Genomic DNA, 72089 nt, shown 5'->3' with positions numbered 1-72089 from the left:
TGTACTCACATTTAAAAATATTTATGGATTTGTCATTGGTCTGAGGTGATTATAAGGTAGTATATGTTCATAATATCTCTTTGTCATTGACAATGCATACACCTTACAGGCATACTTACTCATACTCGAGACCTTAAAAAGAATAACATTCTCTTTATTTATTGACGATACATGATGAATTAAAAAATATTAAATACTTAATCGTGCCAAAGGAAAAAAGCTTGGTATTTAATTGCATAAAAAAGTTAGATACCTTGTTATAAAAAAAATGTAAGTACCATATTGCATGCAAATATCAAAGTTAGATAAAATAATAATAATAATTTTACCCATAGAAAGAAGAAAAAGAGCTGTAGAAAAAAAAGGAAAAATCTTTATATAAACCTTTCTGATCACGTCATCTATAGAAAATCGTCTATTTTATTATTATTTTTCTTTATGTCATATTTTCTCACCAAATTTTAACTTTTTCCTTCTTCAAATGAACATAGATAGGTGATTGAAAATTAATTTTAAGTGAATTGATATAAATTTTTAAAAAAATAATGAAGTGTATAATTTTTACTGATTACAACTATGAATGAAATAGTAAAAAAATCTATAAAATATTTTTTTGTGAAAAAAACTTATTGATTCTAATGTGATGACGTGGAAGGCCGATGTGGCAGGTTTATACTCATCTTAACTAGTACAAATGTTAGTTTCAGTTTATCATGGTTTTTTTAATGTTATCCTATACTTTTAAAGGCGGTTATGGAAATTTAGATATAAAAAAAGGATAAACTACACGTTTAGTATTTCAACTATTACTTTTATTTTATTTTGGTCACCTAATTATTTTTTAAAAAGTCATACTTAACATTTAGATTTAATTTTTCATTTTGGTCACCCGTCGTTAAAAAATTAATGATGATACTTACATGTCACCATAAGATAATTTTATGTCATCATTGAAAAAAAATAAAAATACCACTCAGTGGTTTTGTGAATTTTTTAACGGTGGATGACTAAAACGAAACTAAAACATAATGTTATGTATAATTTTTAAAAAATGATAGTGAGATGTAGTTTGCCAAAAGAAAAATGTATTTTGACAAGGCAGACAATGGTTAGGTTTGGCCTTTGTAGAGGTCCTAGAAGGGATAGACATTACTGTTTCGACCTCATGATTTGGAGCGAGTGAGTTGGAGAGTGATGTTAAATTATGATTATAGGCACGGACTCGAACTTTTTAAGATAAGGGTAGATTTATAAAATTTTGAAAAAGATATAAATTTATAAAATTTTAAGGTGATGAAAATATATTTTTAATAGGATAATATAAAAATGTTAAAAATATATAAAAATATGAAATTTTTAGGGGAACAACTATCTCACCCTTCCCTTCAATTCATCCATATGTGACTGTATTTATATTTTATTTATATGTTTTATCGTTGTACAATTAATGTAATCAACCAATATATTAACTTACATTAATTTTTATTTTTAGGTCCAATTTAAAATAATTAAAACCACACATTTAAGACTTTTCAAATTAGTTTGTATTTTCGGTTGAAATTTACTAAGTAGTAAAGAGTTTAGTAAAGTAAAATTAAGTAGTGTTACAGATATAAAGAGTGCAATTAACTTTACTATTTTACTAATTGCTAAACAAACCAGAAAATATGGGTAACACAAGGATTAAACTTAATTGTCAGACTTCAAGATTAAAGTTCTGACTAAACTTAATGCTCAAGGACCAATAGAAAGAAAATATAAATAAAGACAAAAAAAAAAAAGTAAAATATCATCGAACAAACACATACACTAAGACCCATTCTTCATCGGTGACTTTTCGTCTAATTCAGAATGAGTAATCCACTCATCTTAAGTTTACACTCATCGCCTAAAGTCATCATAATCTACCATCTCATTTGTTGTATGTTAATATTAATGTGGTGACCATCAATATTTAATTTCTGGGAAAAAATTGTTATTTAGATAAAAGAATATAAAAATTGTTATTTAGATAAAAGAATATAAAAATTGTTCTAAACTAAATAAAAGAGTTAAGGGTAAATGATGAGTTTAGTGTCTAAATTATTAGTTTTGATCCATTAAAAAAATTAACTAACCCTATTTCCATATGTAATGGGGGATGGGGGTAAGGGGAAGGTAGGATAGTATGCTGCCCCCAACACCAGGTTGAGAGCAGCTTCTGTGGGAGACCTCCGACAGTGAGAATTATGAATTGCCCACCGTGGGACTCGATCCCACGACCACAAGGTTAAGAGCCTTACGCTCTTACCAACTGAGCTGGATGGGAAATTCATTAGTTTTGATCCATTGTAGTACCTAAACTTTAGTGATTAAATTAGAGTGATTAAATTAGGATTAATTAAAAGTTAAGTAATTAAATTAAAAAAATTAAATTTTAATGATCAAAATAGGAGTGAAAAGATAGTTGAGTGATGAATGCTGAAATTTACCCATAAAAAAACTGTCACGTGAAAATCAACCGTTAAGTTTTTAACGGTAAAGTACTAAAAGGAAACAAAAATTAAATATTAGATATGATTTTAAAAAAATTAAAAATTTAAATATTAAAACGGATTAAAATAGACCAAAATTTAAATACTAAACATGTAATTTATCCAATACTTAATTGAACTCATTGGAACTAAATAGCTAAATATTCCAAATCGATTCGTTCAGTCACGTGCAACTGAATGTTTCCTTGTAAAAGGAGCGACGAAAGCGTGAAGTGTTGTGTGAACACAAGTGAACCAAAAAGGTTTCATATTTTTTTTTATTTCCTCTTTCTCAATCACCGATAAGAAAAATAACCGTTTAAAAAATCTACGTGCCCTACTATTCGCCAGCCACCTGTCTCCATCACCTATCATCTCCCCCATTGGATTCCTTCTCACTATTCCTTGTTTGTTTCCATCAACTTTGTTCCGTTTTAATCCAAAGAAATAAACTCTTCTCTGCCTCTAGAATCTATTCAATTTTACAATCTTTCTTCTTCAACAAATCTCCCCACCCAAACACGGTATAAGCATAACCGGTTTCTGTTTTATAATGGGGTTTCCAGAATAACCAGAAATTGGAAGCCATTATGTCGCCGTTTTCTTTTAAGGTTACATTCTTATCGGCTCTGTTCCTCTGTTTTGTCCAACGCTTCACCGGAATCTTTGCGGCAACGGAGTTCGATTTCGGGACCATAACTCTCAGCAGCTTGAAACTCCTTGGTGATGCTCACTTAAACAATGGGAGCGTGAGACTCACTCGCGACATCCAAGTCCCTTACTCCGGCGCCGGCAGAGCGTTGTATTCGAAACCGGTGAGATTCCGGGAACCGGGAACTCATTCTCCTTGTAGCTTCTCGACCTTCTTCTCCTTCTCCATTACGAACCTGAACCCGTCTTCCATCGGCGGCGGTTTAGCCTTTGTCATTACCCCGGACGGTGAATTCGTCGGCGCCGGCGGCGGCTCTTTGGGGCTCTTGGACGATAAGCGTCAGGCCTCGGGGTTCGTGGCGGTGGAGTTCGACACTCTTATGGACGTAGAATTCAATGACATTAATGGAAACCACGTTGGTTTGGATCTCAACAGTTTGGTTTCTTCACAAGTTGGTGATTTGGGAGCTTTGGATATCGATCTAAAGAGCGGCAACCTCATTAACTCATGGATCGAATACGATGCTCCATCTGGGGTTTTCAATATCACAATTTCGTACTCAAATTTGAAGCCTAAAGAGCCCATGCTATCGTTCCCTCTAAATCTGGATCAATATGTTACTGATTTCATGTATGTAGGATTCTCAGGCTCAACACAAGGAAGCACAGAGGTACATAGTATAGAATGGTGGAGTTTTAGTTCTTCTTCCGAGCCAACATCTTCGGCGCCTCCTCCGCCTCCAACGACTACTTTACTGAACCCAACGGCTAACTCTGTTAAGTCAGCGCCACCTTCATTGGCTCCATCGAGTTCCCATTCGAGTAAGTCTTCTTCTTCTTCTTCCTCATGTCATAACCGGCTTTGTAAGCAAGGTCCAGGGGCTGTGGCAGGGGTGGTAACGGCAGGGGCTTTCGTTTTTGCCTTATTCGCCGGCGGTCTCATTTGGGTTTTCTCTAAAAAGATCAAGCATGTTGAGAAATCGGAGACTTCTCCATCGGAGATTATCAAAATGCCGAAAGAGTTCAGTTATAAAGAGCTGAAAGCAGCCACGAGATGTTTCAATGCCAATCGAATAATCGGTCAGGGTGCATTCGGGACTGTCTATAAAGGCATTTTACCGAATAACGGCGACATTGTGGCCGTCAAGAGATGTAGTCATAACAGTCAAGGCAAGAATGAGTTTTTATCGGAGTTGTCTATAATCGGAAGCCTTCGGCATCGGAATCTCGTAAGGTTGCAGGGATGGTGCCACGAGAAAGGTGAAATTCTATTAGTTTACGATTTAATGCCTAATGGGAGTCTTGATAAAGCATTGTTTGAAGCCAGAACGCCATTGCCATGGCCTCATAGGCAGAAAATTTTGTTAGGAGTGGCCTCTGCTTTGGCCTATTTGCATCAAGAGTGTGATCACCAGGTTATTCATAGAGACGTTAAGACCAGCAACATAATGTTGGATGAAGGGTTCAACGCCAAGATAGGTGATTTCGGTTTAGCAAGGCAAATTGAGCACGATAAGTCGCCTGATGCCACGGTAGCTGCCGGCACGATGGGATATTTGGCTCCCGAATATCTCCAAACAGGACGAGCGACCGAGAAAACTGATGTGTTTAGCTACGGAGCCGTGGCTCTAGAGGTGGCTAGCGGAAGAAGACCAATCGAGAGAGATGCCAATTCCATGGCGAAAGCCAGGGTGAGTGGGAATTTGGTGGAATGGGTTTGGAGTTTGCATAGAGAAGGGAGATTGTTAACCGCAGCCGATGCAAGACTTGAAGGTGATTTCGACGAGGGCGAGATGAGAAGGGTCCTTCTTATGGGGTTAGCTTGTTCGCACCCAGACCCACTGATCAGACCCACAATGAGAAGCGTGGTCCAAATGCTGGTGGGTGAAGCTGATGTCCCAATTGTTCCAAGAGCTAAACCCTCAATGAGTTTCAGCACATCTCATCTATTGTTAAGCTTGCAAGACAGTGTATCCGACTGCAATGGCACAACCACCATGTCAAGTTCCTCATCAGAAAGTAGCCACATTGGTCCGGACCTGGTTTAAATTCATACATTCATTTGTTTATGTATTTATGACACAAAATCTTGAAAAAAAACACAAATTTCAGTGATTTGGGTATTGCAAAATCTTGTGCCAATCAACGTTGAAAATAGGGGTCACCGGTTGGCTAGTTGCTTTCACCCAAAGTGGCAAATGGAGACATGGGAGTTGGAGTAGAGGATCGGTAAAGTATAGTGGTGAAAAAGAAACAAAAAGGTTCGTATTTATTACCGACTTAGTTTAAATTAAGAAGACTTTTTTCAATAAAATGAAGGAAAGAATATTATTTATAATATTATAAAAATTTAAACTTTGGTAAGAAGAAAAATGATGAGGCAATTACATGGAGTGGTTTGTTTGAGGGGAAAGTTGGTTCTTGTTAAGACTTCAATCACAAGCATGTACCTTTTTTAATCTTCTCGAAAGCAATAAATACTTCTTTTTGCTGTACAAAGTGGGATTAAGCTGGCTTTCTATTTTCAGGATAACCCGCCACTCGTCAGGTTAACATCAAAATTTTTATTTAAACACCGAAACAAAGGAGTATTAATTGCGTATGACAATTTAATTTAAAGTATTAAAAAGGGTTCATATCGAGTAAGTTTGATCCAAATTTAAGATGAGAAACTCTAATCCGTATGGCCCATGATAATAGTATAATTTCTATAAATTTAAGGATAATTGCTATAATTTTATCCTTTTTTAGTAATCATGTTATTTTATCCAAAAAATATTATTTATATATATTTATTTTAAGTTGGATCAAGTCAGATTAAAATTTTTATCTTAAAAAATTAAATTAAATCGGGTTCAAGTGAAGACAATATCCTTTTCAAATAGGGACTAATTTGAATAAAGAATATATATTTATCAAATCAGATCAATTTGAATAAAAGATATAGTTTTTTTAAATCAAATAAGATTAATGATAAAAAAACTCGACCTAATCCGGCAGTTACTATCACCGTGTCCCAAACCAGCAAGTGGTGTCAGGTTGTACCGGCAACGGAGGGATTGTTTTTAGTGACATGTTTCACTTCACTGCGTAGATTGGACTTCACTGCGCAGATTGGACTTCACAATCTCGTCTTCTGCCCCAATTAAATGGGCTATTTCCCGATAAATCACCGATCATGGTATATATATCGATTTAACACCGGTCAGATTATATTTCTCGATTTAACACCCGTAGCAGTAAAGCGCGTCTCCTGTATCGCGCTATATGTTGATTTGGCGTCACGTGGAGTATAGCGCACCTCATGTACCGCGTTATACGCTGACTGAGTTATACGTGGGGTATAGCGCGCCCCATGCTCCGCGGTATACGCCACGTAGGGGTATAGCGCGGATCAGGGGGCGCGCTATACGTCGTACCAAAATTATATTTAACGCGGTCCCTGATCCGCGCTATATAATAATTACATATAACGCGGTGCAGGTACTGCACCTTATATGTTTATAAATACGGTTCTCGCATCTCTCCTCACATCTCCTCGCATCTCTCCTCTCTTATAAATTAATACAACAATTTCGTCAACGATTAATAATTCTGACAATCTTCTTATATTTGATTTAGAAGTTCGTGCGATTTTTCGTTATAAGGTAATTTTGTTATAATTTTTTAATTATACTTATTGTTTATTATCATTATTTGAAAAAATATTATACTAATTATTTTTAATTAATTTTTATGTTTGTAAAATTGAAAAGCGGGAGCATACGTCGAAATAGTTTTGCGGTGCAAGTAATAATATAAAATTATATTATTTAAATTATTTACGTTGATGTGTAAAAAACTTTTTGTGTTATATTTTCGTTTATATATAATTTATTTAATCAGGTTTGTTTAAGTTATTTTTTTTGCAGATATAATATTGTCGCACTTTTAAACTCAAAGAATTATGCGATTTTCAGTTATTGTTTATTATGATGGTGAAATTCGAGAAGATGAAACCGACGTTGTTTTCGTATCAAATGAGCATGTTAAAATATCATTCAAGAGAAACATAACTCTTGAGGAGTTGATAACGAAGATTTCGAGGAAGATTCATGTTGGAAGTAACAGAATAATGTCGTCGTTGTAGTACAGATTTCCAACATCATTGTTGCCATTAACTTATACAGCGTTCGAACTTTCGAACAATGATAATGTTCAAATGATGGTTGAAGCTCAAAGTAATTATTCAGACGCCGCTATTGAGATGTATGCACATTTTGTTCAAGTGCGTGTTGTTCGGGGTCAATCTTTAAGCTCATACTATGGGCTGGCTGAACAAGTTGATCAAGTTGACAGCCCGACTACAGTAATGTGTAATGATTTTAATGCCATAATGAGGAGACATTCATCCGCAACTCCTTACGATATGTACCAAGGTGGGTCCACGAACAATCCGTATGGCAACACCGCGTCCAGTTCAAGGGGAAGGCATTCACCTGCAAATTTCTTTGACCATATGGAGATGCCATCGACGCAACCATCTGTGCAGTTTCCATTTGAACCACTCATAATAATCCTCAGTATACATCAAGAAGTCAGTAAAAATGGGATCTCTACGTGGAAGGCGCCGATGTCGATCCTCCCACAACACGACCCACTCATGATGCCTCACCAGCCAATTTGTATCTGTCTTGCCGCGTCTATCTAAGCTATGCAACTCGTCCATATTGTGAGGTGCTTCCGGAATTGGTTGTAAACAACCAAACTGCCGGAGCACGCGATCAGTGGAGTGCCACTCGACGGTCGCATAACAGATCAGAGGGACCATCGCCATCCAAACATCTGATGGACCCCTCAACTCAGGTGAAATCACCGTCCTCACATCATCAGTAGAATATGGCACTCATTCAAACTAAAACAAATAATATATAATTTTTATCAAAATAATAATCTAATTATATAACTATAATCTAAAATCAATTTTTAAACATTAAAATTCATACCTGTGTGCTAGCCTTCTGATCGATTAGCACCCTAATTTTTTCTAAATCATCAGGTAGCTCCTGATGATTTTTCCTATCAGTAGACCACCTATTCAAGGAAAAAAATTTATTATATGCTGTATAAAATTATTAATATACAAAATCAGTTTTATAATTACCTCAGAAGTAGTGGAAATACGAATGGGTTCTTCACAACGGGACATAAAAAGGGCAATCGATACCATGCCCAAGACTGCAGTAGCAGGAGACATCCGCCGATAGCATTACGTCTGTAGTCAGTGGCTCCACACATCTCCCTGTACAACAAAGCCAAAACTGCCAAGCCCCAACTGAATGATCCGGCGAGACGAAAGTTGCTAAGATGACGCAACCACATGCAGTGAACTAAGTTGCGCGATTTGTCCGGCATCAGCAACCCTCCTATCAGCTGCAGTATGCATGCCCGTGCATATATCTTAACCTCATCCTCAGAGGCGTCTGCGCTCAACTCCCGAAAATTGGCATCTAACCAATTTAACGGTATCCTACATCCGATAAAATTTTCCGGGACACGTCTTAGACTATCCCGACATAAAGTAGTCTAAGAACTGAAAGTTATCCTCGATATCACATCTCCATCCATCGGAAGCCCCAGGTGCATAGAAACATCCTCAAGCGTGATCGTGCACTCTCTGTACGAAAGATGGAATGTGTGGGTCTCCGGCCTCCACCGCTCTACTAAGGCAGAAATCAGGTCTGGCTCTATCTTACAGTGACCCTGATATCTACCTATGTAACCGAATCCAGCCTCTACTAAATACGGCAAGACACAATTGTGTATCACTAACTTAAGATTCCTAATAAAATGATCTAATACACGGTCATTCTCTTAAAAATAAATAATTACAAAAATTAATTCTTAATCTAATAATCATGCATCAAATAAATCAACTAATTACTACTAATAATTTAAATTAAATTAAAACGTTAAAATGATACCGTATCAGCAAAGTGTCGAGATATTTAATTCTTAATCTAATAATCATGCATTAAATAAATCAACTAAATATTACTAATAATTAAAATTAAATTAAAACGTTAAAATGTTACCGTATCAGCAAAAGTGTAGAGATATATGATTTCCATCCGAGCGAAGTAGACTGCCTTCCATTATATATATGCAAAAGAATTATATTAGTAAAATATTAAATAAAGTAAATACATAATAGTAAAAATATTATAAAATATACCTTAAAAAGATAGATTATTTGAGAGAAATTTAGAGAATTTGAGAGAATTTGGTGTGATAAAAGTGATTGAGGATGAGGGTATTTATAGAGAGGATGGGGACGTCCCCTGCACTGCGCTATACCCCACGTGTCAGATACCCAGGTATAGCGCAGATCAGGGGGCGCGCTATACCCATGTGACGCCAGATCACCGTATATCGCGAGACAGGGGGCGCGCTATACCCACGTGGCGTCAAATCAATGTATAGCGCGGTTCAGGGGGCGTGCTTCACTGCTACGGATGTTAGATCGAAAAATATAATCTGACCGGTGTTAGATCGATAAATATACCGATCACCGGTGATTTATTGGGAAAATTGCCAATTAAATGAAAGGGAAATGCGAACAAAATTCTTAACTTTTTTCTGGGATTTATTCTCACTTTCCCCTCTGCCTGTGCTTTGAAAATTTAACTCTCTTGACCTCGTAAAATGGGCGTTTATCCCGAAAAATCACTTTTTTCATTTAATATTTTCGATCAGACATCGTTTAAATTAATTTTTTGATTTAATACTATTTGCAGGAAGACGCGCCCACTGTAATGCGCTTTACGCCACGTGGTCAAAGGCACGCCCCCGGGGGCGCGCCTTATCAAATGTGTAAAAACATTCGGGTGCTAATTTTGTAAAATTTTTAAATGATGTCAAATACATCATTAATTTCTATTATGGTGACATTTGTGTAAATTGTCAGCATTTTGAATTTGCAGACACCCCACACCGCACGGTTTCTGGTGCGTGCTAGGGTCTTGTCACAAGTTAATGAAGTGGGCAGTGTGTATAGTGATTGAGTTTATTAGTATTAGTGTCACAAGTTTATTTTTTATAATAATTTTTTATAATTTTAAAAATTATAAATTTCATATATTTTGAAAAAAAATATTTTCTTTTAAAATTAATTGTTTAAAAATATAAAAATATTAAAATAAACTTTTAATTACAATTAAGAGATCAAATGAATTATTATTCATTAAATTTTAATTTTTAACAACAGTTAATAATGTTTATTCATTTTTAATAAATTTATTTTGATTTTTGCATTAAAATTTCACAATACGTATAATCTAATATAAGAAAACTTTGAGGGTAACTATTTTAAAATATGAATAATTTTATAACTAGTATTTATTTTACAAATGATGATGATGATGATAATAATAAATTTTATAATTTTAAAATTATAAATTTAATATATTTTTGAAAAAATTATTACCTTTTAAAATTAATTGTTTAAAAATATAAAAGAATATTAAAATAAACTTTTAATTACAATTGAGAGATCAAATGAATTATTATTCATTAATTATTAATTTTTAAGAACAGTTAATAATGTTTATTCATTTTTAATAAAATTATTTAAATTTTTACATTAAAATTACACAATACATATAATCTAGTATATAAAAACTTTGAGGATAAGTATTTTAAAATATGAATAATTTTTTAAAAGTTTTATAACTAATATTTCTTTTACAAAATGATGATGATGATAAATATTTATAATTTAAAAAATTATAAATTTCATATATTTTTGAAAAAATTATTACCTTTTAAAATTAATTATTTAAAAATATTAAATATTAAAATAACCTTTTAATTACAATTGAGGGATCAAATGAATTATTATTTAATATTTTTTTCAAAATATATGAAATTTATAATTTTTAAAATTATAAAAAATTTATTATTATAAAAAATAAACTTGTGACACTAAAATAATAAACTTAACCACTACACACACTGCCCACTTCATTAAAATCTCAGTCAGTTCACAACCTGGAACCGTGGGGTGTGGGGTGTCTGCACAATTCAAAATGATGATGTTTTTACACAAATGTCACCATAATAGAAATTAATAACGTATTTGACACCTGTTTCAAAATATTTACAAAATTAACATCCGAGGTTTTTACACATTTGGTAAGGTGCCCCCGGACGCCTTCGACCACGTAGCGTAAAGCGCGGTGTAGGGGCGTCGCTTCCTGCAAAGGGTGTTAGATCGATAAATATAATCTAAACCATGTCTGACAAAAAAAATATAAAATTAAGGTGATATTTCAGGAGAAACGCCTATAAAATACCCCATTTGCGCCTATTTATCTTGTTCAGACATGTAAAATGATAAAATAAATAAAAACAGCCAGCATCTCTGTCTCTGACCAGCTCGAAATTTTATGTGCAGTACATGTGTTGGTGCCATCCTCATGGATGCATGGTTTGGTTCCCTCCCATTGGAGAGTTTTAAATTCTACGAAAAGGATGTAAAGAGTTAAGTTGAGCTCAAGTATTATTAAGTTCGACTTAACTCGAAAAATATAAAATTGTGTATGATTTAATTTGAAAATTCATGAGTTTGAAATTATCAAGTCCGATTTAAACTTGAAATAAAAAATTAAAGTTCAACTTGATTCGAAAGATTGTAATCTTAAAAATTTTAAGCTTAACTTGAAATCAAAAATTGAAGCTCAACTCGAGTTTAAAAAAAATAAACTCAAAATATTCTCAAACTTGACTCGATTGAAGCTCAAATTTGAACCTCAAGTACATGAAAAACTTATATTATATTATTAAAAAGTAACAACATAAAAATGTTAATGTTATTAATAGTTAAATTTAAAAATATAAAAAAATTAGTATATGATTTTTTTGAGTTGCTTGCGAGATTTTTGAGTTAGGTAACAAGTATTTCATTTCAAGTTTTCAACTCAATAAAATTTTGAGTCAAGTTCGAGCTCGAGTTGAGTTCATTTAATTCAAAAGTTGATCAAACTTTAACTAAATATATCTTAAATAACTCGTGATTAATCTCGTATCGTTTACAACTCTAATAAGGTATATATTTCACGAGTAAATGTGCCCCATTTATCCTATCAAACCAAGATGTTGCATGAACAAAGCGACATTAGTGATAAAAGAAATATTGTTATTTCTTTAGATTTCAGGTTCGAGCATCTTGAATGCCAATGATCTTAGTATTCAATGTCAATGATTGAAAGTGATTCCTTAACAGATACTATCTTATACTTACTTCATATTAATAAAAAATTATAAGATAATATCACATCATCATTAAAAAAATAAAAAAATAACGATAATATTAATGTGTATTATAAGATAATGTCATGTAATCATTAAAAAATAAAAAAAGTATCACATCAACATTTTTATTTATTTTTTAAACGATGATAGACCAAAACATAATAGTAAATATTATTTAAAAAAAGATTAAAGGATTAAAACAAAACCATAAAAATAAATAAATAACTAAATATGTATCGTATCCTTATAAAAAAGAGTATGAAGTGTACGTGAAGGTAAAATTGATTAAAAAAAACAAAATTGATAACTACGATCATTTTACCTTTAAATACGTCAAATGTCAATTTTCAAGAAGAAAAAAAAGGTTGTATGGATTAAATAATTGAAGGTTAGGGCAGTAGAACACAAAAAGATTCCTTCCTATCTCCTTCAAAGTCATTAATTATGCAAACAAATTTGGTTTAAAAAAAGCATTAACATTAGAACATAATCCATTACAATTAGACTTAATTTTCCCTCTTAAAACAGACAGAACAAAGAATATGACATTTATTTTATTGAGTTAGTGGATTTTCCCTTTTTGTTGCTGTTTATGTCTAAAAATTATTAAATTTATAAAAAAAAAATTAGGTTTTTTTCTTTGTTCCAAAGTTTTACTTTGATTAATATGGATTGATTCGTGTTGTACACTTGATTTTGGTTGGTGAATTTCCTAACAGGGATTTTTTGCATGCACAAAAACTCGAACTTGAAACCTTACCTAAGTAATATTAAGCAGCTTACCACTTGATTAACCCCTTGATTAACCCCTGTTTGTATAAGAATCTCATTTCTATTGGATAAAAACATTAATACTTAATGAATGTCATTATCGTTGGGGCAACATTAGACGGTTCAACAAACAATGAAAGTATTAAATCATAAAATAAAATAATTATGATGGAGAGATTAAATATTGTGGCCGATCTAGAAAACAAACAACGAAGTATTGAGTTATTATACAAAGGCTTAATGATAATTTTTGTTCTTGTAGTAGACTTAATATATTATTTTCTTTCCCATAGTATTTTCGAATCAATTTAGCCCTCAAAATTGTTTAATTGCATCATTTTGTACCCTAAACTTAATTTAAAAGCCTAAATCATAAAATCTAAACCCTAAATCACAACCCCTTAAACCCCAAACTCTAAACCCTAATTCCTAACTTAAGACATTAAACAATAGTAATATTTTAAACATTGATACAACTGAACAACTTCGAGGACTAAATTGATGTGAAAATACCACAAGAACAAAAATGATAAATTGAATTTATTACAACAAAATTAAAAGGAGGGAAAAATGAATAACTAAAAAATACTAAAAAATGCTAAAATTAAAAGAAAAAAATGAATAACTAAATTTAGAGGATCAAATTGATACAAATTGAAATTAATGGATTAGATTGGTACTAAACATGAGCTGTAAGAGAAAAATAAAGAGTTAGAGGGGTTAAATTGCAAAAAATGAAAATTATAAATAGGGACTGAATTGAATAAATTGAAGATTTAGAGGCCAAATTGAACACTACCAAAATGAATTACACTTCAAAAGTTGGGGGACGACAGAAATAATTTAAAATGTTGCTATTTGCATCTTAGTCCCTTGCATATAAATAGGCAAAAACCCAAAATAACATCATTTGAAGCCTAAACCCGAAAAAAAATCAACAAAAACCTCTCAAATGCTCTCCCCTTCCTCGATGGTCGGTCGAGCGCCGGTCATACTCTGGCGATGCCTCCGCCGTCCGATTCGTCGCTCTGGTCGTCGAGAACGGCGGTTGGAAAAAAAATCGAACTCACCACAAGCTTTTTCTCCACCCCGTAAACTTGAATCTACCCTCGAAAAATCAAAAGAAGGTCTAAATCGGAGTAGATTTAGATCCAAAGCTTCGACCTTTACCTTCTCCGACGTGGCCCTTCGTTTCCCAACGCGACCTCCAACGAAAGCCCTCGGCTTTTTATGATATTCTTTCAAAAAACCTCGAGTACTTTTTGATTTTTTGCTTGGTTTTGTCTATGTTTTTGTACGATTTTTCACTTGCTTTGCACGATGCTTCTTTCGTAACTTTTTCGATGTGGTTGCTTTGTGTTTTGGCTCGTGTTTGGTTCTAGTTTGATGTCCTTTGTTTGGCCTCGCCGGAGGCTTTATATAGCCTCGAGTCCAGCCGTTTTGAGTCCTGAAAAGGACGAGATTTCCGCTGGAAATCCAAATTACTCGGTTCTGTTTTGGGTTTGTGCGAGTTTTGTTGAGATAAATGCTCCGATTATGTCTCGTGCATGCTGTTCGGTCGGGGTTTTTTGGATGGTTCAGTCCCGATCTCCTCCGGCCGTTGGCCTCTGACTTCCATGCCTCACGCGTGACTTTCACGCGCCATATATGTGGCGCTCTGCTTAATTCGTAAAACCCTAATCGACCCTTAGGCTGGTTCAGGCCCGTTTAGCCTATGTTGGACCCGAACAGATTCTTGGACCCTAAAAAAAATAATAAAGAAAAAGAAAAAGAAAATAAATAATAATAATAATAATAATAAAAAGTATACTAATATTATATTATATTATATTATATGTATTTAAAAAACGTTTCAAAACCTATATATTATAAAAATATTTTTTTCAAAACTATATATTATATAAGTTTTCAAATTTTTTTAAAAACTATATATTATATATATAGTTTCAAAATGTTTTAAATTATATAAGTTTTCAAAATATTTTAAAAACTATATATTATATATATTTTCAAAATGTTTTAAAAACTATATATTATATATATTTTTTCAAAATGTTTTAAAAACTATATATTATATATATTTTCAAAATGTTTTAAAAATTATATATTATATAAGTTTTCAAAATGTTTTAAAAACTATATATTATATATATATTTTCAAAATGTTTTAAAAAACTATATACTATATAAGTTTTCAAAATGTTTTAAAAACTATATATTATATATATATATATATATATTCAAAATGTTTTAAAAACTATATATTATATATATTCTTTCAAAATGCTTTAAAGACTATTTATTATATATATATTTTCAAAAAACAATTTTTAAGAAACAAAAAAAAAATCTTTCAAAACCTATATGATAATATTATATATAAAAGACTCCGGACGAAAATAAGTGTCTACATTAACAAAACAACAATTTTGCCTTGTTGTTTAGTGAACCATGAATAATCATACTTGCTTTGCATGAAACTTGTAGAGATTAAAGCTTCGGTAAGCTTCAAATTCCATTGTCTTGATGCTTGTTTTAGTCCATATAAAGATTTTTGTAGCCTACAAACCATCTTATCCCCTTAGATACAACACCCTTTTAGGCAAATCCATGTAAACTTCTTCAACCATATCACCTAGTAAGAATTCATTAGACATCCATTTGAAACAATGACCAATAGAAAGTAGAAGCAAGAGCCAAAACAGTCCCGATAGTGACCAGTTTAGCAACATGAGAGAATGTGCCAACATAATCAATCCCCACCTTTTGATTAAAGCCCTTGGCAACAAGGCGAGCTTTGTATCTTTCAACCTCACCTGATGCCTTATATTTCACCCTCTAAACTCACTTGCATCCAATATCAACTTTTCCTCGTGGTAATGACCCAACAATCCATGTATTATTAGATTCTAGGGCTTGAATTTTCACAGACATAGCTTGGACCTAGTGGGGATCCTTAACAACCTCAGAATAAGAACGAGGCTCACGAATATTAGAAATAGATGCAAAACAAATTTGATTGTTCAAAGATAAAACAGAGGAAGACAAAGAACTAGACTGATCTACAAATGAAGAAGATTATAAAGTACAAGTATAATTTTGTAACTAGGAAGGTGTTTTTGAGACTCCAGTAGATCTCCTAGAGACAGGTGCATTTACTATAGAATCAGAAATAATAACAGGTTACAGATTTGATGTAGACTGTACAAAAGAGAAAAAATGAGTAGCTGATGATGAAGGCAAATCAGTTGAGGAAAGGACAGGTGAGAGAGGTTGTAAAGGTGAAGATGAAGGTGAGAATGGTTGCAAAGCATGAGAAGATAAAGGTAAAGAAGAATGAGGACTATTTTGAGGAACATGGAGGACCAAAAAAATCTGAATCTGCCACAAGAGGAATAGATGTGAAAAAAGAGGTTTATGAGTCTGATGAATCATAAAAAGAAAATTGATTTTCATGAAATATGACATCTCGACTAACATAAAAAGACTTAGACTGTAGACTAAAGAGGAGGTAGCCCTTTTGAGATTAAAAAATAACCAAGAAAAACAAAAGGAATAGCCCTAGAAGCAAATTTGTCTATATTATTTAAACGAGCAGAATAACAAAGACAACCAAAGACATGGAAATGATTAAAACTGGGAGGCCTACCATAAAACGTTTCAAAAGGTGACTTTCAAGACCAAACAAATGATGGCAACCGATTTATAATGTAACCTGACTCTGATACCATGTTGAAATTAATTCATTGAAATACTTGTATATTCATCATAACAATGTTACAAGATAATCCCTTATTTATATGAACTCTGCTATCTGACTAATCAAAGCTAACGGCCATCTAACAAATAAAACTAATTCTAACTGCCTAGTTTTAACAAACAAGTTTTTCTTTTTCATACATAAAATCATTGTTAATTTGAAGTTTGTACTGTTTTCTTTACTATTTTATTCAAATTTAAAATAAGAGGACAATATCTATAAACAGATGGAACGTGTATTTTCTTATGAGCTTTCTTTCGACCTCGTGGAACCATTGTACTAAACTATGTTCGTGATATTGCGATTGTGGGTGTTGCGAGTATTGTGTCGTGATTTATTTTCTAAAGATAACTTCGTGGATGCGGTTTGTGGTGTTTGTGGTGACCTTGAATAACCTTACAATTCGGTCGTAATTTAACACTATACGTTGAACTAAGAATGGGCACGATACTCGGATCCGACGAGTTTCGACCCGACTCTTATAAAAAATCGAGTTCAGGTCAAATCAAGTTTTTTGGAGGATATATTCGAGTTTAGGGTGAAAAATATCCGACTCGATCTGACTCAGAAAATAATATAATTATACCTTATATATTTAGAGATAATTGTAATAATACCTCTTTTAGTATTAATTTTTTCAATTAGATCTTTATTTTTATCAAATAAAACAAATATTTGTTATAAATATATTCGAATTAAATTGGGTTGGGTTCAGTTCGGGTGAAATCATTCTAATTTAAGGTAGGATCAAATTTCATGTGGAAGGCATATAATGTTCGGGTCGAGTTGAGTTAGCCAGAAACCCGACCCAGTCTAACCATACCCATCCCTACGTGGAACTATGGTTACGAAAAAACCCTAACGCCATGGAGCTGAAGAATAATGGAGAATATGTGTTCAGGGACCTTGCTCTCTTCCAAGAGTATCATGGAATGTATGCTTTAAAAAATGTGAATATTCCTATCATTTTAATCTTTACTATAATCTCCCAAAACTTAGTCAAAACTCGATTTGATCAAAATTAGGTTAATGTTTGATTCAGGTTGTTTCAATTTGAATTTGAGCTCAACTCGAGACCTTAACGAGTTGAGTCGAGCAAGGTCCAACTCGATTTAGTAAGTTCATGTGCTCGTTAATTTAGTAATTTACTAGTTTGGTGTATTTGTGGATTGTTATTTTAGAATTTAGAATTTATTGATATTTTTTTGTTAAATTTGTTAATTTATGTTTATATTAGTTCTATATAATATTAGTAGATTTTACTTATAGTTAAAAAAACAAGGTAAATATTCTGGTGAGTTTAATGAGCAATGAGCCGAGTCAAGTAAAATTTTAACGAGTTTAACGAACAACGAGTCGAGTAAAATTTTAACTGGTTTAATGAACAATGAGTCGAGTAACATAATCGTTTAACAAACACTACCCAACTCACGATCGACTCACACATAAACACTCATGATAAGAACTGGTCCAATACATGGAAAAATCAAAGGAAACAAGGTTAAATTTGATCCAACAACTTGGTGTTTACTGCTGGTGCAACTTCAGCTAATGAGACTTAATCTTTTTCCTGGTGAAGCCATCTTTCTTCCCACACCATACTACCCGGGGTAAGTTGGAAATCATATAAGTTCGTAATCTGATGGCACTCAGACTCGAGATACTGTTATATTTCTCCGATCAGTTCTTTTCATATGTCGCAAGTGTTGAAAGTTGACTATCCACTGAAAGGTGGAAAAAAACAAATCCACCGAAAATTGTAGTCAAAAAGAGGGGAAGATTTTGTTGATTTATTGTATGGTATAATTGTAATTTAGTCATTATACTTTAGAGTATTTACAAGATTAATCCTTAAGCTTCAACTATAAATACCCTAACCTATTTAGGTTCAAAACCGTCCCAAATAGCTTTCTCCCAATACTAGAGAATTTAGAGAGTTTCTTAAGAGTTGTTTTCTCCTTTTTATCAAGAGAGAATTGTCATTGTTTTCTCTTTGGTAGATTGAGAGAAGTTGTAATTCCTATTTTCTCATAGTGAAATTCTTCTACTGTTGCCCGTTGTTTTACCCTATATTATTTAGGGGTTTCCACGTAATTTTTATGTATTCTTTATCTTCATTTTTATTTTCTCAAATTATTAGTTGCAATTTTACTCTATCCGATAGTCGTATTCCGTAACAATTGGTATCAGATCCAGATTGAGTGTGTAATATATACTTATTATCTTTGTCGTTGCCACCAAAAGGTGAATCCTCCAACATAAGAAAGTAATAAGGTATTACCCTTTCTTTGAAGGTTCTAGAGAACTATTCACGATAGTGAAATAATGGGAGCTATCCATATTTGAAGCTATGAGAATGAAATTTGGTATTGAAAAGTTCAATAGAAGAAATTTCTCATTATGGAAATTGAATATGAAGGTCATCCTGAGGAAAGACGGTTGTCTGGCAACTATCAGTGAAAGGCCAGTAGATTTCACAGATGACAAAAAATGGATCGAAATGGACGGGAATACTATGGCAAACTTTCATCTAGCATTAGCAGATGAAATATTGCCAAGCATCGAGGAGAAGAAGACAACTAAGGAGATATGAGATTATCTCACCAAATTGTACGAGGTCACATCGTTGCACAATAAAATTTTCCTTAAAAGGAAATTGTACACTCCCCGGATGCCAGAATCTACTTCAGTGACAGAGCACTTAAACATACTGAACACTTTATTTTCTCAGCTTACATCCTTAAGATGTATAATAGAAGAACAAGAGCATGCTAAACTTCTACTTCAAATTCTACTTGATTTGTATGATCAACTCATCATCAACTTGACAAACAATAATATCACCAGTCTAGTCTTCGATGACGTTGCAACAACTATTTTACAAGAAGAAAATCGGTGCAAGAACAAAGAAGACAGACAAGTTGTTGAAAACATTTGTGTTTCGATATAACAAATTAGTTTAAATGAATTTTAAGATTTTACAAATGATTTTCTAAAGTATATTTGATTCAATTAATCGAATATCAAATTATTACTCCAAGTCTTTTAAGATCAATTTCAAGCCTTACTAAATGTGTAAATTTGTGTTTTATACTTAATATATTTTTGAAACAATTTTCACAAAATATTTTGAACCAAAAACAAGCCTAAAATTAATTTTTCAGAGTGATGCACCGATGCACCAATCCATGCATCGATGCACCATGAATTAAATTGAACATCGAATGCATTTGATGCATCGATGCACCAGCCATGCATCGATGCACTAGTCATGCATCGATGCACTCTGGCTAAGGATCCAACGGTCAAAATATTTGAATTTTACACTGATGCACCGATGCACCATGGGTATGTATCGATGCACTGACACTCCCAACTACTTTAATTAATTGTTTTCACACTTAAACGACTCTATTGACTCCACTAATCATCCCCAACATTCAGAAGTGATTCAAGGTGTATTTAAACAAGCTTAGAAGCCATTGATCATAAACAAGAAACCACAAGCAACTAGAATCAAGAGAGAATCAAAGAAAAAACATCAAACCTCAAGTTTGAGTATTTCAAGCCTATTTTTCATTCAATATTCATCTTGCTTTCAAGAACACTTATTGTGCTCAATTGTATTTATTCTTGAGTGTTCTTTCTTTGTTCTAGAATTGTGCAAACATATTTGCCTTTTGAGGGTTTTCTTGTAAGTTTGCAAATTTGTAATCTTCTCTTTGAGAAAAGAGTGTTCTCAAGAATTGGGGTATATTCTTGAGGGAGTTGTAAGGTTATCTCTTTGGCCTCAAAAGAAAGAACAAATTAGTGAATTTTTTGGAAAATCCTTAGTGTGGATAGCTAAAGGTAGTGGACGTAGACTTTGGTTGATAAAGTCGAACCACTCTAAATCGCTGTGCAATTACTTTCAATTTTCTGCAAAAGCTTCCACCAAAATTTTTATTGCTAATTCACTCCCTCTTAATTGATTCCATCGATCGATTTAATCAACAATTGGTATCAGAGCCTCACTCATTTGAAGGTTTAATCGTCTCTTGATTCGATTCGGGAAGAGTTACATCGATTATCAAGTCATCAATAGCCTCCGCTTCAAATTACGACTCCGGTCTCGATTCGATGCCCGTCAACAAGCCTCCTTTCTTCAATGGGGCTAACTATGCCTATTGGAAAAATAGGATGATGTACTTCATTCAAGCAAGTGACATGGGAGCATGGAATGCCGTAGAAGAATGATACATCAAGCCTCTCACTCATCCAAGATTGTGGAGTGAAGGAGAGACAAGAATGTTCCAGCTCAACTCCAAAGCCATCCATATCATATTTTGTGCTCTTGGACCAGATGAATACGGAAGAGTTTCATCTTGTACAACCGCCAAAGAAATATGAGACAAACTTCAAGTCACTCATGAAGGTACCGATGAGGTAAAGAAATCTAAAATTAGTATTCTAACGCATAGCTATGAAAATTTCAGGATGAAACCAAATGAAGATATCAAAGCTATGACAGATAGATTTTCAATGATTGTCAATGGTCTCAAATCATATGGAGAAATCATTTCAAATGAAAAGCTTGTGAGGAAGTTAGTCTACTCCTTTCCAAAATCATGGCAATCAAAGAAGACGACAATCATCGAGTCTAAGGATCTAACGTCCTTAACTCTTGAAGAACTAATCGGTTCCCTTCTCACTCATGAAATGATGCTTGAAGATGAAGTGGACCTCGATAAGATTGACAAGACACCAAAGGAGAAGGAGAAGAAGAAAAACATTGGAGTTGCTCTCAAATCCACAAAAGATGAGAGTGATTCAAATGACGATGATGATGACGAGGAAATGGCATTATTTGCCAAACGATTCAGAAAAATGATGATGCCCAATCGAGGGAAGAAAATTCAAACGTCGTGAAGGCGCCAAAACTGAATTGAATGAGAAAGACCCGATCATTTACTATGAATGCAAAAAGCCTGGGCATGTCAAATATGATTGCCCACAATTGAAGAAAAAGGGTCAATCCAAAAAGAAGCACAAGGCTCATTAGCTATATGTAGCGATGAAGAAGGTTCCGATGAAGAGGAAAAAGAAGTTGCAAACTTGTGCTTGATGGCTATCGGGGAAGGTTCTAAGGTAACCTCTAACTCATTTGATTTGGATGAATTATCTTATGATGAGTTATTAGAGGATTATAATGAGTTGACTTCAGATTATTAGACTCTATTTTCAAAATACAAAAATGATATTTCAAAATTGAAAAACGAAAATAGTCTTATATCCAAGACCAACAATGAGCTTGAAAGTAAGATCAAAGAATTGCAAATCAAAATTAATGATTTTGAAACGAAAAATACTGATTTGCATAAATTACTTTCAAAAGTTCATGATAATCATCAAAAGAAGATTGATGATCTTAAAACTTCTTTTAATAAGGTTGGAACAAAAAGTTTTGAAAAATGTGAGAATTCAAAATCAAACTTTGTTAAGAAAAGTTTAGAAGCTACAATCATAGAAGTCTCAACGAACCTTGAATGGTAAAATTATTAGGAGTATATGGGTTCCTAAAGAATTCATTACTACTAAAGATAAGGATGTCCTTTATAAATGGATACCAAAGGGGACAAGGATTTTAGAAACTAATGAATATGTACCCAAAAGAATTTGGGTACCAAAAATTAGAAATTAATCTATGTTTGTAGGAAAAGGAGCATTGCTACAAGGCACGAGAAACAAATTCAAATTCATGGTGCCTTGATAGTGGATGCTTGAGACACATGACCGGAGACAAAAGCCGGTTCATAAAGCTTAACGCCAAAAATGGAGGAGAAGTGACTTTTGGTGATGATTCAAAAGGTCACATTGAAGGTATTGGTACTATTGGTAATACCTCTTCCATACAAATTAAGAATGTTTTATATGTGAATGAATTAAAGCATAATCTATTGAGTATTAGTCAATTTTGTGATAAGGGATTCAATGTCATGTTTGATATTAATGGTTGTAAAGTCATTGACATTGCATCTAATCAGATTATGCTTGTTGGTCATAGAATAAGAAACATATACATGGTGCATTTAGATTCTATTGATATGACTAATTTATTCCTAGTTGCTAAGGATGAACATGATAGTTGGTTATGGCATAGGAGACTAGGACATGCTAGTATGAGTGTTTTGCAATGGCTAATTCAAGGAGATTTAGTTCGAGGGTTGCCTAAGCTTAAATTTGATAATGATAAAATCTGTGATGCTTGTGCTAAAGGAAAACAAAAGCGAGTTTCTTTTAAATCTATTAATGATGTGTCAACTAGTAGAGTACTACAATTGATCCATATAGATCTTTTTGGGCCAATTAGGACTACTAGCTTGGGTGGAAAACAATATGCATTTGTCTTGGTAGATGACTATTCTAGATATACTTGGGTTCTATTCTTAAGTACTAAAGATGAACCATTAGAAAATTTCATCACATTTTCAAAAGTAATACAAAACGAAAAAGGTTACTCTATCACTGGTGTTAGAAGTGATCATGGTACTGAATTTGAAAATATTGGATTTAATGAGTTTTGTAATTCTAATGGTATTAGCCATAATTTTTCAGCACCTAGAACCCCTCAACAAAATGGAGTTGTTGAGAGGAAAAATCGAACTTTAGAAGAAATGGCTAGAACCATGCTTTGTGAAAATAATTTGCCAAAATATTTTTGGGCGGAAGCCAAAAATACCGCTTGTTATGTTGTAAATCAAGTAATGATTAGGCCAATTTTAAAGAAAACTCCATATGAAATTTTCAAAAATAAAAAGCCTAACATTAGCTATTTTCATCCTTTTAGATGTAAATGTTTTATTTTAAACAACGGTAAAGAAAACCTTGGCAAATTTGATGCTAAAAGTGATGAAGGAATTTTTCTGGGTTATTCCTTAAATTCTAAAGCTTATCGAGTATTTAATAAAAGAACTTTGGTTGTAGAAGAGTCTATACATGTTGTTTTCGATGATAATCTTCTTCCGATGAAGAATTATTGTTTGAATGATGATGTGGGTATTATAAATTTAAATGACGTTAGACATGACGTTGGATAATCATCATCAAATGAAGAAACGAAAGATGAGGAAACTCATGATCCTCTTGAGAATCCAACCATTGAAGAAATGGAAGTATCTTATCCAAGAGAGTACAACTATGTCAAGGATGGTGAGATTATAGGTGATCCGTCCAAAGGGGTAACAACTCGATCTTCTCTTAGAAATATTTGTAATTATATTGCATTTATTTCATGCATAGAGCCTAAGAATATTAAAGAAGCATTAAATGATGAACATTGGATTATGGCTATGCAAGAAGAGTTAAATCAATTTGAGAGAAGTAAAGTATGAACATTAGTTGAAAGGCTTAATAATAAATCTACTGTAGGTACTAGATGGGTATTTAAGAATAAGCTTGATGAGAGTGGTAATATAGTGAGAAACAAGGCTAGACTTTTTGCTCAATGGTATACTCAAGAAGAGGGCATAGACTATGATGAAACATACGCTCCCGTAGCTAGGATGGAAGCAATTATAATGTTATTAGTTTTTGCATGTTTTCATGAATTTAAACTATATCGAATGGATGTTAAAAGTGCATTTTAAATGGTTTTATAAAAGAAGAAGTGTATGTGGAACAACCTCCAGGTTTTGAAGATTCAAAATTTCCGGATCATGTTCTTAAATTGACAAAAGCACTTTATGGTTTAAAACAAGCTCCTAGAGCTTGGTATGAAAGATTGTCAAACTTTTTAATTGAAAAAGGTTTTTCAAAAGGGAAGGTTGACACTACATTGTTTTTAAAGCATAAAGGTAAATATTTATTAGTAGTTCAAATTTATGTTGATGATATAATATTTAGTTCTACTAATGATGTTCTTTGCCAAGAATTTTCTAAGCTAATGCAAAGATAATTCAAAATGAGCATGATGGGGGAGCTCTCATTTTTCTTGGGACTCCAAATTAAGCAAAGAAAAGATGAAATCTTCATCAATCAAGCTATGTACGTCAAAGATATGCTCAAGAAGTTTGGACTGGAAAATGGGAAACCTCATGTCACTCCAATGAGCTCTTCTACAAAGCTTGACTTGGATGAAGGAGGTAAATGTGTGGATGTTAAATTATATAGGTCAATGATTGGTTCTTTGCTTTATCTAACTGCAAGTTGACCGGTCATTATGTTTAGTGTTTGCTTATGTGCTAGATTTCAATTTAGATACCTTAAGGACACTCCTAGTTTAGGACTTTGGTATCCTAGAGACTCTAGCTTTAGCTTGCATGCTTTTTCTGATGCGGATTATGGAGGATGCAAATTAGATAGGAAAATCACCTCCGGTACTTGCCAACCTTGGAAATATGTTGATTTCTTGGTTTTCAAAGAAACAAAACTGTGTTGCATTATCTACCACTGAAGCTGAATACATTTCAGCTGGTAGTTGTTGTGCACAAGTTTTATGGATGAAACAACAACTTTTTGATTATGGAATTGAAGTAGGTATCATTCCTATCAAGTGTGACAATACTAGTGCTATTTGTCTCACTAAAAATCCCATCCAACACTCTAGAACTAAGCACATTGAAAAAAGACATCATTTCATTAGAGACCATGTCACTAAGGATGATGTAGTTCTAGAATTTGTTGATACTTTGCATCAATTAGCGGATATCTTTACAAAGCCTTTAGACAAGGAAAGATTTTGGACACTTAGGAGAGAATTAGGTTTAACTGACCTATCTTCACTTAGTGTTTAAAATAATCTTAGCACGTTTAAGAATAAATGAAAAATGCTTATAATAGTAATTTTTGATTGCATTCATTGCTATTAGTTAGGGGGAGTTTATGATTCTTGATGAAAATTAATTTTATGTTCAAATAAATATTAATTTGATTAATTGAACATGATTAATTTTTAATATATGAGTTGCCAATACCACTAGAGCTAATTAATTTAGCATTTTGAGTATTTAAAACGGATTTTTTGACTTTTTGTGCTTCATGCACCGATGCACTTAACAATGCATCGATGCATCCCTTTGAATGTGCATCGATTCATCATGTTGATGCACCGATGCACGCCTTGAATGTGCATCGATGCACATGGTCATGCATCGATATATCCATCGGGTTTTGGGGTTTTAAAGGCTTATTTTTCTTATTTATCTCAAACCCTAAAAACTATTCTCTCTAGCCATTTGTCCCTCTCACTCTAAAAATCTTCATTCTTGCTCAAAATCAAAGATTTTTCGTCAAAATCTTCAAGCTTTTCAACTTTCAAACCTGCTTCAATCATTAAATCGTGCAAAACAACTCCTTATCCATCTCAATTTGAATTTTCAAGGTATTTTTTCTAAAAACCTCTATTTTACAAATTTTTGATTTTAGAACTAGTTTTAATTAGTTCTAGAATGTACATTATATCAGGCATTAATTGATTGTTGATTCTAAACAAGTTTTAACAACCAATTTCATCAAAAACACACAATTTTTCAAAATTGATTTGAATTTCGAAATTAAAAAAAATTCAAAAATCAGAAATATTTTTGATTTAATTGTTTTTGTCATAAAAACTATATTATAATCAAATATTGTTTTCAAATAGTTTTTCAAAACATGCCCATTAGGATGTGGTTTAGAGAACCTTGAATTATTGAGGACTCATTTGAGTTTTGGGATTGATTGTGCATACATGTGTTTCAAATTGTAGGTGATATTCCTTATTCCGATTTCCTTTAAACAATGTCAAATCCTAAACGCCCTAGAACTTCATCGAGTCGTTCTCATTCAAACCAACCTCCTAATCATGTTCCTCCTCCACCTTCATCTCTATTAGGATCTTGTTTTAACATGCCTGAGCGTCGTAGAGACGAATTGTACTCCAGGTATAGAAATTATTTCCAAACTTATAGAATTCGCGAAGAGCGTATTCCTTCGCTTCAAACCATGGTTGACATTGACTTCGAATACCTTCCGACTCTTAAATCTTAGAAGTTTGATATATTGACCCCGAGACTATAGCTTTCCGATTTGGGTTAGATGATAGTGGTGTATATAATGAGAATGAAAATGTGGAATATCCCTATTTTCTAAACTCCAGTGTTAGTACTCTACGATCTCATCATGATCGTTTTCTCCATTTGATGATCTCTTGGTGGTTTAGACCATCCGAAGGTAGGTACTCCACACTTCGTTCTAGGGATTTATGGTGGATGTATATTGTATTAAAAATAAAATCAAAATAAATCTGCCCCACATTATATTCAGTCAACTAGTGGACATCGTAAACATTGTTCATTCAAAACATGTTGAAACATTGATATATGGATGTCTTCTTAGTAATCTCTTTATCAAACTTGGTCTAGAAGTCTCTCTCGACAATCCTATCCCACTCCAAAATCAAATCAATCTCACATCCTCGAAGAAAGCAGATTGGAAACAAGACGAGGTAACCGGTCAATGGGTTTTTAGACCCGGAAAATAAACTACGGGAGCTAGTTCCTCACGAGCTGCTCCTAGCTCCTCTCGTGTTCCTCCTCCTCCTCCTCCGGCTCCGGCTTCTGAAGATGATCTTAAATTTTAACAACTTATGCAAGACATCGATGATCACGTACCTGATGACGAGCCTGCATCGGAATCAGCTCCACAAGAAGATCAAATGCCTCTATATTTTCGTTCGTTTTTGGAGACATTTGATTTACGGTATGCGTCTATGGATTCACGCTTCACATTCATTGAGTCCCAGCTCTCTACCTTGGGAGCTCGACAACAAGATATGAATGATCGTTTGGATGCACTCACGCTTGAGATGAGAGCTCGTTACCCTCCTCCTCCTCCCGATCATTCGATGGATGAATAGACTTATTTTGCTTTGATTGTTTTTGGGTTGAACTTGAATTTAAATTGTTAAAACATTTTGGATTGTCTTTATTTGATTGTTGGATGTCTGTTTGATGGATATGTGAACTTTTATTTTGTTTCCATATATGCATCATTTACTTTTTAGTTGAAATATGACCAATTTACCATTTCACATTTTATTATTAATATTGATTATGAAACTAATGGCTAATCTCTCTTTTGATTGTGATCTTAGAAGCTTAAGCTATATATATATATATTGAATCAATTGGCTATTTTTTAAAACCTTGTTTAAATCGATTTTTAAGTCTTTTTTATTTAACAAAAAGAGGGAGAAATGTTAAGTGTTAAAGATGTTTTTAAAAGGGAGAAGTATTATAGTAAGGGGGAGCAATTTTTCAAAATTGATTTCAAATTTTTAGAAAATCTTAAATTAACACAAATGTTTTGTTATATCAAAAAGGGGGAGATTGTTGAAAACATTTTTTTTTGGATATAACAAATTAGTTTAAATGAATTTTAAGATTTTACAAATGATTTTCTAAAGTATATTCAATTCAATTAATCAAATATCAAATTATTACTCCAAGTCTTTTAAGATCAATTTCAAACCTTACTAAATGTGTAAAATTGTGTTTTATACTTAATATATTTTTGAAACAATTTTCACAAAGTATTTTGAACCAAAATCAAGCCTAAAATCAATTTTCAGAGTGATGCACCGATGCACCAATCCATGCATCGATGCACCATGAATTAAATTGAACATCGAATGTATTTGATGCACCAGCCATGGATCGATGCACTCTGGCTATTTTGAAACATCAAATGCACTTGATGCATCGATGCACTTTTAGTGCACCGATGCACTAAGGATCCAACGGTCAAAATATTTGAATTTTACACTGATGCACCGATGCACCATGAGTATGCATCGATGCACTGACGCTCCCAACTGCTTTAATTAATTGTTTTCACACTTAAACGACTCTATTGACTCCATTAATCATCCCCAACGTTTAGAAGTGATTCAAGGTGTATTTAAACAAGCTTAGAAGCCATTGATCAAAAACAAGAAACCACAAGCAACTAGAATCAAGAAAGAATCAAAGAGAAAGTATCAAACCTCAAGTTTGAGCATTTCGAGCCTATTTTTCATTCAATATTCATCTTGCTTTCAAGAACACTTATTATGCTCAATTGTATTTATTCTTGAGTGTTCTTTTTTTTTCTAGAATTGTGCAAACATATTTGCCTTTTGAGGTTTTTCTTGTAAGTTTGCAAATTAGTAATCTTCTCTTTGAGAAAAGAGTGTTCTCAAGAATTGGGGTATATTCTTGAGGGAGTTGTAAGGTTATCTCTTTGGTGGCCTCAAAATAAAGAACAAATTAGTGAATTTGTTGGAAAATCCTTAGTGTGGATAGCTAAGGTAGTGGACATAGACTTTGGTTGATAAAGTCGAACCACTCTAAATCGCTGTGCAATTACTTTCAATTTTCTGCAAAAGCTTCCACCAAAATTTTTATTGCCAATTCACCCCCTCTTGGCCGATTCCATCAATCGATTTACTCAACACAAGTAAATCTTCAACAAGCATAAGCGTTGACAACGATGAGAGGGAGATCAACAGAACATGACCAAAGCAGCAGTCATAAACATGGTAGATCAAAGTCGAGAAGTAAGAAGAATTTAAAGTGCTACAATTGTAGAAATAAGGGTCACTTGAAAAAGAATTGTTGGAATCTAAATAAAACTCCAATCCACAAGGCAATACAACAAACACTTCAGATGATGGAGATGCTCTATGTTGTGAAGCGTCAACCACCGTGGAAAGTAGAAAGAGATTTGCAGATATATGACTCATTGATTCAGGAGCAACATATCACATGACCTCAAGAAGAGAATGGTTCTATCATTATGAACCTGTCTCAGGAGAATCTATGTATAGTTGCAATGATCATGCCTTAGAGATCATTGGCGTGGGAACCATCAAATTGAAGATTTATGATGCAACAATTGAAGTTGTTTGAGATATGCGACACGTAAAAGTCCTGAAGAAAAATTTATTATCCTACGGATTATTGGATAATAATGCAAGGAAGATTGAAACACGGAAAGGAATCATGAAGGTGTTCCGTGGAGTGCTTGTGGTGATGAAAGGCGAAAAGATAGCAACAAACTTGTTCATGCTGAAGGGAGAGACTTTGCTAGAAGCATAAGCCTCTGTTGTCTCATGTAGTTCAGATTCTGCAATGCTATGGTATCAGAAACTTGGACACTTGTCAGAACAAGGAATGAAATTCCTTGTAGAGAAAAAGCTACTTCCAGGCTTAACAAAGGTATCATTTACTTTGTGTGAGTATTGCATAACAAGCAGCACCGGTTGAAATTCAACACGTCAAATTCTAGAGGCAAAAGTGTTCTAGAATTGGTTCATTCTGATATATGGAAAACACCAGTTACATCCCTAGGTGGAGCAAAATACTTTGTCTCATTTATTGATGACTACTCTAGGAGATATTGGGAGTACCCTATTAAGAAGAAGTCAGATGTGTTTTCAACTTTCAAAAACTTCAAAGATCGAGTGGAACTTGATTCTGGAAATAAGATTAAGTGTTTCAGAACAGATAATGGAGGAGAATAAACAAGTGAAGAATTTGATGACTTTTGTACGAAAGAATGCATCAAAAGATAGTTCACAGTGGTGAACACTCCTCAAAAAAATGGAGTGGCAGAGCGGATGAACAGAACCTTGTTAGAAAGAACAAGAACAATGTTGAGGGCTGCAGGACTAGAAAAATCATTTTGGGCAGAAGCAATCAATACCGCCTGTTATTTGATGAATCGAGCTCCATCAACGGAAATAGAGCTGAAGACACCAATGGAGATGTGGACTGGTAAACCAGCTGATTATTTAAACCTCCATATAATTGGAAGTATTGTGTACATGATGTACAACTCCCAAGAAATTTCAAAGTTGGATCCAAAATCTAGGAAATGCAAATTCTTGGGGTATGCTGATAGTGTAAAGGGGTATCAATTGTGGGATCCCACTGCCCGCAAAGTGATCAACAGTAGGGATGTTATATTTGTAGAAGATAAACTACAAAGAAAAAAAGATGATGATAGCGCTGAAAAGTCAGAGACTACACAGATACATGTGGAAAAGGAGTTTGAACAAGGAGATTCCTCTGAAGCAGAACCATCACATGATGAACAAGAACCATAGAGTTCTGAAGCTCCAATAACTCATCAATCAGATCGTGTGAGAAGACGTCCCAATTAACACTCAGATTATGTTATAGAAGGAAATATTGCATATTGCCTTTTAACAGAGGACGGTGAGCCATCAACATACGAGGAGGCATTAAACAACTCAGATGCTTCACTATGGATGTTGGCGATGCAATAAGAAATTGAAGCCTTTTATAAAAATAATACATGAGACCTTGTGCCACTACCACAAGGAAGGAAGCTAATTGGTAACAAATGGATCTTCAAAATCAAATGAAATAGTGACGATCAAGTGAAGGGGTATCGTGCAAGATTTGTGGTTAAAGGATATGCTCAAAAAGAAGGTTTTGATTTAAATGAAATATTTTCTCATGTGGTTCGACTAACAACAGTTCGAGTAGTTTTGGAAATGTGTACTACATTGAAATTACATCTAGAGAACTGATGTTAAAACAAATTTTCTTCATGGAAATCGTGAAGAAGATATTTACATGCTCCAACCTGAAGGTTTTGAAGAAAAAGAAAAGAAGAACTTGGTTTGCAGGATGAACAAATCTCTGTACGGTGTAAAGTAGGCGCCGATGTGTTGGTATAAGAGATTTGATTCCTTCATTATGTGACTTGGATACAACAAACTTAATGCAGACCCTTGTGCTTATTTCAAGAGGTTTGGTGATAACGATTTTGTTATATTTCTGTTGTATGTGGATGACATGTTGGTTGCAGGACCCAAAAAAGAATTACTTGAAATTATCCTCCAGTATGAGTCCTAACAGTGGTTAGTCGGTACATGGCGAATCCCGACAAATAGCATTGTAATACAGTAAAGAGGATCTTAAGATACATCAAAGGGACCTCAAATATTACATTATGCTACAGAGGATCAAATTTACTTATCAATGAGTATGTTGATTCTGACTATATAGGGGGATTTGGATAAAAGCAAATATGCTACAAGATATGTGTTCAAAGTTGCTGGTAGAGCTGTAAGCTAGGTTTCAAAACTACAGTCAGTTGTGGCTACGTCCACAACAAAGGCAGAATATGTAACAGCTACACAAGCCAGTAAAGAAGCAATCTGGTTGAAGATGCTATTGGAGGAGCTTGGACACAATCAAGAGTATGTCTCTCTGTTTTGTGACAGTCAAAGCACCTTGCATCTAGCAAGAAATCCAAAATTTCATTCAAGGACAAAGCACATACGAGTTCAGTACAATTTCATTCGTGAAAAGGTGGAAGAAGGGACGATAGATATGCAGAAGATCAATATTAAAGACAACATAGCAGATTTCATGACGAAGGCGATCAACGCTGATAAATTTACGTGGTGTCGATCCTCTTGTGGCTTGTCAGAGACGTAAGCAACATGAAGGTATAAGATAGAAAGAAGGGTGTGAAGATATGATTGTTCCAATCAAATCTTCAAGTGAGAGATTGTTGAAAGTTGACTATCCACTGAAAGGTGGAAAAAAAAATCCACCAAAAATTTTAGTAAAAAAGGGGGAATATTTTGTTGATTTATTGTATGGTATAATTGTAATTTAGTCATTGTACTTTAGGGTATTTACAATATTAGTCCTTAAGCTTCAACTATAAATACCCTAACCCATTTAGCTTCAATTCCATCCCAAATCATTCTAGCTTTCTCCCAATACTAGAGAATTTAGAGAGTTTCTTTAGAGTTGTTTTCTCATTTTTATCAAGAGAGAATTGCCATTGTTTTCTCCTTGGCAGATCGAGAGAAGTTGTAATTCCTATTTTCTTATAGTGAAATTCTCCTACCGTTGCCCGTGGTTTTTACCCTATATTATTTAGGGGTTTTCTTGTGTCTTCTTTATCTTCATTTTTATTTTCTCAAATTATCAGTTGTGATTTTTCTCTATTCAATAGACGTATTCCGTAACAACAAGAATAGTTGTAAGATTAGTTCCTAATGTATTCGACACAAATGTTGAACTCGAAAGAAGAAAAGATAACTCATATTCTATAAAGATGGAACAGTTCGAACATCACCAAGTGAATCCAATGGTGAGTCTAAATAACTCTTAAGCAAAGCACACTCGAGCAGATACGAGATATCGAGCACTTACCTTCGAAAAACAGAGTCTAATCGAAAAAGACCACTGCTAGCGTCCGAAGGTTTCATCTCAAATCCTTCATTAACAACAAAGTATGCCTCCTCAACACTGGCTCCAATAAGCTTTTCCAGGCACAATTTGTCTTTGTGAAGCATCCCGAAGGTGTATTTGATGATAGAGAACAAGAAATTCACGAGAAAATACGTGAAGGAGAATCAAAAGAGGCTAAAAAAATGAAAGAGATGCTGGTTTTAGGGCTTAAAAAATATGGTATCAATTGCTTGAAAAGTAATGCAGACTTGTTTTGCTAGGCTGATATGAGAAATCTGTTATTTTCAAACACATTTGAAGCCGAAATTGATCTCTGGAAGAAGATCTTATGCGAAGTTCGATTGAACATCTCGTCTGGTTCGTTATGCCATTGCAGTGAACCAAGGTGGAATCTACTTGGATTACCTCTACAACATTGCGACTCTACTCACAGAAATCTCCAAGAAAATTCAGTAGCTGCAATCAATATTGTTGTTCGAGACTATTTTTCTCGTAGAACAATGAAAATCTGAACGAAGCTATGTTCCGTCACGGTTCATGTGCCATTAGGGTGCGTTTGGTTCACGGAATGTAAGATTACTTCCGGGAATAAGATTACCTAAATGTAACATTACCTAACACATTATTGGGAATGTTACATTACTGTGTTTGATTTATTTGGAAGGAATGTAAGATTACAATATTTAGTTGAAGGAATAAAAGATTACTGAAATGTATATTTTACCAAATTGTCATTGTTCTATATTTTTTTAACAAGTTGAATTTTAAATATTTAAATGAAAATTATTTATATAAAATTCATCGATTATATATGACTTTATTATTTAAATATATAAAGTATTATTTTAATTTTAATTAATATTAAATTTTACATAATTTATCTAAACATATATTAAAATTTTACATCAACATTTAATTAAATAAGCATATGAACATTGTAATAGATGAACCATTTTACTCCTACCATTAACCATTTTACTCCTACCAAAATGTACAAAGATGACTTTAGAGAATATTTTTAATTTATTAATTATAAAATATATTATTATCAGTATTAAAAAATAAGCATATTTTTACTCCTTAATTTCTAAAATCATATAATATCTATATTATCTAAATCATATTTTCTAGTACTACTTAGTTAAACTTGATTTTCTGTCTCAATTAAAGTTCGAAACCTTTAGTAAAGATTATTTCAAAAATATTTATAGTATATATCTCAATTTTTCATTTGAGTAAAGAGTAAAAATTGACGTTTGAAACTTTAAGTAATAAATATATATATTCGAATAATTGAATCGAATATAATCTTAAAATTTATAAAAATTAATTAATAAATTTGTTTGGTATATGAAAATATCAAAGTGTTTTCAACACCATGTCCAAATTATTCTAAGCTATCGGTCATGAGATTTCTTTTCGAAAACTAGCACATTACTTCCAAGCCATATACTACAAACAACTGCTGCAACAGAAATTAGCCACGATAATTTTGACAAGACTAGCCAAGATACCAAATAGTAGATATAAACTCATCCATACCGAATACAATTTTTTAAGCTTACATTCTTTGTTTAGCTCACAGAACTAAAAGAAGTATAACATTAATCATCAAAAGTTTGAATAATATTTAGACTTACAAAAGATAATAGCCATGACATTCTAAACTTAATCATATATGTTGGCTATATTATATACACAAAAAATTCTCCAAGTTAAAATTAGGGAATTTAACCTAATTCAACTCACTCTAATTGTATTTCTTGTTAGGTTAGTGTCAGTTTATAATTAAACCGAATAGGGACTTTTGAAATTCCGGTAGCTCACTATATGCCTCATTCAACCGAGTAGTTCATGAATGAGAGTGGATTACCATGTCAACATTGAATCGCTTTATCCCAGCATCAATCTGCGGTGCTAGAAACGCATCTGCCTGCAAAGAAATTCAGCAGGCCATATTTATGTATACATACATGTATATATTTAGAGTATTCTAACTTAATTATATAATTTCGTACATTTCAGGCATCGTAACACGTAACTGAAGGTGATATTAACTAACGTCGAACAGAATTTAGACCAATGGCTAACTCATTTGCATCTAGAATTCCAAAGGCGCATATAGTTCAGGGGCAGAGCTGCATCTTGGTGATGCCTGATTTACATTTTCCACAACACATATTACTGCAGGAAACTACAGCAGTTTTCACCAAAACTATCAATCAAACCACATTCATTCCAAGTGATATCAGGAATACACTCATCCGCATCCCCCAAAAAATATATAAGCCTTCCAAAACTCTAAAACATATGCTCCTTTGTGCATGATTTACCATGTGCTTTGATCATGAAATTGCATAGATAAACATTAGAGAACGAAACAAACCATGGAAACTTCATCTCCGGTCGCATATCTTCCAGCATGATCTTTTAGCAGCTTCTCAAGCGCTGCAATAAAGAAGCATTAATCAAATTAAATGCCTAAACCCATCAGAGGAAACACACACGACACTTAATCTTAGTAGGATAGTAATTCGGATGACGCCTTTACTCATTACTTACCTCCAAAGCCTTTCTCTATACGAAATTTTGCCCAAGGAAATTTCTCATCCGGACCTACTTTTTCCTCAATGCAATTCTGTAAAGGTAAAAGCAGCAAACCAAACACAATCCTTATATATTTCAATGACCCCATTAAAAACAAAATGAATACATAAAAGAGACAAATTCACTCGGAGACAGACCAGCACAGCTCGATTCTGAAGAGGCTGAATGCTCGAGCAAATGATATTTGCGACCTATAGAAGACGCACGAGTACTCATTAGTGTAGCATAACTTAGTAACTAAACATCCAAAGCAAAGTTAGTCAAGAAACATAAACAAAAAGAATAGAGGAAAATAGTCTATAATTGTATTTCTCTGTTAGGTTAGGCCCTATTCGGTTGAATGAGGCATATAGTGAGCTACCGGAATTTTACAGTTTATAATTGTATTTCTCTGTTAGGTTAGTGTCAGTTTATAATTAAACTCTCATGAATTAACTAAACTCTCCTTCGATAATCAATGGTAAGCTTTACAAATCTAACTTCGATAAGAGCACTAAGTTATTTGTTCATTCAGATAAAACAAACTGAAAAGCCTATGTTCTTCACACCCGTAATACCGAGACTTCTTGGATTATACATAACATAACAAGATTGTAAACCACTTCAAATAGCAACTTAATAAGTTTTGAATTCATTCAAATCCCAAGCACAATTACGACTAACAATTAAAAAGAAAATTAACAAAAAACCACACATCCAACAAATTCATATAAAAATTCTCAAAAGTAAGAGGCAGAAAAACAGTTTATTTTGCTTAATTAACAACGAAATACAGATTTGGAACTAATTGCATGCTGGAATTAAACTAGCGGATAAGAAATTTCAAACTTTATTGAAATTCAACATGAGAAAAAAAAGACCCAAACCTCAAAAAGTCACTTATTTCCTCTGTTTTTTTATAGAAAAGGGAAATCAAAGAAGAATAATGCTTCTCTCGCCAAATCGAAGAATGTGTCTTTGAAATCGGAAGAGGAATTATACTCTGTGAGTTTCTCTCGCCAAATCGAAGAAGCTGAATTTTTTTTATCGCAGAAGCAAGCAAACTGGGAGAAGGGTATTTTAGCCCATTAAGCACAGGAATAAAGAAATACCTAGGTGAGATGTGGGAATAATATTCCCAGTAATTCAGACCCAAAACACACTGTTGGTATTGACCTTTTACCCTCACTTGGGAATGTGACCCATCCAAACATGATATCTTTAACCTGGAAAAAATATTACTGCCAGGAATCCAAAAATCCATGAACCAAACACCCCCCTTAAAGTACTTGATAAATCACATGATCGTTTGCAACGTCATATTTGTAATTGCCTGACTTGAGCCCTGAAAACAAAATCATTAACTTCAAACATTAAAATAATAAAACTAGATAACATAGTCTTATCCACTTACATCAGACATCCACTTTACTATTAAAGTAGAATTTAATCTGATTCTATCTTATTGTCCATCTTGAGGAGAAGATGTTATATGTTCCTATTGTAATACCCTAATTTTGTCCTAAAATAAAAGAAAGAACAAAATATAGGGAGTAAACTAATAATTTACCCATTTGTAATATGTGGGGCTTTAAAAGCCATAACAGGAAAAAAAAACAAACCCCCTTGAAGTTTAGAAAGAGCAAACAGAAACAAAAGGAACTTTCTCCTTCACGTTTTTTTCTTTTCCTTTTTATGCTTATTTTCTTTCTATTTTTTTAGCATTAATATGTGAAATGTGGGAGGATGTTGGCCTTGGTCGGTGGTTGGTCTCCGGTTCAGGGTGGTTCAAACGGTGAGGTTGAGGCTTTGTTCGTTGGTTTAGGGGGTCGGTTTGTGTCCGGGGACTATTTCGGGCTTCTTTTCTTTTCGTGTTTGCTTAGGTCTAAGGTCCGACTACCAATGGTGGTGGTCGGGGTTGGTTTTCGCCAATCTACGTCGTTGGTGTATGTTTGGGGTAGCTCTCGGTTGAGGTTCTGTTGAAGATAGGAGAAGGTTAAAAACTCGGGGTTGGTTTAGATCTTTACATGGCGATCGGAGAGGCGAGTTACCCGAAAATACGGTGGTTAAACGACGATTGAGCGGTGGTCGGCGTTGGTGTTGGTCTTTGAGAGTGTTCTGGCAAAGAGAGGCTTCACGTGTTTTCTGGTTTAGGTGTTGGGAGAGATGTTTTTAAAATTTTTGAGTTAACCACGCAAATCCCTCCTGTTTTAGAGTTATTTTATGTTTTTGGTCATTTACTTTAGGGTTTAACCACCCTTAAGTCCATCCACTTCTGCCTTACTTTTACATTGTGGTCCTGATCCACTTTGATTTTATTTATTCTTATTTTAACCCCTTGTGTTGCTTTATTTTAATTTGATCACTATTATGCTATGTTATCTAATTGCATATTAGTTAGTAACCTTTATTTTATCGCATATTAACCACTGACATTTATTTTCTTGCTTTCTAACCATTATTTATTTATTTATTTTTATTTATTGTTTATCGTATTATTCGACCTTGTGGTGACCCGATCCGGGGTACGATCCACATTATAATGGTCTGGAACCTGCTACCCACTAACCACTAACTTTTCTAACTTATTAACATTCTAACTTTTATTTTATTGTTTATACTAACATTCTAACTTTTTATTTTTATTGTTCTTACTAACTTACTAACATTTTATTTTATTGCACAAACTAACCCGCTAATTTTCTAACATTCGAATATTCAACGACCTTGCGGTGACTCGCCCTGGAGGACGATACACATTTTGTATGGTCCAGGTTAAACGGTTAAAAATAACTACCTACTTTTATTTTATTTGTTCATATTAACATACTAACTTTTTTTTTATTTTTATTGTTCTTATGTTGAACTATGTTTTGATATAACAATTTAAGGCAAAATGGTTTTTGAACTTGAATTGAATTTACAAAATGTTTTGGACTTAATTGAATTTATTCAAAGTTTTAAAAGGTTTCAAAAATAATTCAAAGTCCATTAAATTCGGATTTGAGCCAAAATGCTAAAGGGTGTCAAAGTGCATCCATGCACCTGCACTAATCGATGCACCATGCAATGCATCCATGCACTCAAACACTGAATGCAATTAGTGCATCGATGCATCAAGGCTGTGCATCGATGCATCCTACTGTGCATCCATGCACGAAGGCTGCAACGACTAGTAATGTCTAGTTTATTTGAATTTAATGAAGGGGTATCGATGCACCTTGATAGTGCACCGATGCACCATGTTATGGGCAGCCTTTTTGAGTAGAAAAATCATCCCCAAACGGCTCCAAAACATCCCCAACGGCTATATACAACATCAAACAGATTCCAAGCTATACATACAAGCTAAAGACACTTGAAGAATAAAGAGAACAACTATCCAAGCAATCAAACACAAGAGAAGAGTTTTTCATTCTTATTTCATCTTTCTCTTGTAAATATTTTGTTCTTGTGAGCTCAATATTGTAAACACCTACCTTAGAGAGGTTTTATTGTTTACTTATTTTATCCTTTTGTAAAGGGGAAAGGTTCTAGCTTAGCTCGTGTAAAAGCTAGGGAAAGGTTCTAGTTTAGCCCGGAAAAACTAGGGAGTCGTAAGGTTATCTCTTTATCCTCAAAAGAAAGAACAAATTAGTGAATTTGTTGGAAAATCCTTGGTGAGGAGCTAAGGTAGTGGACGTAGACTTTGGTTGAGAAAGTCGAACCACTATAAATCGTTGTGTAATTCTCTATCTTTCAATCTCCTTACTCCCTAAATAAAAAACCATTCCGACCCATCTTTGCAAACCGTTCCGGTTGTCGATTCGAGCTTCCGAAAATCCCAACAATTGGCATCATAGCCTAACTCGTTAAGAAGGTTTAACCACCTTGAGACGATCCTCGAAGAAGCTCTACCAATTCCCGACACAACCGAGAAAGACTCCCTACTAACCGACAAGCCTCCATACTTCAATGGAGTTAACTATAGTCATTGGAAGAAATTAATGAAGTTATTTATCCAAGCCAATGATCTTGATGCATGGGAGATGATCGAGAGCGGATACTCTTCTCCAAAGAAGAATGAGAAGAAGTGGAGTGACCAAGAACAGAAGAAAGCTCAACAAAATGCCAAGGCCATGCACATGTTGTTTTGTGCATTTGGTATAGATATCTATGAAGGAGTTTCTTCTTGTTCGAATACTAAGGAGCTTTGGAATAATCTCGAGGAAATCCATGGAAACAAGAAAGAAGAACCAACAAAGGTGGTGTCTTTAATGGCTCGTGAAAAGCCTGAGGTATCTTCTAACTCAAATGAATTTAGTTCATATACGTTTGATGAGTTACAATATACTTTTAATAGGTTATATTCGGAGTTTGAGACCATGAACTCCAAATATAAGAAAATGATTTCAAAATTTAAAATCGAAAACGATTTTCTTTTGAAAACAAAAATAGATTTTGAAAGCCAAAATGAAATTTTGAAAAAGGATTTAGAGCTTTCAAAAATAAAAATTGTAAGTTTTGAAAAAGAAAATTTTGATTTAAAAGTTAAGCTTGAATGCTTAACAAAACAAAAAGAAATCATTTTAAATAATTCATTTAGTTCAATAATGACAATATGCTTATATTGTCATTATCATGGTCATAAGGAACATACTTGTCCTTTGAAGAAAGGAAAACGTTTTAAAATTAGACAAGTATGGGTTCCGAAAGGAACAAGGGGCATTGAAACTAACGTTCAAGGATCCAAAGCAATTTGGATACCAAAAGCTACTTAAATATCTCTTGTAGGTGTGTGTGAGCAATGGTGATGAAAATGATGATACTAAAGATGCTCTAGCCACACATGAAAAAGGAATGAGTAACCTCTAAGCTTAATGTTTTTAAATTTGGTTATTTGGTTGCTCATTTGATTTTAAGCATGCATGAGTTTTTGTTTTAAATGATTATGCATCATCGTTTTAATCTCATGTATGTTGAAAAGATGATTATGATGAACATTTTAAAGTTATATTAATTTTTAAGAATTTTTAGTTCATCATAATAAAATTTTGGTCAAAATTGGTTTTAATGCAAATGATATCTCTCTAACAATTGATATCAAATTTTCAAATACTTTGATTTTACAAATTTTAAATTTTTGACCTAAATTTGAATGTTTATGCATGTGGTTTAAATGAAAATGATATCTCTCTAACAATTGATATCAAAATTTTCAAAATGCATAACATTTTTGGAAAACTTTATGCATATGCACTTAATTTTAACAAATGGTATTGATATCAAATTTCAACAATTGGTATTGCATAAAGTATTTTAGTCTTGGATATATTGAATTTTATGTGCTACTAACACATTTGTTATTCTTTGTAGAAATTCAATATCTTTTTAAGTGTCAAGTTCTTAAAGTTAAATTTTGATTGGAATGCATTTATTGAGGGGGAGCTTTGATTTTTCAAATGATTTTTAAATTTCAAATTTACCACTTACTCTCCAAAGTTATTTTGAACTTCAAAGATCAAATTATTTTTGATATAACAAAAAGCGGGAGAAGTTTGGTTTGAAAAATTCAATTTCTAAATGAAAAAGGGGGAGCTTAACATTTTCATATATTTTTCCAACAATTGTTAACAATTGATATCTTTTTCATTAAACAATTTATTAAGGGGGAGTTTTGCCAAAAAAAAAATTTCAAATGTTTTGTTATATAAAAAAGGGGGAGATTGTTGAACTATGTTTTGATATAACAATTTAAGGCAAAATGGTTTTTGGACTTGAAATGAATTTACAAAATGTTTTTGGACTTAATTGAATTTATTCAAAGTTTTAAAAGGTTTCAAAAATAATTCAAAGTCTATTAAATTCGAATTTGAGCCAAAATGCTAAAGGGTGTCAAAGTGCATCCATGTACCCCTGCAGTGCATCCATGCACCTGCACTAGTGCATCGATGCACCATGCAGTGCATCCATGCACTCAAACACCGAATGCAATTAGTGCATCAATGCATCCTTATGTGCATCGATGCATCAAGGCTGTGCATCGATGCATCCCGCTATGCATCCATGCACGAAGGCTGCAACGACTAGTTTATTTGAATTTAATGAAGGGGTATCGATGCACCTTGATAGTGCACCGATGCACCATGTTATGGGCAGCATTTTGAGTAGAAAAATCATCCCCAAACGGCTCCAAAACATCCCCAACGGCTATATACAACATCAAACACATTCCAAGCTATAAATACAAGCTAAGGACACTTGAAGAATAAAGAGAACAACTATCCAAGCAATCAAACACAAGAGAAATTTTTTTCATTCTTATTTCATCTTTCTCTTGTAAATATTTTGTTCTTGTGAGCTCAATCTTGTAAACACCTACCTTAGAGAGGTTTTCTTGTTTACTTATTTTATTCTTTTGTAAAGGGGAAAGATTCTAGCTTAGCCCGTGTAAAAGCTAGGGAAAGGTTCTAGTTTAGCCCGGAAAAACTAGGGAGTTGTAAGGTTATCTCTTTGTCCTCAAAAGAAAGAACAAATTAGTGAATTTGTTGGAAAATCCTTGGTGAGGAGTTAAGGTAGTGGACATAGACTTTAGTTGAGAAAGTCAAACCACTATAAATCGTTGTGCAATTCTCTATCTTTCAATCTCCTTACTCCCTAAATACAAAACCGTTCTGACCCCTCTTTGCAAACCGTTCCGGTTGTCGATTCGAGCTTCCGAAAATCCCAACATCTTACTAACTTACTAACATTTTATTTTATTGCACAAATTAACCCTCTAATTTTCTAACATTCAAATATTCAACGACCTCATGGTGACCCGCCCTGGGGGACAATCCACATTATTTATGGTCCGAGTTAAACGGTTAAAAACAACCCTTGAACTTTTAAATTTATGCAATTTATTACTGTTTTTTATTTTATTTATTTTCCAGCACTTTAAATTTCAGCATTTTATTTTTCTCCCCTTTAATTTTGCTGCATTTTATTTCAGTCCTTTTTTTTTATTTCCAGCATTTTATTTTTTTTATTTGCATTTAAACATATTAACTTACACTTCATTTTATTTTAGTCACTAATCTTGCTTTTGTTATATTTACATCTAATGCCTATACTTTTCACTATTTACGTTTCAACTTTATTTATTTATTCTCTTACTTGACTGGTATTTTAATCTTGGTTATTAGTTTAGAAAGCTTGCATGTTGGTCTCTTGTTTATGCTAGTAGGCTACCAATGTTTGACTCGTATTTTAGATTCGAAATCGAATTTTGTCATCTTTATTTATCGCTATATTTTTATACACACTTTTATATTATTCAAACTTTATTTTTTATATATAAATCGTCATTTTTTGTTACATATATAAAAGATAAATTCTTGATACGAGGGAAATCTATGAAGACATCTCCCAACTACAAGGGAAAATATCTTTTCGAAGATTTTCGCACAAAAGTTTATTTTTGTATTCAATAGTTTTCTTTGTTTTACATTTTCTATTTTATTATTTTTCACCTTGTTTTATTTTTATTTTATTTTATTTGTATCTTTAATATAATGAAAATGTGAGATAATGTCTTTTTGTGAGGGAAATCTATGGAAAAGTCTCCTAACTACAAATGAAGTGCATTTATGAGGATTGTTTGCACAAAAAGGCATTCTTTTATCTTAACATTTCTAAAAATTTAATATAATAGTATACTCTTTTAAACTATATCATCCATAAAATTAAAGAAACACCATTTTTTAGGGGAATCTATGAAAAAGTCTCCTAACTATAAAGTAAGTGCATTTTCAAGGATTGTTTGTACAAAATGATGTGATTTCTATTATAAAAATAATTGTAATTTTTTGGGTAAATAAACAGTTTTATTCCATAAAAATATATTTGTGCTCTTTAATTTTTGTGGCCATTGCATTTATTATTTGTCATCATATTCTTATTTGGAAAAACAACGTTGTTTTAGTTTAAGAAAATTGGGATATTTTTAAATAAATTCGAATAAATAGAAGGATCCTAATTTAAATATGTTTTCGAGTTTGTAATTTCCCAACTTTTAAGCATCATATAATCATTTAGGTACCAAACTTGGGCGTTGTGGGGGTGCTCATCCTTCCTCACACGTAATCGACTCCAAAATCAAATTATTTTCAAAATTATATTTCATCGTATTTCCCTGAATTAATTTTTAATGTCTAACATATTCCCGAGGGAGACATTATGACAACTTGGCGACTCTACTGAGGACTTAGAGAGTCGGACCATAAACGATTATATGTTGTTTTTATTCTTGGGAGTTACAAACTTAAATTGTATTTAATTTATGATCCTTTTGTTTATTTTGAGTTTCAACATATCATGCATTATTCTATTTTTAACTAATTGATTTTGATTTTAATGGTCTTCATATTTGAATAGATTTTTGGATCTTGTGAAAGTGTTGTCTTTTGTCGTGTTATTAAAGGTTTGTGAGTTTCTCCTCACACACAACACATGTATTTACGTACTATAAGCCCACTTACGAGCTTTGTCCCTTGTAAGTTGAGGTGAAAGCTTAGCCTACGCGAGATAATTTGTTTCTCCACATGGGTTTTAACAAGTAACCTATGGGGTTCATATACCTTATGTCTACGTGAAATAAATTGTTTCTCCACATGGACACAAGAGAATGCATCCTCTCGAATTGAATTCGATCTGCACGAGCCTGTAATTGGTCAGGATTGAGGGTTTGGCAGCCTAAAGAGGCACCAACATGGACAATTCGAGTACATTTTTTCTTAGAACCCAATACCGCATATACTGAACCCTAGTAACCCAACCCAATAAAATTCATGTCGAAACTCTGTCTGTTGTTAGGTACCCGTGTACACAAAGGAGAAATGACACTAAGCCTCTCTTATTTACTCGTATTATTTTACTTTATGAATAGAGTATATGAACTAGAAAATCATGTGGTTATGTTTTATTTTCGATCAAAGCATGGGGGTAGAAAGCATGTTTTGGGTAGGATTTAACATAATAAGGGCAGAAAAGCATGTGGTAAGGTGTTGCAATTCCCTTTCAATAATATTTGCTTGATATTCAAATTCTTTTATACTGACACATTTTCTATGTTTGATTGTTTATTGTTTGGCAATGCATGATCATCATAAATAAAAGAAAGGTGTTGATTAACAAAGTAATCATCAAAGTAGAAGAACGATCATTAAGATGGAAAAGACTTTTCATAACAAGGAAGAACCTAATCCGATTGTCCGAGTTTGATATGAAGAAACACAAAAAGTAAAAGAAGACAGTTTCCCTGCGGATTATGTATCACAGATGTCCATAGATGTTAATGTCAATTTCAAGCAGAATGATCTACAAGAGATGATAGAGATTTGAGAGAGTAGCTACCAAGGAGAATTTTCACAAGAAATATGGAGACATAGCCTACCTCCTTTATGTAAAGATAGAGGAACCTTTGCTTAAAGATCTGGTCCGATTCTGGAATCCTGCTTATAGCTACTTCACTTTCAATGGACAAGATTTGACACCAATAATAGAAGAGTATACAACTCTATTCAACTTCGAGAGCCTTCAGGTGGGTATAATTTATTCCAAACCTCTTAAAGTCCAATCATTCAAAAGCAAACTTGTGAAAATTACTGGTAGAGGTGAAAATTTGATAGTAGAGCATCCAATAAAAGGGAGAAAGCAAATGTTTTCTGTGGCATTGTCTCAAGAAGGTGATACTCGAGTACATAGATGAAGATAATATATTAGACACCTTTGCTCTGGCTATATATGGTCTGGTGATATTCCCAAAGACTTTGTTCCACGTGGAGGCTACTGTTGCAGATTTGTTTGACAGATTGGAAAGAGGTATAAAACCTTCACCGGGTGTCTTGGCAGAGACCTTCCGATCCTTAAATAATTATCGTCAATTGGAGTGAGGTCGATTCAATGTCTGGATTCGTAGTCATTTCTAAAAAGAAGAGAAAATGTATTATCATTATTTCTCCACCATGTACTCTCACTTGAAAGAATTTCTTAGCAAGAAGTGGCCAGAGTGATTGCCAAGGAGAAGATGGATGTCAACCTTTAGTAATTTACAGGACCGAGACATCGCTTGGTGTGTTCCTGGGCTAGGAGATACCAACATTTTATTCAAATGTGGAGATCTCGACTACGCCCCGTTACTGAGATTATGGGGAGAAATCAACTATGCCCCGTTAATGGTCCTCGGACAATATAGAGCGTGCCAATTTGTTACAGTTACGAGCAGCTTGAGTAAATCTGAAATCACATACCATTGAGACCATTACAAAAAGAGAACACATGATTTATCTATTTCCTAGAAAAGAACCTTTCGAACAAGAGCTACCCAACAGGGCTGATGTCATTCTACTTCGCACTAGTTTATCCTCTGATATAGAGAGAAAGTTGATGGGATCATGACTGAGATCATGGAGCTAAATAAAAGGGTCAAACCACGTTTGTAGATTGATCTCTCTTGTAATGATGAAAATTAATTTTAGATGAATGAAACACTTTCTAAGAAGGATTACTTTTGGAAATCGATGCCTTTTGCATTTACATTCTGCATTGCATTTATTTAAACATTTTTACATGCATCATTCATGAAAACATGGGGATTAATTCAAGGGGAATTCAATGGAAGTGACCTTAATCACGTGACGTAATGGAAGCAAATCTCAAAAAGTTGAAAGAATAATTGCAAGAGAATTTACAAAGAATGAAACGAGATGGGTAAATTGGTTGGGCTCAATCAGGAAAAAGGAAAAAAACATGTCTCTTCATCCATTGAAACCTCTGAACGTGTGATGATACATGCTCCTAAACTAACTATTTCACATGAGAAGCTTCCGAAAGGCCAAAAGAGTCACTATATCCTAAGGGCTACGATGTTGATACCATATATAGCTATCACATAGGAAGTTCATGGTATTCCACTGAGAACTGTAAGGTAGTGAAGCGCAAGGTCCAAAATTTGATTGATTCAGAGGAATGGACATTCAAAGAATGATGAGGCATTCTAATGTTGATTAAAAAGTCATTGCTTCTACCACTTGTATTAAGAGCATTGTTTCGTTTGAACTCATTTTTTTGTTCTTTCTTTAATATTTTTCTGAATATTTTTTAATCTTTTAATGATTTAATTATGCTACCTTCTAAGGTTAAATAATTGAACAAGTTTTAATCTTGTAGTTCTTTTAATATCATGTGAATTAAAAGCTCCCTTGAGAATTAAGGTTATAGCCTTTAGGCAAGTGACAAGATCAAACCTTTGTAAAACAAGAACCCTTAATCTTACTCCAAAAAATATACCATAATACATATCATTCTTTTACAGGGACCAAGCTAGCCTTCTCCTCGATCGAAGAGAAAATATTTAGGTATGTATATCTTACACATCAGATTGCAAATCTACTTGGTTTTTACTTCTGTTGATGACGTTCAATGATGATCATGATCTTCACAGATGGAATAGTCATATAGGTGAATCTAGTTCGGGCCACTTGCTTGGAAATTGAACTCTAACGATGATATTTTCTAACTTTCAACAACACTTGGACTATAACAGGTTCTTCTTAACAAGCTTAAGAAATTGAATTTGTATACCCAGAATATAATTATATATGTATACAATAAAACTGAGTTATTCCACTAAAGCAATTGGTTATAGAGGAAACTCAAAATCCCTGGCTTTATGAATAGATTACATTCAAACTATGACATTTATCGGGTACGTGGAAATTCGATGTTTGCTCCACTGTGATTGTCAAGTCAAAGACTTCGTGACAACATGAATCCTTCAGCTAGCCAAATAAAGGCAATTTTAAAACATATATGTACAATAAGGATGAATTTAGCTAGCCAAACAATAACAAATTAAATCGAATTTACCAAATAAGGAGTTTTGATGAAGATGAACTAAGGGAGTTAAGGAACACTTGTTATAATCAATTTCACACGAGCACTCAAGTATTTTATTTTTAGACTGATATTTCTGCACTACCTTAGCTAGAAGAGTCTACAAAGCTTGAACAAATGAAAGATTTAAGAGAAATGAAATAGAAGTGTTCTAAAAGGTGTAGCATTTGACTATGCTAGTTGCGACATTTTGTTTGCACCCAATTAAATGCCAAGCCAGAAATGAGGGGCATGTATAACATTTCAAAGAGCAGTGACAATAATAAAGACTTGATGGTTGAAACCTTAGAAAATAGGAAGCCATCCTGAAACCAATTCCTAATCTTGACACTTGTTAAAAAGTTATAAGTTTGAAGGATTAAGAGAGTAATTAATTCTTTGATATCTAATGAACTCTTGTTTTATGATTTGTTTCAATTGTGAAACCTAGAAATAGGCAATATTTTTTCAAAATTTTTGGTTGAAATTTTTTCAAAATTATTTTAATTGATATTTTTCCAAAATTTTGAAAATAAAAGGAGAAAAAAATTCAAACAAGATGATCTCTCCGAAGTAGATCTTGGTAGTTGACACATGGATCTCTAACACAAATCTCATGCTTAGAATCAGTGTTGGAGCAAGAAATGATAAATGTTGGGGAATTTTTGAAGGCACATATCATCCAGGAATACAAAATCATTGAATTGAGCATAAATTTATTTTCAATAAGACAACAAATGCACGAAGACTAAAAATGCGAGGCAGAGACAGTGGAGCTTACTGCATATGATTGCTTTGTCAATTATCACAGCATATAATTGTATTATTATGGTGATTTCCCCACGTGTTAATGTTGGCAAGCTAAAACGTCCCACTTATATTCCCACTGAGCTTTACTCTTTGGTATCCTCGCAACGCTATACATAAGCTCTGAAACACCATGCAAAGAGCTTCCCTGGTTGAAAAACCAAGGCAAAATCCACATAAAATGATGAATAAGTTGTAGAATGTTTTATGAACCAATAACTATAGCACTGAAACAATGATTCGATCCTATAGCCGTAGAATGAGCAATGAAATCTTAACAGCGAGAAACTAGTGGAGCCAACTAAAATTGAACGATAGGTTGTCGGTAAATTCTCAACACAATGTGATACAGATAGCCTCATTCGAGATTCAATTCAGATAGATCCTCTATTCAAGGCGAGTCAAGAGCCCAATCAAAGCAAACACTACTATATTGTTGAAAGAATTTGAATAAATGATTAGGGAAACCCAATATGAACTTCCTCAAGCTCCACAGCTCATTCTTTGTGTTTTACCTGATAAGAAAAATTTTGATCTTTATGAATCTTGCCGAGTTTGGCATAGCGACACAGTGTATAGCTCCAACTAGGGTCAATGATTAATACCTTACAAATTTACTTTAAAAAAAAATCAATGCAAAGCTTGGAGGACTAAATTTGATGTTAGCAATTGAGCCAATACCTTCAATTCCAGTTGTTTCTAAGGGTCCAACTATCATCCTTGGCATAGATGTGTCCCATATTTCTCCAGGGCAATCTGATATTTTTCCATTTACTGTGATGGTCAGCTCCGGACAATGTCCTTTGATTTCCTGCAATAGAGTAGCAGCACATACACAGTCTTCAAAGCTTGAAATGATGGATTCTCTTTTCAAAGCAAGAAGGAAAACTCTAATAATTTTTTTCACAAGTCCAGAAAAAAAGAAGCCAATTTTTTATGAGGGAAAAATTTTGCCTGGGCAAGAAGAAATCGACACAAGTCAAGAAGTACAAGAGTGCACGCCAGAGAAAACAAAAAAGTGAAGACAACTGAATCAAAGAGAGAATGAAGACTGCTCATGCAAGCATTCCCATCACAGATCAAGAAAACATGCATCAACATAAACATACACATCACATGAATTTGCACATTTTCATCATACAATCATTATCACATGCAATAAAAAGGGTTTCCCCCTTCTAGTAAGAATGCTTTTATAATCTCTTTTGAGAAATTAGTTTAGTCTTTCTCAAGATTGTTTGTCCAAAAACATCAATCTAGTATTTCTTAAGTCTGTTTTTCCCTGAAATCCCTATTTTATTCTTAAAAGAAATTTTTCTCCTCTCACGAGGACATCATCTAATTTTCTTCAATCAAGGTCATTTTCTACTCTCATTAGGATGAATTCAAAAGGCCATTTTTATCAAAATAAAAATCAAATACATGAAATAAACTTCATCTTGACATTCATAAAAACATTCATGATAGTCATTCATAAATGCATCATTTTTATATTGATCATTCAGGAAATAAAAGTTTGGTGATGATACGTCCTCAATACGAAAGAACAATGTCATCCACAGATTTTGACATCCTGAAGTAAATGTTTAGATCTTCCAAAGGCAACTAGATCTCCTCAGCATGCAGGAGTAGACTGTTCGTCACCTTAGATATTATTTCTCCCGAAACAAAGTTTCCTCTAAAAATATTTTTTCTTGGTTGAGACAATTTCTCTTGAAACACAAATAATTGAGATTGTTTCTCTCAAAACAAATTTCGTCTCGCTTGAGACAATTTTCCCCAAATTTTGAAATTGTTTCACTTGAAACAAAATTGATCTTGCTTGAGATAGTTTTCCTGAAAACTAATTTTGTCTCGCTTGAGACAGTTTTCCCTCAAAACACAAAAATTGGAAATTGTTTCACTTGAAACAAAATTGATAACATTTGAGATTATTTTTCTTAAAAACAATTTTCTTCTCAATTGAGATAGTTTTCCCTTGAAACGCAAATTTTGAAATGTTTCACTTGAAACAAAATTTTATCTCACCTAAGATAGCTCCTCTTGAAACGAATTTCCTTCCACACTTCATTTCACAATTCCATGTCAAAGAAGAATATTCCATTTCAAGTCAATCATTGGAAACTATGACTAGCTCTCCTCAACACGAAGAAGTAATGTAGTTTCCAAAGAAAAATTATCTCCTAAAACGGCTAGACTTCCTCAACACTAATGAACAATGTCGTTCACCGACCAGATCTCATCAACGGGAAGGAGCACTGTCATCCTCAGACAACCAGACTTCCTCAACGCAAAAGAACCATATAGTCTCCAAATTATCTCCTAAAACGGTTATACTTCCTCAACACGAAGGAACAATGTCTTCCACTGACTAGATCTCCTCAACGTGAAGGGAAGTGTCATCCTCAGACAACCAGACTTCCTCAACGCGAAGGAACCTTGTTGTCTCCAAATTATCTTCTAAAACGACTAGACTTCCTCAACACTAAGGAACAATGTCGTCCACCGATCAAATCTTCTCAACGCGAAGGAGCAGTGTCATCCTTAGACAATCAGACTTGCTCAACGTGAAGGAATTGTATTGTCTCCAATTTACCCAAATACTTCCAGAACATCAACACCAAATTACCTCCAGATTGACCCGACTTCCTTAATAAGAAGGAATAACATCATCTTCAGCAAATGATTTATCTGAAAGTGACCAGATCTCTTAAACATGGATGAGCAGAGTCATCTTTAACACCAAATTATCTCCAGATTGACCCGATTTCCTCAATGAGAAAGAACAACGTCGTCTTCAATAAACAATTTATCTGAAAACTACCAGATCTCTTCAATGTGGATGAGAAGAGTCATCTTCAACACCGTATTATCTCTGAATTGACCCAATTTTCTCAACATGAAGGAACAATGCCATCTTTAGAACCTCAATTTTTAGAAAAAGAATTGGAGCTCCAGATACAAAGCAAACATCATAGTTAGACAAAATTAAGCCATTATTTATCTTTGCTTTGTCATTGTTTACACAATAGGCGAGCAAAGAGGGGCAACTGTAATATCCTAATTTTATCCTAAAATAAAAGAAATAACAAAATACAGGGACTAAGCTAACAATTTACCCATTTGTAATATGTGGGGGCTTTAAAAGCCACAACAAAAAGAAAAAACAACCCCCTTTAAGTTTAGAAAGAGCAAACAGAAACAAAAGAAGCTTTCTCTTTCACGTTTTTTTATTTTCCTTTTTTATGTTTGTTTTCTTTCTATTTTTTTAGCATTAATATGTGAAATGTGGGAGGATGTTGGCCTTGGTCAATGGTTGGTCGCCGATTTAGAGTGGTTCGAATGGTGAGGTTGAGGCTTTTTTTATTTTCCTGATCTACTTTGATTTTATTCTGATTTTAACCCCTGTTTTGCTTTATTTTAATTTAATCACTATTCTGCTATGTTATCTAATTACATATTAATTACAAACTTCTATTTTATCGCATATTAACCACTGGTTTTATTTTCTTGCTCTCTAACCATTATTTATTTATTTATTGTTTATCATATTATTCGACCTTGTGGTGACCCGATCTAGGGTACAATTCACATTATTATGGTTCGGACCCTACTAACCACTAACCGCTAACTTTTCTAACTTATTAACATTCTAACTTTTATTTTATTGTTTATACTACCATTCTAACTTTTTTATTTTTATTGTTCATACTAACTTTATTTTTACTGTTCTTACTAACTTACTAACATTTTATTTTATTGCACAAACTAACCCGCTAATTTTCAAACATTCGATTCAACGACCTTACGGTGACCCACCCTGGAGGATGATCCACATTATTTATGGTCTAGGTTAAACGATTAAAAACAACCCCTAACTTTTATTTTATTTGTTCATATTAACATACTACATTTTTTTATTGTTCTTACGAACTTACTAAAATTTTATTTTATTGCACAAACTAATCCGCTAATTTTCTAACATTCGAATATTCAACGACCTTGTGGTGACCTGCCCTGCGGGACGATCCGTATTATTTATGATCCGAGTTAAATGGTTAAAAAAAACCCTTAACTTTTAAATTTATGTAATTTATTCATTTTTCTGTTTTATTTTATTTATGTTCCAACACTTTAAATTTCAGCATTTTATTTTTTTGCCCTTTAATTTTGCTGCATTTTATTTCAATCCATTTTTTTTATTTCCAACATTTTAGTTTATGTATTTTCATTTAAGCATATTAACTTACACTTCATTTTATTTTAGTCACTAATCTTGCTTGTGTTATATTTACATCTAATGCCTATTCTTTTCACTATTTACGTTCCAACTTTATTTATTTATCCTCTTACTTGACTGGTATTTTAATCTTGGCTGTTGGCTTAGAAAGCTTGCATGTTGGTCCCTCGTTTATGCTAGTAGGCTACCAATGTTTGACTCGTATTTTAGATTCGAAATCGAATTTTGTCATCTTTATTTATCGCTACATTTTTATGCACACTTCTATATTATTCAAACATTATTTTTTATATAAATCATCATTTTTGTTATATATAGAAAAGATAAATTCTTATTGTGAGGGAAATCTTAGAAGACATCTCACAACTACAAGGGAAAATGTCCAAGGGAAAATGTCTTTTCGAAGATTTTTCACATAAAAGTTTTTTTTTTTGTATTCTATAGTCTTCGTTGTTTTACATTTTCTATTTTATTATTTTTCACCTCTTTTTATTTTTATTTTTTTATTTTATTTTATTTTTATCTTTGATATAAGGAACAATGTGAGATAATGTCTTTTTGTGAGGAGAATCTATGGAAAAGTCTCCTAATTACAAAAGAATTGCATTTCTGAGGATTGTTCGCACAAAAAGGCATTCTTTTATCTTAACATTTCTAAAAATTTAATATAATATTATACTCTTTTAAACTATATCATCCATAAAATTAAAGAAACACCATTTTGTGAGGGGAATCTATGAAAAAATCTCCTAACTATAAAGGAAGTGCATTTTCAAGGATTATTTGTACAAAATGATGTGATTTCTCTTATAAAAATAATTGTAATTTTTTGGGGTAAATAAATAGTTTGTGATTTCATTTATTATTTGTCATCATATTCTTATTTGGAAAAGTAATGTTGTTTTAGTTTAAGGAAATTGACATCTTTTAAAATAAATTCGAATAAATAGAATGATCGTAATTTAAATATGTTTTCGAGTTTGTAATTTCCAACTTTTAAACATCATATAATCATTTAGGTACCAAACTTGGGCTTTGTGGGGGTGCTCACCCTTCCGTACACGTAATCGACTCCAGAACTCTTAAAAATAAATTTATGGTAAAAAACAAACCTTTTTTTCTGTCTTTTAATGATTTTTCTGAACTCATTAAAATGATGTTTAAGGTTTCTAACCTACCTAACTTAAAGGTTGGTGGAAACTTTAAAATCAAATTATTTTCAAAAATATATTTCATATTCTTTCCCTGAATTAATTTTTAAAGTCTAAACAGCTTAAATTTTAAAAAAGAAAAAAATGCATACAATTAAATAGAAATGGAAAAATATGTAGTTTATAGTTTATTGTTAAAATACTCTAAAATATGCATTGTATTCTCCGTTATTGTCGTGTAGTTTGGATTGTGTGCTCTCTGCTATTGTTTTTGTATCAGTAAAATCTGTTGTATGCTCTATATAATCACCATTGTGTATCTGAAAAGTAAGTCACATGTCATATTATATGGGTCTGCAAAAATTCATCATTCTAGAAGTAGATCCTATTCACGATGAAATCTCGTATCTTCCCAACATTGACAGCTCTATAAAATTATCATGGTCTTTTTTTCTTTCTTTATACAACCATAGAGTTTATTCCACTTTATTATAAATATAATATTATTTATTTTAGGACCATCACATTCGTTCATATTTAATATTTTTAGTAATCATTTTGATATCGCTTAAGTAGTTATTGAGTTTGAGAGTCTTGTGTATGTAGAAAATTCCCACCGGGAGACTCGCTTATCAAAATCAGGCGTGCAATGCAGGTTAGTCTAGATTAGTCAGGACGAAACCCTAGAAAATAATATAATGATATCTTTTATATTTAGAGATAATTGTAATAATATATCTCTCAGTATTAATTTTTTCAATTAGATCTTTATTTTTATCAAATAAAACAAATATTTGTTATAAATATATTCGAGTTAGATTGGGTCGGATTCAATTCAGATGAAATCATCCTAATTTCGTGTAGGATCGAATTTCATGTAGAAGATATAATTTTCGGGTCGAGTTGAATTAACTAGAAACTTGACTCAGTCCAACTCATACCCATCCCTACGTGGAACCATGGCTAAGAAAAAACCCTAACGCCATGGAGCTGAAGAATAATGGAGAATATGTGTTCAGGGACCTTGCTCTCTTCCAAGAATATCATGGAATGCATGCTTTAAAAAATGTGAATATTCCTATCATTTTAATCTTTACTATAATCTCCCAAAACTCAGTCATAACTATATTCGATCAAAACTTGGTTGATGTTTGATTTAGGTTGTTTCAATTTGAATTTGAGCTCGACTCAAGGCCTTAACGAGTTGAGTCGAGCAAGGTCCAACTCGATTTAGTAAGTTCATGTGTAGTTCGTTAATTTAGTAATTTACTAGTTTGGTGTATTTGTGGATTGTTATTTTAGAGTTCAGAATTTATTGATAATTTTTTGGATAAATTTGTTACTTTATGTTTATATTAGTTCTATATAATATTAGTAGATTTTACCATTAGTTAAAAAAAGAAGGTAAAAGTTTTAGTGAGTTTAATGAGCAACGAATCAAGTCAAACAACAAATTTTTTTAACGAGCATGAGTCAAGCAAAATTTTAACAAATTTAACAAAATTTTAACGAGTTTAACGAGCAACGAGTCGAGCAAAATTTTAACTTGTTTAACGAGCAACGAATGAAGTAACATAATCTTTTAACAAACACGAGTCAAACACTACCCAACTCACGATCGACTCACACATAAACACTCCTGATTGGAACTGGTCCAATACATGGAAAAATCAAAGGAAACAAGGTTAAATTTGATCCAACAACTTGGTGCTTGCTGCTGGTGCAACTTCAGCAAATGAGACTTAATCTTTTTCCTGGTGAAGCCATCCTTCTTCCCACACCATACTACCCTGGGCAAGTTGGAAATCATATAAGTTCGTAATCTGATGGTACTCAGACTCGAGATACTGTTATATTTCTCCGATCAGTTCTTTTCATATGTCGCAAGAATAGTTGTAAGATCAGTGCCTAATGTATTCGACACAAATGTTGGACTCGAATGAAGAAAAGATAACTCCTATGCTACAAAGATGGAACAGCTCGAACATCACCAAGTGAATCCAATGGCGAGTCTAAAAACCCCTTAAGCAAAGCACACTCGAGCAGATATGAGAGATCGTGCACCTACCTTCAAAAGACAGAGTCTAATCGACAAAGACCACTGCTAGCGTCCGAAGATTTCATCTCAAATCCTTCATTAACAGCAAAGTAATGCTCCTCAACACTGGCTCCAATAAGCTTTTCCTGGCACAGTTTGTCGTTGTGAAGCATCCCGAAGGTGCATTTGCTGATAGCGAACAAGAAATTCACGAGCAAATACATGAAGGAGAATCAAAAGAGACTAAAAAAAATGAAAGAGATGCTGGTTTCAGGACTTAAAAAATGGGGTATCAATTGCTTGAAAAGCAATACAGGCTTGTTTTTGCTAGGTTGATATGAGAAATCTGTTATCTTCAAACACATTCGAAGACGAAACCGATCTCTGGAAGATCTTATGCGAAGTCCGATTGAACATCTCGTCTGGTTCGTCATGCCATTGCAGTGAACCAGGGTGGAATTTACTGGGATTACCTCTACACCGTCGCGGCTATCCTCACAGAAATCTCCAAGAAAACTCAGTAGTTGCGATCAATATTGTTGTTCGAGACTATTTTTCTCGTAGAACAATACAAATTTGAACGAAGCTATGTTCCGTCACGGTTCATGTGCTATTAAAGTACTTGATAAATCACATGATAGTTTGCAACGTAATATTTGTAATTGCCTGACTTGAGCCCCGAAAAAAAAATCATTAACTTCAAACACTAAAATAATAAAACTAGATAACATAGTCTTATCCACTTGCATCAGACACCCACCTTACTATTAAAGTAGAATTTAATCTCATTCTATCTTATTGTCCATCTTGAGGAGAAGATGTTATATATTCCTAAATTTATAAACATTGAAATATTTAACAACTTCAATTTTGAAAAAGAAAAAAATGCATACAATTAAATAGAATTGGAAAAATATGTAGTTTATAGTTTATTGTTAAAATACTCTAAAATAAGTATTGTATTCTCCGTTACTGTGGTGTAATTTGGATTGTGTGCTCTCTGCTATTGTTTTTGTATCAGTAAAATCTGTTGTATGCTCTATATAATCACCATTATGTATCTGAAAAGTATGTCACATGTCATATTATATGGGTCTACATTAGGATCAGGTTCTGTGCAAGAGGAAGAATATGTTAGATCATTAGCCAAATTAAGATTCTTAATTAGGAAAAATTCATCATTCTAGAAGTAGATCCTATTCACGATGAAATCTCGTATCTTCCCAACATTGACAGCTCTATAAAATTAGCATGGTCTTTTTTTTTTCTTTATACAATCATAGAGTTTATTCCACTTTATTATAAATATAATATTATTTATTTTAGGACCATCACGCACGTTCATATTTAATATTTATCACATAACCAACGGAGTTGATTTAAGTAGTCAGCAATTTCACATCGCTTAAGCAAATATTGAGTTTGAGAGTCTTGTGTATGTAGAAAATCCCCACTGAAAGATTCACTCACCAAAATCAGGTGTACAACGAGGCTTAATCTGGATTAGTAAGGAAGAAACTCTAGAAAACTGGATTTTCATGCAGAGTTAACTGATGAATGATGCTAGATTGGCCTTGCTGATTTTCAGGATTCCAAAAGCCTTACCATATCAAATGTAAGGGCTACGAAAATGAATTGATGATGTTTTAGTGGTTACTATTAGCCCAGATGCTAAATATGTTGCTGTTGCATTGTTGTATTGCACTGTAAAGGTTGGAATGGCCGACTTATCCTTCTCTGCTTTGAATTGTAATTTGTCCACTGTTGGTTGGATTGGTGAATTTATTCTGTTATTGTTTTCCTATAATTTGTAATTGGAAGCAATGGCATCATGCAATTTCCTGCTCAACTTGTAAAATTGATTGATATAGTTGCCCTTTCCTTCCATCTCACTTTTGGTCAACATCTTCAGCCCTCTGTTTAAAACCTTCTGTCTCATGATTTTTATGAGCGTTAGATGTGACCTTCCATCCATATGCCACTGCACTAATCATGTCTTATTGACTTACATGTGCTAATTGAATCTGTTGATTTCAAAGATGTTTGTTTCCAGAATTCTTCTCTGTAAGCATGTTCTCGTACCAGCTTCTGATGGACTCACTCAAAATTTTCCTTTTCTTGTACGCCCACAAACGTCCTGTCCTATGTGAGGACATCATGCTGATGTTTGGTGCCTTGTTATCAGCAACCGTGGTGACTTTGTTACAGGAGCTCATGACCGGTCTATTCGCCGTTAGGATCGTACTGAGGAGCCAAATTTTTATTGAGGTATTTTCAGTAGTTTTTTTCGTGTACTGATAGTGAACATCTAAATAATACAGAAACATAGATAATGCACAAAAATACGGATATAAAAGTGGAACTAGTAGCCTAACTACCCAGTCCAACCTACACACCGTATCAGTACGAGCTCCCAAAGAACCCTAAAGGGTCGTACAAATGTTTTTCTATGTTTCTGCAAATTTTTCTTAATAATAATTTAGACCATTTCAATGACTAATGTGATCTTTGAAATTCGGTCATAATGTTTGGACCAAGTCAATGAGGTTACATGTGTATTGATTTTAGGCATTCGAGGCGTATGACATATTACAGAGAACAAAATGTTAATCCATTCATGAGACATATTTGATGTGTTAGAGTGCTACTATTATGCTACATTTTAATAGGGATATTTTTTAAAAAAAAAGGTACTTTGTATTAATAAGGTCATAAAGTACACCACCCCAATGACCTCATTAAAAAACCTCCCTAAACCTATTTAGAGAAAAAAGAGTGAACCTTGAGGTGAAAGATAACGAACAACCATAGTCACTATTACAACAAACCCGGGAACACCCCAACCAGAACAATAAAACTCAAGCCAACCAAAAGCTTAATAACACAACAGATACTAGCAGCCCCTAATAGAATGAAAGAATGACTATCACAGTGCCAAACTAAACAGGAAAATCAGTGTTGCATTCCTAAGATTCGACACCTAAATTTTACATATGGCTTTCCATGGAAAATGCTACAAAAACAACACGAAATCTTCTACTCACCATTGACAATAATCAAAGATAATATATTCCGGGCTTCAAACGAAATCTTGAACATGAGGAATCAACAATGACCATAACATATTAGCCCAAACCCCTATTTGCAGTAAAACAGAGTTATATATCTGATCCACTGTGAATGAACTACCGATGAACCTTGAATTGTTTCTGCTTCCAAATCAGATCAAAAACCCAAGTTGCCATAAATCCCGAACTTTACTTCTTATTTTCTGTGAAAACCAAATCTCTAGCATCTCTTTAACGTTCGTGGGGAAGATAATATTAACTTTCCAGACATTACACCACCGTTGCCAAACTTGCCAAACAACATAGCAATGACACAACACATGATTAACATATTCCGGATGACGTTTGCAAAATATGCAAAAGGGATGAGCATTACAGTTAACAGCTCACTTAACCAATTCAGTAACAACCAACAACCTTTGATACACAGCTTTCCACACAAAAGTAGCCACTTTAGGAGGAACGAACTTATTCCAAACTAGTTTCCAAATTGGGTCTTCCATCTTACCAACCTAGGCCAACTTGATGCAGAAAGATTTAGGACTAAATCTACCATCGGGAGAACCTAACCATATTAATCTATCTAAGCCTGGATGAGAGCAAATAGCTCTATTTAGAACTTGAGTAAAATCACTCCATATAGCCATTTCCCATACGAACAGGCCACGCCTCAGCTCAATCTTCCATTCCCAAGCACCATGAGCCCAAAAGCCGAACTCGCTAATCGTTCCAGATTTTTTATAGCAATCCCATATATTCTAGGAAAATCTACTTTTAAAGAATATACATCAATCCAATAATCAGACCAGAAATCAATTATGGACCCATTCCCCATAACACACCTCACATCGGATAAGAAACCATCAGCGTTCGACACAGCCGGATTCACTATTTTGTGCCACACCCCTGACAACTTTCGCGTGCTAACGACTTTAGGTACTCCGGATCACAATTATACTTAGCAACTATAATCGTTTCCCATAAACTTTCATTGTCCTCACTGAATCACCAAATCCATTTATTCAACAAAGCTCGATTCCTATCTTTAACATCAAAAATACCCAGACCCCCATGGATTTTGGCCACAAACATTATCCCACTTTATCCAATGAATACCTCTCTCAGCCTTAACATTCTAAAGGAATCTAGCTATACATTTATTAATCATCTCAGCTATGGAATAAGGAATAGTAAATAAGGACATGTACTAAACCGGTAAATTCACCAAGACAGATTTAATTAATGTAATCCTTTCCCCAAGAGAGTATTTTACCTTTCCAGCTTTGGAGTCGAGATTTGACTTTATCCACGCTAGGTTGCCACATCAGCTTAGAATTCTTTTTATAACCTAACGGCAGCCCCAAATAAGTCGTAGGCAAACTTGCCCAACCACAATGAATCGAATCCGCCCAACCTCTAACTCTATTATCATCCACATTAATACCAAATAACTTAGTCTTCTGCATGTTTAACTTCAGACCAACAACTACCTCAAATATTTTAAGAACACGGTGAAGGTTTTTAATCATCTCTTCCTTTGCTGCCGAAAATATAATGAGATCATCAGCAAATTGGATATGAGACACTTCTACCCTTTCTAGCCCAATATCTACCCCTCCACATAATCCAGCTGCAACAAATTTCTTTAACAACCCACTGAGGGCCTCACCCACAACATTAAGTAAAAACGACGATAACGGACAACCTTGCCTAAGACCCCTCTTAATAGAAAAATACTTAGAAGGACACCCATTAACTAGTACAACAATCATAGGGACGAAATGCAAATATTAATCCATTTCCTCCATCTTTTGCCAAATCCCATTTTCTTTAAAATCATATTCAAAAAATCCCAGTCGACTGTGTCATATGCTTTGCTGAAATCTGCCTTAACCAATATTGCTTCATTCTTGCTTTTAATCAGATCATCAATGACTTCATTCGCAAACAAGGAGCAATCTGTAATATGTTTTCCAGCAATAAAAGTGAACTGGTTCTCGCCAATCACTTTTTTTATGAAGCAAATCATCCTCTTAGTCAATACGTGAGAAACAATCTTGTACATATTTCCCACCAATGAAATTGGTCTGAAGTCTTCAGGTAAACAACCTCAATTTTCTTCGGAATAAGAGCAATGAACGACTTATTAAAAGAGAAATCTTTAACTCTACCCCAGTAAAAGTCTTCCATAAAATTCATGACATCTGCTTTTATGTCTATCCAAAATTTTCTATAGAAGTCCAAACTAAAACCATCCGAACATGGCGCTCTTGATCCATCCGACGACTTGATTGTGAGCCGCTCTTTTCTTCAGAGAATGTACCTTTAATAAGCCTTCTAGTAGCTGCATTGAGTCTCTTGAATGGGATATCAAACCTCTTTACTGGAAGAGTTTTCACATCATTATAGTTGCAACAAAAATAGTTGACGAAAGCTAGTTGAATCCCTGACTGATTTTTAAATAACGAATTATGCACCTTCAGTTTCGAAATCTGATTCCTACGACCTCTTAGCGCAACAGTTAGATAAAAAATTTTGTATTCTTATCACTTTTTCTGAACCACCTTAATCTAAACTTTTGCAACCATTCTCTTTCATCCTTCCTTAACACAACCCACAATCTGGCCTTCACTGACACAAGCTCAGATTGTACTGACATATCTCTTGGATCCAAAATACACAAATTCTCTAATGTATCAATTTTTTCTCCAATTCCTCAACCAAGTCGATCTTTATTTCCCGGTACACGCTATCTTATTCCTTAGTCACGGACTTTGCTACCCACAACACATTATTAAGCCCTTTACCCTTATTAGCTCGACATACATCCTTAATTTTATCGGCAAGAATGGGATCGTCCGCCCAATGGTTGTACCATTTGAAAGGCCTACAGACCTTTTTTGGCTTCTGTTCTCTTAACATGACAGGTTTATTATCGGATAGACTTATAGGGAGAGAAATTTACATCAAATTTGGAAATAGACATGCGATGTCGGATGAAATTAATATTCTATCAAGCTTACTCGTGGTCATGTTCAAACCTCCCCTAAACCATGTAAACACATTTCCAGAGATTGGAACATCAGTCAATTCCCATTTGGAAATAAATTCTTCGAAGATTGACATTAAAGTTAAAATATCATGTCCATCTATTCTTTCTAAATCCGATCTAACGATATTGAAATCCCCACCCACAATCACCGGCAAATTCAAATTTGCGATAACATCGTTTAATTGCTTGAAAACCCCCAATCTTTCTCCATCAACATTCTGACCATAGACATTAATAATTCTTATTTCCATGTTATGTAGAACTAGTAAGCCTTTTAGTACTACAATTCTCCTAAGAGCAATTTGACATCTAGCATTAAATGCATTACGATCCCACAATGTAATCAGACCACCCGAGGCACTTTCAGCCGGCGTAAAAACCAGCTCCCTATCTAACCTACCCTTTAATCTTATTTCTACATAAACAGGGATATACATAGCTTTAGATTCCTGTAACATCACCACATTAGCTTTATTTGATTCAATAACCCGACTAACCGCTCTTAACTTTTCATTTTTCCCCAACCCTCTAATATTCCAAGATAACACGGATAACCCAAATTCCATGAAAAGAATGAAACCCACAAGCAAAACTCAACCAAAGCTCAATAACAATGCCAGGGCTTATCCGATAGCTCAAGAGACTCTAATCTCTCAAGCACCCTCATTATTGAGACTGAAAACTGCACACCCAAAGCCTCACCCACCGCTAGAGACACATTCGCTTCATTTTCTATCCCCAAAGAACAGGTGTAATTATCCCCACTAGTTGTACCGCCCCGATTCAGGAGACTTCCAGAATTTCGCACTACTCTGCGTTCTTTAGCACCTTCTTCTTCCTTATGGGGATTTTTTTAATGTGAAATCATTCTACTAACCGGATTAGACCCCTTATTGACGCAATTTCCTGAATTTCCCATAGAAGAAATGGGAACACTTTGAAGCTCAATTGAGCTTTACTTATGCATACAACACGTGCTTCTGCCCGAAGACCCTCATCTAGAACTTGTAAGGATGAGACCTCTTCAATTGACACATCCAATAACCTTGAACTATTGGAGATAGATTGGGTCATCCTAATATTGTCTCCCTCTCAATTTATTCCACCAATCCAATACTTTCATCAGCAACAAGAGTTGCAGGCCCAACATTAGATAGAATAGGCACTTCATGTAACCCATCATCTACAACAACCATGTTTTCCACGTTAGGGACTGCATGCGTCGTTCTTGCTTCCAATATTCCATTATCACTCATCCGACTTAACGAATCAAAATTCATTTCTTCATTAAAACTTGTATTGAGACCAACACCTACGACACATTCCTCCTGCAACCTTGGAAACATCCCCTCTACATCGCCGTCTGTTTGCCACGCTCCGCCGCCAGCCATGGTGCCATCAATGAAAACTCTACCATCTTCTTGGACCTTTGTTAGAATTTTGATGGAGAAAACCCTATCATTAATAAAAATGGCATATTTCTCTAGAACCGCCGATACATTCTGAACTTCCAGAAGAATCTTAGCTTCATCGAATCTGACTCTATTACTGGTTTATTCATGAATCGATACTACTGAACCCCACAAACTCCCTAACTCGTTAAAGAACTTATCACTCCATACTGTTAATGGAACATCATTCAGAATAACCCAGACTTTGATTTTTATTCTTTGCTCATATCCTTCCAAAACTTCCAGTTCATTAAACCAGGTTCGAACCCATACATCTCTACTATCCCAACATATCTGACGCTCTTTTTCCCCCTTGAATTGAATAACCACCAGTAAATCGTACTAGTAGCTAACCTTCACGTCAAAGCCTTCTGCTTCAAAGGCTATTTGGATAATATCTTCATTATACATTCTTTTAATTTTACCGACCAAATAGTCCTACTGGATGTTTGGCTATTAGAAAGTAAATTTGAAGAGCACTCATCCATAATATTGATATGAACTATAGAACCCAACTCGATTATTCTATTTGTCTGATTGTTACTTCATTTTCCTGTGACTTTCCACCTTCCTCCTGTCGCTCACCCAAAACATCCTTAAATGACCTAGAATCCCTCAAAGCAGGCTTTCACACCTTCTTAACCTCTCTACCAGCCTCAGGTCTCTTGTTTTTTCTTCCAATACTTTATCATGATAAACTTTGATCCTGTATCCATCCATCATCCTCTCATCCGCCCTCTGAACCATTGAGCTTGCTTCATTCTTACTTCTTAACGTAACAAAAGAGAAAGTAGAACCGACTGAATATCTCTTTCTACTTTTGAACGTAATGAACACGTCAGTCACAACTCCGTACACCTGGAACACTTCCTTGAGTGTTGATGGATGAATCATTTTACTCACATTTTTAACAAAGACAGAATAACACTTTTTCGCCAGAGCTGCTGTTACACCCCAACCCGTACCCGACCCGGATATGAGTCTGAGATGTCACATTGACTTTTTAAAACAATATTCTTATAAAATAATAAAATATTTGGACTTATATTAAGAAAATAAAATAATATACTATTGAATTATGTTTCATTATAACAAATTCAAGGTAAAAATATTTTTATCAATAGTACTATATGGTATGAATAGTACCAATACAGTGCAATAATGTACCGACGCATTGCTACAGTGTACCGATGCACAAAAACATCGAATCTAAATTGTGTATCGATGCATTGCTACAATAACTTCAACTCAACTTATATAAAACTCATAAAAATTTAAGCTTTCATCATTATAAAGTTACCATTTACATAACTACATTAAAACATTAACAAACTCAATCAGAGCATGCATACTTAATTTAAAGACTTTATTTACATGCCAACCTATTTATCACATAACAAGACATAATGTGTAATTTACTTCTGATATGATATTCAAGTAGAGATATGTTGTTCTGCTGAGCTTATATTGGATCTTTCTGTTTTCGGTACCTACGTGTAAAACGATTACACGCTAAGTCATAGACTTAGTGAGGCATAATAATAATAACAATGAAATATAATGATGATGCTATAATAAGATAAAGTGTAATGAAATCATATATGCAATCCATGTAAGCTGCATAACAATGTATCTTACCAATAATCTCATCAAATTAACCATCATGAATTCGTATTAATAAGTTCACTAGCCCATGAAACAATAATGAGAACTTGAGGTATGTGAGTACTGTGAGGTTGTGCACTATGCTGTCACCACAGCTCGTATAAATTGCACTGAAGTGCCACGTAGAATTTGTCCCAAATGACCGGGTAGAAATGCACCATAGTGTCATATAAGATTTTTCCATAAGAACCACATAAACATTCCTTAAGAATCATATAAATATACCAAAGATCAAGTAAGTTTCTCAAAAGACCTCATACATATTCCAAAGAATACATATATGTCCCGAAGGACCACGTAGAATTGTCCCGAAAGACCGTGTAGACCCTATACTCTTGGCATGCCAACTATACCTATAGTTCTTATCTACATAACATGGGCTTTCACAATTCACATAGTTTATATCTTGTAGACATGTAAATTATTACCTTTATCACATAGCTCATGTAACTTTTCAAACATATTCACTTAGAACATAGTTACATAATCCATATAATATGAATTCATGTCATGTATTATAATATATAATGTAATCATGTATCAATATATTAAATCTAGACTTATCACAAGTCTAGAACTGAACATACTACTATATTCATGCTATGCATATGCACTCACCTATGTCTCCTTGCTTTTTCCTCGATCATTCTTACTTCCCAAATGTTTCGGAACTGATTTAGGTTCAGTATCTACATAAATATAAAATTTAAGGCAATTATCAGATGCCTAAACCTTATACTTCGATGTTATTAACTTAAATTAATTTAATAAGCCAAATTCCTAATTTCCTTTAGGAGTGTACCGATGCACTATGGGTGTATCGGTATACAAAATAGGAAATTCTCATGCATCAATACACCCCTTAGTGTATCGATGCACCTTCAAAATTGGTCTTACTGTATCGGTACCCATTCATAGTGTACCGATTCACCTGCCCATAATAGGTTATTTCATCCGAAAATTCATCAACTCTTCATTAAATTTCATCATAAAATCTCCTGTCATACCGCCAAACTCATCTACAACCATTTTAATTAACTTCTATAATTTCAACGTCATATTATCTCCCATATATCATTCAGATTCTTAAAACTAAGAATCTTACTAAATTTTCCATGTAATCTAAACTTTGATTTAATACTTATAACTTCTTATTCACGCCTATGACAAGTCAATTTTAGTTTCAAATTCAACTTATCAACTCTTTTCCAGAAGTTTATTTAGAAACTCATTCCTTTTAATCTCTTATAACTTCTTCATCTTTGATTATAAGACAACTTGAGCTTTCCTTAAGCTTAAGTATCACCTAAGGATCATAACCCAACCTTTAATTCAACAAATAATCAACCAATTAAGAAACTCACCTTTGCTTGTATACTTCACAGTTGGAGAAGAAGAAGATGAATAAGAGAAGTCTGGAAACATTTGTTTCCCAAACATACTCCACATGGGTATTAAAATACCCAATAATTATTACCTAATTATTTTCCTTGTTCAATGAACCATTTGCCCTTTGACTCTTTCTTCATTTACTAAAATATCCTATATAAAATATTTCAATTAATTCCTTCATCTTTTCAATTTATCCAATCTGGTCACTAAATTTTTAAAATTTCACACTTTGGTCACTAACCCGGCATTGAGGATGTTACAAATCCCCCATTAAGAAAATTTATCCTCGAATTTTCATTGCACGAACAAATGGGGATACTGATGCCGCAAATCCTCTTCACGCTCCCACGTTGCTTGTTCTATCTTGTGATTCCTCCATAATACTTTGACCAATGGAATATTCTTATTTCTTAGTTGTTTTACTTCATGAGCTAATATTTGAACAGGTTCTTCCTCATAAGTCAAGTAAGATCGAACCTCGATCTCTCCTGGTGTCACGATATGAGAGTGATCAGATCTATATCTTCGAAGCATTGAAATGTGAAATACATCATGTATCTTTTCCATCTCAGGTGGCAAAGCTAGTTAATATGCCACATGTCCTACTCTCTTTATAATCTCATAAGGTCCAATAAATCTAGGACTCAACTTTCCTTTCCGACCAAATCGTAATACTTTCTTCTATGGAGATACTTAAGAAAACTTTGTCTCCAACTTAAATTCAATCTCTTTTCTTTTAAGATCAGAATAGGACTTTTGTCGATCAAATGCCACTTGAGATTATGTTGAATTTCCCGAACTTTCTCTTCCACATCCTGAATCAGATCCGGACCAAGAACACTTCGATCTTTGAGCTCATACCAGTTTAATGACGTACAAAATTTTCTTCCATATAACGCCTCATAGGGTGCCATCTTGATACTGGACTGATAAATATTGTTATAAGCGAATTCTGTCAATGGTAAATACTTCTCCCACGACCCTTTGAACTCAATTACGCATGCTCTCAACATATCTTCTAAGATTTGAATAGTCCTTTTTGATTTTCTATCGATCTGAGGATGAAAGGCCGTACTAAATTTTAGGAGAGTTCACAACGCTCCATATAGGGATTTCTAGAATCTCGAAGTGAATCGAGGGTCTCGATCAGAAACTATAGAAACAAGCACTCCTTACAATCTAATGATTTCTCTAATGTACAACTCTATGTACTTTACCATTGAGAAACCTGTTCTAATTGGAAAGAAATGCGCTGACTTAGTCAATCGATAAACAATTATCCAAATTGAATCTCTTTTGTTTGGAGTCAAGGGTAACCCCAAAACAAAATTCATCATCACATTTTCCCATTTCCATTGTGGAATGAAAAGTGGTTGCAATAATCCAGATGGAACTTGATGCTCGGCTTTGACTTGTTGACATACCAAACACTTAGACACAATTTTGGTAATGCTTTGTTTCATCCCTGGCCACCAATAACGATCCTTTAAATCTATATACATCTTGGTTCCACCTAGTGCATCGTCAATGGACTTCAATGAGCCTCTGTCAATAAATCTTTCTTCAAGTCCATATTGTCGGGTATCACAATTCTTCTTTTATAATACAAATTCCCATCCAACTTAACCTCAAAATCCTTAATCTTTTTATTCTTTACTTGCTCTATTCTTTTCAAACACATTTCATCTTTACTTTTTAATTCTCCAATTCGATCTAACCACGTTGGTTTAAGCTTTAACTTTTCATATAGACCAATAAAGATACAAATGTTTTCCTACTCAAAGCATCTTATACCACGTTAGCCTTTCCAGGATGGTAGTCAATTATCACATCATAATCTTTTAAAAACTCAACCCATCTCCTTTGCCTCAAATTAAGCTCTTTTTGAGTCATCAAATATTTCAAGCTCTTATGATCCATATACAAGTAACAACATTCTCCGTACATGTAGTGATGCCAGATATTGAGAGCAAACACAACAGCAACCATTTCCAAGTCATGAGTTGGATAATTCTTTTCATGTGGATTTAATTGTCTTGATGCATACGCTACCACATTCCCTTCTTGCATTAATACACACCCAACCCATTGTGGGATGCATCACTGTATACGAAAAAATTCTTGCCAGATTCAGGTTGAACCAATACAGGAGCTTCTGTCAGAATTCCCTTTAAAGCTTCAAACTTTCTTGACATTCAGAAGTCCAAACAAACAATACGTTCTTTCTCATCATCTTCGTTAAAGGCAACATTATCATCGAAAAATTCTTAATGAATCTTCGATAATAACCGGCAAGTCCAAGGAAACTCTGGACTTCAGATACATTCTTTGGAACCTCTCAATCCATAATAACTTTTATCTTTTGAGGGTCCACCCGAATCCCTTCTGCATAAATCACATGCCCGAGGAAAGTTACTTCATTTAGCCAAAATTCACATTTGAACAGTTTGACATAAAGCTTCTTATCTCTGAGAATCTGTAAGACTATCCTCAAATGAGAACTATGCTCTTCATGAGATTTCGAGTACACCAGTATGTCATCAATAAAGACAACTACAAACTGGTCTAAGTATGGTTGAAAAATCCTGTTATGAGATCCATGAAAGTAGTATGTGCATTCGTTACTCCAAATGGCATTATAATGAATTAATAATGACCATATCTCGTTCTGATAGCTGTCTTCAGAATGTCTTTCTCCTGAATCTTCAATTGGTGATATCCAGAGCATAAGTCAATCTTCGAAAATATTGAAGCTCCTTTTAATTGATCGAATAAGTCATCAATTCGGGGAAGGGGATACTTGTTCTTGATTGTCACCTTATTGAGTTGTCGATATTTAATGCAAAGACGCATTGAACCATCTTTCTTCTTAACAAATAGTACTAGAGCTCCCCAAGGTGACACACTTGGTCGAATAAATCCCTTCTCTAGCAACTCTTGCAATTTCTTTTTCAATTCTTGCAATTCTTTCGGAGCCATATGATAAGGCGCCATTGCAATAGGAGTTGTTCCCGGCATTACTTCAATTTGAAATTCTACCTCTCTATCTGGAGGTAATCTGGAAACTCAGCAGGTAAACATCAAGAAACTCTCGATCTATTGGAATCTCATCTAACCCTTTCTATTTGGCTCTTATATATTTCACATTTGCAAGAAAACCTTAACATCCTTGTAGCAACAACTTCTTGGAAGACATCACTGATATTACATTTGCTAAAGGATTAAACATTTTACTGATCACATATACTTCTATTCGTTCTGGACTCTTCAGGGTTACCTTTTCAATCTACAATAGACATTCCCATAATAATGAAACAGCCAATCCATTCCTAAAATCACTTCAAACTCATCAAAGGGTAGTTCTATCAGATTAGCAGGGAATTCAATTCCCTGAATTTTTATAGGACACCCCTTACAGACCTTGTTCATTCGAGCACTATGCCCTAAAGGATTAGTTATTATCACCTCGTTACTGGTAGCTTCTAATGGGATTCTCAATTCCTTTACTAATTTACTGGTAATATAAGAATAATTAGAAGATCAATCAACACAAATATTAATTTATCATACAGCTTAAAAGTACATGATATAATATCAGGATCATCATGGTCTTCACTTGTCTTTAAATTGTATACACGTGCAGTTGATCGAACTTCAGGTTGTGTAGAGGATTCAGACTGATTCCTTCCTCTGCCTCTTCCTCGTCCTTATTGTGAGGCAGAAACATTTCTTTCAGTTGGTACAAGCTCACCAATCATTAATGGGTAATCCCGAATGAAATGTTTGGCCTCTCCGCATCGAAAATAGACTCTAGAAGCCATTCGACATATTCCAAAATGATTTTTCCCATAATTCTGGCACTGTCTTGCTTGACTCGGAGTGGATCTCCCAGCACCGGATCCCATTGACTGCGTCTGTCTAGCTTTCGCCTGACTTGCTCCTCTAGCAGAGGATGCAACAGATTCATATCTAGCTTGAGGTTGGAATCCCGAATCTCTTCCTCTTTTTGGTGGTACTGTGTTTGAAGAATCACTAGTACTCTTAGATGTCTGAACTCTTGAGTCCCCAAATCTCTCGTTCTGAGCTCTCTCAAGACCTTTAACACGATTAATCACCTCCTATAATGAGGACAAGTTCAGTACTATTAACATCTCTTTCAATTTAGGGCATAAGCCCTCTACAAACCATTCACAAGCGTCTTTCTCTGTAGGAATAAGTTCAGCTGCAAATCGACTCAACTTATTAAACTCACACTCATATTCATATACTGAGCGATTCATCTGTTTCAATTTCATAAACTCCTACTTCATTTTCCGGATAGATTGATCTCTAATATACTTATGCTTAAATTCTTCCAAGAACAAAGACCAAGTCAACTGGTCACTTGACATTCTCATGGTAACATGTGTCCACCATGTCCTCGTTTGTCCCCTTAATAAAGACACAACTCCATCCAGCTTCTCCACTTCAGAGTAGCGGAGACCATCTAGAATGATTTTCAAATTATTTAGCCAAAGATCTGATGCAACCGGATCTTCCTCGGCTTCTCCCTTAAATTCGGGAGCTCCTAATCCTCGCAACTCTTTTATTACATTCACTTTTTGAGTTGATGGAGCAGGAGGTTGGAAACGTGTCAGGACAGTATCTAACGTCCTGAAGAAGATATCTTGATCACTTATAGGAACTCCAAAAGGTGTCTATTCTTCACCTTGCGTGGCCAGGGAATGTGAATTACTACTCTTAGCGGGCTGATCATCTCCCGCTTCACTTCGAGAACTATCATGTCTGGACATCTAATAAGAATAAACATATCATTCTATTAACAAAACAACATACTCCATACTACACCAGATCAGAAGTTTTCACATTTATGTTGGCATGTACATCTATAAAGACACTCTAGACTCTGGTTTATGCCTAGAATCGGTTAAACTGTAGCTCTGATACCATTAAATGTTACACCCCAACCCGTACCCAACCCGGATACGAGTCTGAGATTTCACATTGACTTTTTAAAACAATATTCTTACAAAATAATAAAACATTTGGACTTATATTAAGAAAATACAATAATATACTATTGAATTATATTTCATTATAACAAATTTAAGGTAAAAATATTTTTATGAATAGTACTATACGGTATGAATAGTACTGCTACTGTGCAAATAATATTGTAAACAGTAATGAATAGTACCATGAACAGTGCTACAACTTATATAAAACTCATAAAAATTTAAGCTTTCATCACTATAAAGTTACGATTTACATAACTACCTTTAAAACATTACCAAACTCAATCAGAGCATGCATACTTAATTTAAAGACTTTATTTACATGCCAACCTATTTATCACAAAACAAGACATACTGTGTAATTTACTTATGATCTGATCTTCAAGTGGAGATATGTTGTTCTGTTGAGCTTATATTGGATCTTTTTGCTTTTCGATACCTACGTGTAAAATGCTTACACGCTAAGTCATAGACTTAGTGAGACATAATAATAATAACAATGAAA

General features: G+C 33.8%; 2 protein-coding genes across 2 annotated transcripts; one reads left to right on the top strand and one right to left on the bottom strand.

The window, feature by feature from the left end:
* The first annotated feature begins 2935 nt into the window (after positions 1-2935).
* Positions 2936-5454, top strand: LOC120211650 (L-type lectin-domain containing receptor kinase VIII.1-like). The gene has a single exon (XM_039210147.1). It carries the CDS (start codon positions 3104-3106, stop codon positions 5210-5212), a length of 2109 nt encoding a protein of 702 aa, XP_039066078.1. The 5' UTR covers positions 2936-3103; the 3' UTR covers positions 5213-5454.
* A 29460-nt stretch (positions 5455-34914) lies between these two features.
* On the bottom strand, positions 34915-57935 carry LOC120211621 (glutathione S-transferase zeta class-like). The gene is made up of 8 exons (XM_039210117.1): positions 57835-57935; positions 57170-57179; positions 48300-48305; positions 35969-36022; positions 35787-35862; positions 35611-35672; positions 35098-35157; positions 34915-34959 (listed from the first exon to the last, which is right to left on the bottom strand). Exons 1-8 carry the CDS (start codon positions 57933-57935, stop codon positions 34915-34917), a joined length of 414 nt encoding a protein of 137 aa, XP_039066048.1.
* Between the last annotated feature and the right edge of the window lie 14154 nt (positions 57936-72089).

Source organism: Hibiscus syriacus, unplaced genomic scaffold (assembly GCF_006381635.1).
Source record: "Hibiscus syriacus cultivar Baekdansim isolate YM2019G1 unplaced genomic scaffold, ASM638163v2 tig00109978_pilon, whole genome shotgun sequence".
Taxonomy (NCBI): domain Eukaryota; kingdom Viridiplantae; phylum Streptophyta; class Magnoliopsida; order Malvales; family Malvaceae; genus Hibiscus; species Hibiscus syriacus.
Note: the sequence above shows the minus strand (reverse complement) of the source record. Positions and strands in the feature narration are given on the sequence as shown.

What these genes read in the sequence shown, in the direction of transcription:
- LOC120211650 (XM_039210147.1), top strand. Translation starts at nt 3,104, where the DNA reads ATGTCGCCGTTTTCTTTTAAGGTTACATTCTTATCGGCTCTGTTCCTC.
- LOC120211621 (XM_039210117.1), bottom strand. Translation starts at nt 57,935, where the DNA reads ATGATTAGTGCAGTGGCATATGGATGGAAGGTCACATCTAACGCTCAT. An exon ending in TATAGAGAAAGGCTTTGGAG is followed by an intron (nt 35,673 to 35,786) that starts GTAAGTAATGAG and finishes TCTTTATTGCAG; the next exon opens with CGCTTGAGAAGCTGCTAAAA. An exon ending in CCGGAGATGAAGTTTCCATG is followed by an intron (nt 35,158 to 35,610) that starts GTTTGTTTCGTT and finishes ATTTCTTTGCAG; the next exon opens with GCAGATGCGTTTCTAGCACC.